Consider the following 68,696-nt stretch of genomic DNA (forward strand, 5'->3'; position numbering starts at 1 on the left):
CCTGTGTAATAACAGAGCTGGTTAAGACTCAATGGAGAGTCTTGCTGCAGACCAACAGATCTGAAATCACTGATGACCAGCTCTAAGTATTAGTCCTGCTTTGGGACAGTGTCTCTCATGCAACAAACTGCCCAGTCTGCGCTAGCAGGGAGGCTCCCTCACTAACAGCTGAAATCAGGGAGAGCTGTGTGAAGTGCAGGGCCCCAGGGGTGCTTGAACAGGGGGGAACAACACTCCAGGACTTTTAAAAATGGGAGGGCTCTGCCTTACCACTTTGTAATGACAGTAAGGGCTAATGATGGGGGGAGGGGCCGGAGACCTGGGTGCTGGCGGAGGGGCTGCGGCCGCGCCGGTGGGGGGCCTCGGGGAGATGGGGGGGGGTAAGGGCGTGGCCTCGAGTGGAAGGGGTGGGGCTACTGTTTGGGCTCTGGTGGCCGCTACTTTTAGGCAGGGCCTTCCTGGGGGGGCAAGTGGGGCAATTTGCCCAAGGCCCTGGGCCCCGCAGGGGCCCCACAAACCCTGGCCAAGAATCCTTTCCCTGGCAGCACTCCGGGTCTTCGGATGCACTTCTGTGGTGGGTCCTTCAGTGCTGCCGAAGACGCAGAGAGTGAAGGACCCGCTGCTACTGATGACTTGGACGCGCCCAGTGAGTACAAGAGTCGCAGCAGGTGGCGCCTTTTTATGTCCGCTCCCGCTTTGCCCCAGACCCCTGAATCCTCTGGGCGGCCCTGCTTTTAGGGAGCCTGTTCCGCTCCTGGTGGGACCACAAGACATCCCAGAGCAGAGAGGGTGGCCAGCAGAGCAGTGACAGGGGGGAACGGCAAGTGACCGGCAATGTGGCCAGACAGCGGAGGGAGAAAGGGGCTTTCCCCCCAGGAGGTGAGAGGTGAACTCTGGGTTTTCATTGACCCAGGACAGCAGCTGTGGGTGAGGTGCAGTGAAGGGAGGGGCACATCCACAGAGCTTCTGGGGTCTTGATTTAAGAGCCCGAGGCCAAAGGCCACTGCCCAGTGCACTGTGGGTGGGTGTTTTGCTCATAGTGTTGTGTTATGAATCCTGATTGTGGTGTTTTCCCAAGTTAATACAAGGTGATTTTCCTCCTTTTGTTAAAGTTTCTTTTCTGCACTCAGTGGTTGTGAGTGGGGAAAGTATCATCTCTTAGAGGCATCCAGTGGCCAGGGTTAGTTTCCCCAGGTTACTGGGTGGGGGCTTAGGCACATTGTGTGTTGTATTGTTGAAGAGGAGCCCCAAGCACCCAAACAGGGAATTGTAACTTCAACCTTCAGAGTAAGAGCCAGAGGTGCTGCCAGCTGAGCTAGCCAGGCCGCCTAAACGTATTAACCCCTTTCACCGCAAGAGCAAACACCGGGTACTTCTGTGCTTCTCAGCAGCTGGGAAAGAGCCTCTTGGGGGAAATATCTCCTGCCCCACCGCCAAAAGGAGCCCCTTGAGTGGGAACGGTCAGAGGCCCCACTCGGGGGCTGGCCCTGCTTTCCAACCACCTTGTGATGCTGGCCGCAGACCGAATGCTGGTCTGTGAGTGGCCTTCAGTGGGGGGTTGGCATGGCAGGGAGCAGGTTGGCCGGGTGTCTTTGTGGCTGTCTGCTGGCCGCGCATAGGCATGCTCCTGCCTTCCTCTTGCCCTGCCCTTGGTTGCTCTGTGGCTTTTAAGCCTTCCCTTGGAGCTGTCAGCACCAGCTGCCTCTGCTGCAGGTGCCCAGAGGAGGAGAGGTGTGCTGGGCTCCAGCGTGGGACTCTTCCTCCCTCCTGCCTAGACCTGACTATGAAGCCTGGCCCTGGAACTCCTTCCTTTAAATGCCATGTGGGCAAGAGGAAAAGTGTGGCAGCTGCAGGGACCAAAGTTGAGGACTTCAGGTGAAGCAGTGAGAAACAACCATATGGTCAAACCACAGGACTCTCTAGCCAGACTGTTAAGTTCTAGGACCCCAACCTATAGCCGCCAGCCCATTGAACCAGCCAGACCAAATACCTATCTCCAGTGGCCATCAGTCACCCAGCAGGAGGGAAAAAATTCACTCTAGTTCACCCTGAGAGAGGGTAGCCAAGCACATTGAGCTCCAGGGCTTTGCAGCAAGCTAACATATCTCCAGCAGGTCCTACTGAGATTTGAACTCAGATTCCAGGATTCAGAGCTCTGAGTGCTGCCCATTACACCATGGGACCAGCTGCTGTTTCATTTTCTAGACCCCTGTGACTCTCAGCTGGCTGGTTTGCACTCTGCACTTATTGCTTCCCACCAGCGGCTTCCTCTCGCAGGACTCTCTCTCCTCCTCCAGCGACTGTAGTCCTGCTCTACCAGATCTCTGGGTCCTGCCCTGAGTCCCTGCATCCCCCTGCTTTGTCTCCATTCCCTGCAGGCCACAAAAATGTCAGGGGAGGCCACCCCTCCCTTCACTCAGTGCTCCCGCTCATATCAGCCAGCTGCAGCCTAATCTCCTGGAACTCGGGCAACTGTCACTTGATCCGGTCGTACAGTCACACGCTGACTGGCTCCCCTGCCTGGATGCTCTTGTGGAAATCCCACAGGCGACGCTGCAGGACTTGGCACCATTGGTTTCTTAAATGTTGTGGTGTTTGCCCGACTGCCACAACAAAGCCGCCAACTCCTCCCTCACCGACTCCCACCAATCCCCCTCTGATGCTTTTCCGTTCTGCCAACACCACCAGGCCTCCCCCTCTGCTCCTTTATCTTGCAAGCTCTGGATGTTCAGCTTCCAATATCCTCTGCCCTGGGTCAGGGAATTGAAATCCTGCTCAACACCAAACAGTCTAGAGGAAGGGAGCCAGTTCCTTCATAGAACTTTCCTTTCACGCCTTAACTGGGGACCATACACACTAATATAGCCATAACCAGTGCTACAGAGCACAAAGCCAACCAGTAATGCCCTCCCTGGTTGGAGCTCCAGCACCTTCTGTACTCGCACCATGAATGTGAAGAACAAGACTCCAACCCCATCATTCTTCACTGGCCTGGAGGACCAGAGAGATGGGCCCTTCCACCAATCACCCTCTGCCCATCAAGCTACCTAGACTTGTTAATGTGCATTTCCTGAACACCCACCATGTCCAAGCCCAGCTGCTCCAAGGCAATGAACATCAAGTGCCTCCTCCTGGGCCCCAACTCCCTTCCACCTTCCAAATGGCCATTTTCACAGATGCCCCTTCCAGGGCACTGCCCTTGCTCAGCTGCACAGAGGACTTTTCATCCCCAATCCCTGCCCAGCACCATCTCTGGCACCATTCCTGAGGGCCACCCTGCCTCACTCTCTTCCTGCCATATTGGGTCCACCAATACCTCATGTAGGAGAGACAGCTCCCATCCCTCATTGGAAAAGGTGAGGCCAGCAGCACACAGTTTTTTTTTTTCCTATTGCAGAGCCCAAGCTCAGAGACTCACCTTGGAGTGCAGGCACCCCTGTGCTCCCAGAAGACAAACCACCATTGTACAAAAAGGGATGAAAGGATCTGCTGAAGTCTGGGATTGAACAAACAGCCTTTAGATCTTCAGCCCAATACGCTCCCAACTGAGCTACTTTGGCAGCTATGTAGGAGCATTTTGGCCTGTTGCTTCTCTTTCCGGGAGGTTTTGCAGCCGTTGCACAAAAAGGACGTCATTGTGAGTGGCCCATGAAGACAAGACTCGCTTTTGCCTGCCTTGCTCAGCTTGACTTGACTTGCTGCCTCACCCTGTTCCTGCCCTAGTGCCCGGGTTGACCTGGTGGTGGAAGGGGACTGGGGGCCAGTGGCACAGGCAGGAAGTTGAGCTGGACCCAGAGCTAGACTAGACCCTGGCAGCAAGAGTCTGGCCACCACTTGCCGCCCCAGCCTATTGTCCTGGCTTCCCCCACTGGGCGTCATTTCGGGAGGGAAGTGGAGCTTCTGCCTCCCTTCCCCAATTTTCACACCGCAGAGGAGTGCGAACAGGAAAACGAACGGCTGCTCCACACCCCCACCGGAGGAACCCGACGCCCTTAGCTGTGGGGAGTAAGAAGTGGCTGTTGGCTGACAGGGCCTGTCCCCGAGGAGCTGGAACAGCAGCTGCCGCCTCCCCCTCGGCTCCAGGCTGTGAGAAATGCTCATTGCCTGGCTGCATGGGCGGATGCTGCTCCGTGCTCTGGAGAGCATCTGTATTGCTCTGTCAAGCCCCCGTCTTCACTGAGCCAGTCTGGTAAGGTCCCAAGTGCCCCCTCCGGCCTGGCAGCTGAGAGTCTGTGCAGACATCAGCCCCCCTGCCAGCCCCACAGGCAGCAGCAGCACCAGCCCCCCAGCACCACAGGGGCACTCAATGCACTTCCTGTGGGGAAATGGCTCCCATGGAGTCGCTGACTTGGCTCCTTTTGCACTCTAGAGAGAGGAGCAGAACCAGGGCTATGGCTGATCTATAGGTCACCAGGTGAGTAGCAGATGGTTCAGGTGCTGAGAGTTTGCCTGACCCCTCAGGGACACCGTGTGAGGTGGTGTCCCAGGGATCTCTATGAAAGGAGCAGAACAGGATTTACTTGGGGTGGGGAGAGAATTGAGAGTGTCTCAGGGGGTTGTACAGAGGTATTGTCCCGGTGAGAGACTGGCTAAAACACAGGCCTCGTTGTGAGCAAGATTCCAACCTGCGCAGGGGAACCCTATTGGATTTTGACTCCAACGCCTTAATCACTCAGCCATCAGCACAGTAATGCCCTAATGCCAGAGAATCACAATGCCCAGGTGTGAAGTCATCTGAACTACAGAATTCCCACAGCAAACCTGGCTCCCAAAGCACAGGGGGGATTTGGGGTTTATTCTCTTTGCTTAGCCATGTGCAGTCGCACAGCAGGATGCGGCTGGTGAGACAGGGATACTGAATGCTCAAGGGTCAGACCTAGGAAGGTTGAAGCTTCATAAGCTTCTTGCCCTGCAGACAGCCTGCTCAGAGAAAGGAAACTCCCGCAGAATCCGGACTGGCTGTGTATAGCGCACTTCCACCGCATTGCCCAGTGCCCCAGCGACAAGCCAGAGCTGTGGTCTGGGAGTGAGAGGCACAGGCAGAGCGCTGACTGGTAGCTCAGCGCTGGGATAGCAGGGGCTGCGGGCAGGGAGTCAGGGGCACCGGCAGAGCATTTAATTGAACTGATTTAAATCTCAGGTTTGATCATTCCTGGGACTGGACCTGGCTAGGACTCTCGGGCATCACTGAAGTGTTCTTGAAATCAGGTTCCAGCTTTGTCCGGCCCCCTCCTTTTCTGAGCTGGGCTGCAGCCCCTGATGCAGCCGCCCGCCCGCCTGCCGCGGACAGCGGGCCCAGCAGAGGCCCCAGCAGGGACCAGGCGGCACTTCGGCAAGGGCCCCTGGTGGGGCTGGCAGCCAGGCGCTCAGCGCCGAAGAGCCCGGGCTGGCCAGGGGAGTGCACCGGGCCAGGCAGGCAGGCAGCGGGAGGGACCTGACTGGAGGGCCAGAGGCACGTGAGCATGTGTGCGAGCAGAGCATTGTGGGAGAGGAAGCAGGGGTAATCAAGTGTATTTTCCTGTTTAGTTTGCATCAACGACAGAGTAACTGTACCTGGCATTTGAGGCCTGAGAGCTTAACCCTCGCCTGAAAAGTACTCACCATTAAGGGGTCTGGGTTCCAAACGGCAAAAAGTTGTGGGAGATAGAAATGGATGTATGTTTTGTTCTTACATTTGCTATTCCAGGTGTGGAACGACAGAGGCAATTTTAAATTTTTTAGAATTGTTGTTAGTGCTGCAGTGTTAAAATCACTTGCCCTAAGCTTATGCCATGTGATCTCTTTCATGGTATATTTTGGCCCTGAGAGGCAAAAGGCTGCTCTGGGGGTAGTGTTATGGAGTGAGGTAGCAAATGTTGGTTGCAGAGATGGTGCGTGTGCCACAGAAGTTGTTCCCCCCCCTGCCCCCGTCCAAGAGTCCAGGATTTGCATGAACCCACCCACTGACCTGTGACTAACAATCTCGCTCTGCTAACTTTTCCAGCAAAACAGGCCAAAGAAAGTGTATGCGAGCGCTGTACCACAGCCCCGGTGCTCTTTTCGGTTCCTTCCCACAGAACTTTCCTTCCATAGCAGTCCAGTTCCTTGCTGTTGCTTGGCTAACCACTGCATGCATGTGCTATACCGTACCCTGAGCTGATTCCGGGCTTTTGTGCTCAATACAGCCTTGCCCCTCCATGTCTCTGTGGCGCAATGGGTCAGCGCGTTCGGCTGTTAACCGAAAGGGTGGTGGTTCAAGCCCACCCAGGGACGACGCTAAGCCTGTGCTACTTCCTTGCTTCCCTGAGGCCTGTGGGGGGAGCCTCAAAGGTCCCATTTTGCTGCCTCTTGGCCTCAGTGCTTTCAGCTGGTGGTCCAAAGAGCAGGCTGGATGCCATTCAGAAACCCATCTGGCAGCAGCCGTGCCGGAGGCTCAGGCTTAATCCTCAAAGCCGAGCACAAAAACTTTCAGCCGGGAACATTTCGCTCCCTTCCCGCCTCCGCCCAAGCGGCAAGGGAGAAGCGGAGGAGACAGGCCGGCTCAAAGACACCTCCCTCCCACTTCCCTGTACGCTGTGCAAAGCTCTTGGCCTGCCTCATGCCTCATCAGGAAAGCACGGCCATACGGCCCAAGCCTGAGTCACGTCCGCGGCCTGGCCCGCCCCGCCCCGGCTGACGGCGCGCAGAGCCACGCGAGTCAATGGCAGGTCGAGTCGGGAGCCTCGGCTCTTTCCCCTGACAGCCACACACACAGCGCTGCCTAGCGCCCCCAGAGCCTCCCTCGTGTTCTCCCGCAGCAGCCGCCTGCCGGTGTGGGTGGGAAAAGGGGACCAGGAAGCACTGCAGCCTCATTCCGGGACAGGAGGCCCTGGCCACGCCCAGGCCTGCCTCTTGCCTTCAGCCCAGGCAGCCAGAGATGCCAGGGAGCTCCCTGGCAGGCCGCCACTTTGCCTCAGCCACCTCTTGCCTCATGGCCTAGGCTCTTGGGGCTCTGCTAGTCACCCGCTCGTTTGAAGGCCCAGAGGGAAAAGAAACAAGCGCACACGTAGCAGAGGATGGTTTCGATCCATCGACCTCTGGGTTATGGGCCCAGCACGCTCCCGCTGCGCCACTCTGCTGCTTCTGCACACTCTCCCCTGCCACCTAGCTGCCACTATCCGGATTAGTGCCTTACACGCCCTCGCTCTGGCAGGCAGATGCGCAGGCTGCTAGGCAGCTGCCCTGGTCTCAGGATTTTACAGCTTCTACAGGGTCAAAAGGAGCGCTTTGGGGTGTGGACCCCATTGGGAGCTGGGTCGCTGAGTGCCAGAGACGGAGCACTTCTTAAACTGTTTTCAGTTACGCTTGTGGGGACGAGGTTCAGCCTTGGATCCATGTCTGCAGCAGGCAAGCACCTCTGGCTCAATCGCCCCGCCGTATTAGCAGAGTAAAACGCGGAGCGAACGCACACGCCTTGCAAAGGAAGAGGAGCCGGATCTTGAACAAAAGTCAGCATTTTATTAAGATGAAGTTCAAAGAAAAAAAAAGTGTACGGGACAGAGTTACGCAAAATAATTTTATGGTGCACAGGGAACAACGAAAAGCTAACCCAAGGGTTGCAAAGTGCGGTTTAAAATGGGTTGGCGTAAGGAATACATAATCTACAATAGCCCTGACTGGGGGTAAAAGGTTAACGTACAGCCACTGAGTTAGGAGGGTATGTTGTCCATATGAGGGCTACGTTCGGGTGTGGAGTATAACGAGCGGTTACGACGATGAGGATGGATTGACCCGCGTTAGGTGAGTTTTAACGTTCGGTGTTTGGGAATCTTTGCCACAATCTAGTTGAAGCAGGGTCAGTATGAAGTCAACCCTGCCATCTGTTGGTGATCTGTCGTCAAGGCCTTTTGGGGCTGATGTCATTTGCATGGTAACACCCACCCCGGATTGCATGATGGGAGTGCTTGTCCAAACGGTCATTTCAGCTGCTGCGGGATCCCCAGTCTCTTTGTTATTGGGGCAGGAGTAATCCAGTGTATTTTCCTGTTGATTTTGGATCAAGGACAGAGTAACTGTACCTGGCATTTGAGGCCTGAGAGCGTCACCCTCGCCTGAAAAGTACTCACCATTAAGGGGTAGGGGTTCCTAACGGCAGCGCGTGGAGGGAGGTAGAAATGGATGTTTGTTGGTCTCTTGCAGGTGCTGCTGATGTCCTTTCTGCTGTCCCTGGTGTGGAAAGACAGAGGCAGAGGCGGTTTTGAATCTCTTCAAATTGTTGTTAGTGCTGCAGTTGCTCACCCTAAGCTTATGCCGTTAGATTTCTTTCAGGGTGTATTTTGGCCCTGAGAGGTAAAAGGTGTGTTGTTAGGGAGTGAGGTAGCAAACGTTAGTTGCAGAGGTGGTGCATGTGCCACAGAAGTCATGTGCCCCCCCTGCCCCCGTCCAAGAGTCCAGGATTTGCATAAACACACCCACTGACCTGTGACTAACAATCTCGCTCTGCTAACTTTTCCAGCAAAACAGGCCAAAGAAAGTGTATGCGAGCGCTGTACCACAGCCCCGGTGCTCTTTTCGGTTCCTTCCCACAGAACTTTCCTTCCATAGCAGTCCAGTTCCTTGCTGTTGCTTGGCTAACCACTGCATGCATGTGCTATACCGTACCCTGAGCTGATTCCGGGCTTTTGTGCTCAATACAGCCTTGCCCCTTCATGTCTCTGTGGCGCAATGGGTCAGCGCGTTCGGCTGTTAACCGAAAGGATGGTGGTTCAAGCCCACCCAGGGACGACGCTAAGCCTGTGCTACTTCCTTGCTTCCCTGAGGCCTGTGGGGGGAGCCTCAAAGGTCCCATTTTGCTGCCTCTTGGCCTCAGTGCTTTCAGCTGGTGGTCCAAAGAGCAGGCTGGATGCCATTCAGAAACCCATCTGGCAGCAGCCGTGCCGGAGGCTCAGGCTTAATCCTCAAAGCCGAGCACAAAAACTTTCAGCCGGGAACATTTCGCTCCTTCCCGCCTCCGCCCAAGCGGCAAGGGAGAAGCGGAGGAGACACGCCGGCTCAAAGACGCCTCCTCCCACTTCCCTGTATGCTGTGCAGCTCTTGGCCTGCCTCATGCCTCGTCAGGAAAGCACGGCCATGCGGCCCAAGCCTGAGTCACGTCCGCAGCCTGGCCCGCCCTGGCTGACGGCCGCGCAGAGCCACGCGAGTCAATGGCAGGTCGAGTCCGGAGCCTCGGCTCTTTCCCCTGACAGCCACACACACAGCGCTGCCGAGCGCCCCCAGAGCCTCCCTCGTGTTCTCCCGCAGCAGCCGCCTGCCGGGGTGGTGGGAAAAGGGGACCAGGAAGCACTGCAGCCTCATTCCAGGACAGGAGGCCCTCACCATGCCTAGGCCTGCCTCTTGCCTTCAGCCCAGGCAGCCAGAGGTGCCGGGGAGCTCCCTGGCAGGCCGCTTCGCCTCAGCCACCTCTTGCCTCATGGCCTAGGCTCTTGGTGCTCTGCTGGTCACCGGCTCGCTTGAAGGCCCAGAGGGAAAAGAAACAAGCCCACGCGTAGCAGAGGATGGTTTCGATCCATCGACCTCTGGGTTATGGGCCCAGCGCGCTCCCGCTGCGCCACTCTGCTGCTTCTTCACACCCTCCCCCTGCCACCTAGCCGCCACTATCCGGATTAGTGCCTTACGCGCTCTCGTGCTGGCAGGCAGATGCGCAGGCTGCTAGGCAGCTGCCCTGGTCACAGGATTTTACAGCTTCTACAGGGTAAAAGGGATCTATTTGGGGTTTGGACCCCATTGGAGCTGGGTAGCTGAGTGCCGGAGATGGGAGCACTTCTTAAACAGTTTTCAGTTAAGCTTTCAAGCTTGTGGGGGACGAGGTTCAGCCTTGGATCCGTGTCTGCAGCAAGCAAGCGTCTCTGGCTCAATCGCCCCCCCGCTGTATTAGCAGACTAAAACCCGGAACAATCGCACACGCCTTGCATAGGTTCATGAGCCTTGATCTAGAACAAAAGTCAACTTTTTATTAAGATGACGTTCAAAGAAAAAAAAAGTGTACAGTACAGAGTTTCGGCATAGAAGTTTCTGGTGCTCAGGGAACAACGTACAGCTTACCCAAGGGATGCAAAATTCAGTTTAAGATCGGGTGGCATAAGGAATACATAATCTACAATAGCCCTGACTGGGGGCTAAAAGGTTAACGTACAGATACTGAGTTAGGAGGGTATGTTGTCCATATGAGGGCTACGTTCGGGTGTGGAATATAACGAGCGGTTACGACGATGAGGATGGATTGACCCGCGTTTGGTGAGTTTTAACGTTCGGTGTTTTGGAATCTTTGCCACAATCTAGTTGAAGCAGGGTCAGTATGAAGTCTGCCCTGCCATCTGTTGGTGATGTGTTGTCAAGGCCTTTTGGAGCTGATGTCATTTGCATGGTTACACCCACCCCGGATTGCATGATGGGAGTGCTTGTCCAAACGGTCATTTCAGCTGCTGCGATATCCCCAGTCTCTTTGTTATTGGGGCAGGAGTAATCCAGTGTATTTTCCTGTTGATTTTGGATCAAGGACAGAGTAACTGTACCTGGCATTAGAGGCCTGAGAGCGTCACCCTCTCCTGAAAAGTACTCACCATTTAGGGGTATGGGTTCCTAACGGCCACTCGTGGAGGGAGGTAGAAATGGATGTTTGTTGGTGTCTTGCAGGTGCTGCTGATGTCCTTTCTGCTGTCCCTGGTGTGGAAAAACAGAGGCAGAGGTGGTTTTGAATCTCTTCAAATTGTTGTTAGTGCTGCAGTTGCTCACCCTAAGCTTATGCCGTTAGATCTCTTTCACGGTGTATTTTAGTCCTGAGGTAAAAGGTGTGTTGTTAGGGAGTGAGGTAGCAAACGTTAGTTGCAGAGGTGGTGCATGTGCCACAGAAGTCGTGTGCCCCCGCCCCCGCTCCCGTCCAAGAGTCCAGTATTTCCATAAACCCACCCACTGACCTGTGACTAACAATCTCGCTCTGCTAACTCTTCCAGCAAAACAGGCCAAAGAAAGTGTATGCAAGCGCTGTACCACAGCCCCGTTGCTCCTTTCGGTTCCTTCCCACAGAACTTTCGCTCCATACCAGTCCAGTTCCTTGCTGTTGCTTGGCTATCCACTGCATGCATGTGCTATACCGTACCCTGAGCTGATGCCCGGCTTTTGTGCTCAATACAGCCTTGCCCCTCTGTGGCGCAATGGGTCAGCGCGTTCGGCTGTTAACCGAAAGGATGGTGGTTCGAGCCCACCCAGGGACGACGCTAAGCCTGTGCTGCTTCCTTGCTTCCCCGAGGCCTGTGGGGGAGCCTCAAAGGTCCCATTTTGCTGCCTCTTGGCCTCAGTGCTTTCAGCTGGTGGTCCAAAGAGCAGGCTGGATGCCATTCAGAAACCCATCTGCCAGCAGCCGTGCCGGAGGCTCAGGCTTAATCCTCAAGGCCGAGCACAAAAACTTTCAGCCGGGAACATTTCGCTCCCTTCCCACCTCCGCCCAAGCGGCAAGGGAGAAGCGGAGGAGACACGCCGGCTCAAAGACGCCTCCCTCCCACTTCCCTGTATGCTGTGCAAAGCTCTTGGCCTGCCTCATGCCTCGTCAGGAAAGCACGGCCATGCGCCCAAGCCTGAGTCACGTCCGCAGCCTGGCCCGCCCTGGCTGACGGCCGCGCAGAGCCACGCGAGTCAATGGCAGGTCGAGTCCGGAGCCTCGGCTCTTTCCCCTGACAGCCACACACACAGCGCTGCCGAGCGCCCCCAGAGCCTCCCTCGTGTTCTCCCGCAGCAGCCGCCTGCCGGGGTGGTGGGAAAAGGGGACCAGGAAGCACTGCAGCCTCATTCCAGGACAGGAGGCCCTCACCACGCCTAGGCCTGCCTCTTGCCTTCAGCCCAGGCAGCCAGAGGTGCCGGGGAGCTCCCTGGCAGGCCGCTTCGCCTCAGCCACCTCTTGCCTCATGGCCTAGGCTCTTGGTGCTCTGCTGGTCACCGGCTCGCTTGAAGGCCCAGAGGGAAAAGAAACAAGCCCACGCGTAGCAGAGGATGGTTTCGATCCATCGACCTCTGGGTTATGGGCCCAGCGCGCTCCCGCTGCGCCACTCTGCTGCTTCTTCACACCCTCCCCCTGCCACCTAGCCGCCACTATCCGGATTAGTGCCTTACGCGCTCTCGTGCTGGCAGGCAGATGCGCAGGCTGCTAGGCAGCTGCCCTGCTCACAGGATTTTACAGCTTCTACAGGGTAAAAGGGATCTATTTGGGGTTTGGACCCCATTGGAGCTGGGTAGCTGAGTGCCGGAGATGGGAGCACTTCTTAAACAGTTTTCAGTTAAGCTTTCAAGCTTGTGGGGGACGAGGTTCAGCCTTGGATCCGTGTCTGCAGCAGGCAAGCGCGTCTGGCTCAATCGCCCCACCCCCCCGCTGTATTAGCAGACTAAAACCCGGAGCAAACGCACACGCCTTGCAAAGGAACAGGAGCCGGGATCTCGAACAAAAGTCAACTTTTTATTAAGATGACGTTCAAAGAAAAAAAAAGTGTACAGTACAGAGTTTCGGCATAGAAGTTTCTGGTGCTCAGGGAACAACGTACAGCTTACCCAAGGGATGCAAAATTCAGTTTAAGATCGGGTGGCATAAGGAATACATAATCTACAATAGCCCTGACTGGGGGCTAAAAGGTTAACGTACAGATACTGAGTTAGGAGGGTATGTTGTCCATATGAGGGCTACGTTCGGGTGTGGAATATAACGAATGTTACGACAATGAGGATGGATTGACCCGCGTTTGGTGAGTTTTAACGTTCGGTGTTTTGGAATCTTTGCCACAATCTAGTTGAAGCAGGGTCAGTATGAAGTCTGCCCTGCCATCTGTTGGTGATGTGTTGTCAAGGCCTTTTGGGGCTGATGTCATTTGCATGGTTACACCCACCCCGGATTGCATGATGGGAGTGCTTGTCCAAACGGTCATTTCAGCTGCTGCGATATCCCCAGTCTCTTTGTTATTGGGGCAGGAGTAATCCAGTGTATTTTCCTGTTGATTTTGGATCAAGGACAGAGTAACTGTACCTGGCATTAGAGGCCTGAGAGCGTCACCCTCTCCTGAAAAGTACTCACTATTTAGGGGTATGGGTTCCTAACGGCCGCTCGTGGAGGGAGGTAGAAATGGATGTTTGTTGGTGTCTTGCAGGTGCTGCTGATGTCCTTTCTGCTGTCCCTGGTGTGGAAAAACAGAGGCAGAGGTGGTTTTGAATCTCTTCAAATTGTTGTTAGTGCTGCAGTTGCTCACCCTAAGCTTATGCCGTTAGATCTCTTTCACGGTGTATTTTAGTCCTGAGGTAAAAGGTGTGTTGTTAGGGAGTGAGGTAGCAAACGTTAGTTGCAGAGGTGGTGCATGTGCCACAGAAGTCGTGTGCCCCCGCCCCCGCTCCCGTCCAAGAGTCCAGTATTTCCATAAACCCACCCACTGACCTGTGACTAACAATCTCGCTCTGCTAACTCTTCCAGCAAAACAGGCCAAAGAAAGTGTATGCAAGCGCTGTACCACAGCCCGTTGCTCCTTTCGGGTCCTTCCCACAGAACTTTCGCTCCATACCAGTCCAGTTCCTTGCTGTTGCTTGGCTATCCACTGCATGCATGTGCTATACCGTACCCTGAGCTGATGCCCGGCTTTTGTGCTCAATACAGCCTTGCCCCTCTCTGTGGCGCAATGGGTCAGCTGCGTTCGGCTGTTAACCGAAAGGATGGTGGTTCGAGCCCACCCAGGGACGACGCTAAGCCTGTGCTGCTTCCTTGCTTCCCCGAGGCCTGTGGGGAGCCTCAAAGGTCCCATTTGCTGCCTCTTGGCCTCAGTGCTTTCAGCTGGTGGTCCAAAGAGCGGGCTGGATGCCATTCAGAAACCCATCTGCCAGCAGCCGTGCCGGAGGCTCAGGCTTAATCCTCAAGGCCGAGCACAAAAACTTTCAGCCGGGAACATTTCGCTCCCTTCCCACCTCCGCCCAAGCGGCAAGGGAGAAGCGGAGGAGACACGCCGGCTCAAAGACGCCTCCCTCCCACTTCCCTGTATGCTGTGCAAAGCTCTTGGCCTGCCTCATGCCTCGTCAGGAAAGCACGGCCATGCGGCCCAAGCCTGAGTCACGTCCGCAGCCTGGCCCGCCCTGGCTGACGGCCGCGAAACCACGCGAGTCAATGGCAGGTCGAGTCCGGAGCCTCGGCTCTGTCCCCTGACAGCCACACACACAGCGCTGCCTAGCGCCCCCAGAGCCTCCCTCGTGTTCTCCCGCAGCAGCCGCCTGCCGGTGTGGGTGGGAAAAGGGGACCAGGAAGCACTGCAGCCTCATTCCGGGACAGGAGGCCCTGGCCACGCCCAGGCCTGCCTCTTGCCTTCAGCCCAGGCAGCCAGAGATGCCAGGGAGCTCCCTGGCAGGCCGCCACTTTGCCTCAGCCACCTCTTGCCTCATGGCCTAGGCTCTTGGGGCTCTGCTAGTCACCCGCTCGTTTGAAGGCCCAGAGGGAAAAGAAACAAGCGCACACGTAGCAGAGGATGGTTTCGATCCATCGACCTCTGGGTTATGGGCCCAGCACGCTCCCGCTGCGCCACTCTGCTGCTTCTGCACACTCTCCCCCTGCCACCTAGCTGCCACTATCCGGATTAGTGCCTTACACGCCCTCGCTCTGGCAGGCAGATGCGCAGGCTGCTAGGCAGCTGCCCTGGTCTCAGGATTTTACAGCTTCTACAGGGTAAAAAGGATCTATTTGGGGTTTGGACCCCATTGGGAGCTGGGTAGCTGAGTGCCAGAGACGGGAGCACTTCTTAAACTGTTTTCAGTTACGCTTGTGGGGGACGAGGTTCAGCCTTGGATCCATGTCTGCAGCAGGCAAGCACCTCTGGCTCAATCGCCCCCCGCCGTATTAGCAGAGTAAAACGCGGAGCGAACGCACACGCCTTGCAAAGGAAGAGGAGCCGGGATCTTGAACAAAAGTCAGCATTTTATTAAGATGAAGTTCAAAGAAAAAAAAGTGTACGGGACAGAGTTTCGGCATAGAAGTTTCTGGTGCTCAGGGAACAACGTACAGCTTACCCAAGGGGTGCAAAGTTCGGTTTAAAATGGGTTGGCGTAAGGAATACATAATCTACAATAGCCCTGACTGGGGGTAAAAGGTTAACGTACAGCCACTGAGTTAGGAGGGTATGTTGTCCATATGAGGGCTACGTTCGGGTGTGGAGTATAACGAGCGGTTACGACGATGAGGATGGATTGACCCGCGTTAGGTGAGTTTTAACGTTCGGTGTTTGGGAATCTTTGCCACAATCTAGTTGAAGCAGGGTCAGTATGAAGTCAACCCTGCCATCTGTTGGTGATCTGTCGTCAAGGCCTTTTGGGGCTGATGTCATTTGCATGGTAACACCCACCCCGGATTGCATGATGGGAGTGCTTGTCCAAACGGTCATTTCAGCTGCTGCGGGATCCCCAGTCTCTTTGTTATTGGGGCAGGAGTAATCCAGTGTATTTTCCTGTTGATTTTGGATCAAGGACAGAGTAACTGTACCTGGCATTTGAGGCCTGAGAGCGTCACCCTCGCCTGAAAAGTACTCACCATTAAGGGTAGGGGTTCCTAACGGCAGCGCGTGGAGGGAGGTAGAAATGGATGTTTGTTGGTCTCTTGCAGGTGCTGCTGATGTCCTTTCTGCTGTCCCTGGTGTGGAAAGACAGAGGCAGAGGCGGTTTTGAATCTCTTCAAATTGTTGTTAGTGCTGCAGTTGCTCACCCTAAGCTTATGCCGTTAGATTTCTTTCAGGGTGTATTTTGGCCCTGAGAGGTAAAAGGTGTGTTGTTAGGGAGTGAGGTAGCAAACGTTAGTTGCAGAGGTGGTGCATGTGCCACAGAAGTCATGTGCCCCCCCTGCCCCCGTCCAAGAGTCCAGGATTTGCATAAACACACCCACTGACCTGTGACTAACAATCTCGCTCTGCTAACTTTTACAGCCAAACAGGCCAAAGAAAGTGTATGCGGCGCTGTACCACAGCCCCGGTGCTCTTTTCGGTTCCTTCCCACAGAACTTTCCTTCCATAGCAGTCCAGTTCCTTGCTGTTGCTTGGCTAACCACTGCATGCATGTGCTATACCGTACCCTGAGCTGATTCCGGGCTTTTGTGCTCAATACAGCCTTGCCCCTTCATGTCTCTGTGGCGCAATGGGTCAGCGCGTTCGGCTGTTAACCGAAAGGATGGTGGTTCAAGCCCACCCAGGGACGACGCTAAGCCTGTGCTACTTCCTTGCTTCCCCGAGGCCTGTGGGGGGAGCCTCAAAGGTCCCATTTTGCTGCCTCTTGGCCTCAGTGCTTTCAGCTGGTGGTCCAAAGAGCAGGCTGGATGCCATTCAGAAACCCATCTGGCAGCAGCCGTGCCGGAGGCTCAGGCTTAATCCTCAAAGCCGAGCACAAAAACTTTCAGCCGGGAACATTTCGCTCCCTTCCCGCCTCCGCCCAAGCGGCAAGGGAGAAGCGGAGGAGACACGCCGGCTCAAAGACGCCTCCCTCCCACTTCCCTGTATGCTGTGCAAAGCTCTTGGCCTGCCTCATGCCTCGTCAGGAAAGCACGGCCATGCGGCCCAAGCCTGAGTCACGTCCGCAGCCTGGCCCGCCCTGGCTGACGGCGGCGCGCAGAAACCACGCGAGTCAATGGCAGGTCGAGTCCGGAGCCTCGGCTCTTTCCCCTGACAGCCACACACACAGCGCTGCCGAGCGCCCCCAGAGCCTCCCTCGTGTTCTCCCGCAGCAGCCGCCTGCCGGGGTGGTGGGAAAAGGGGACCAGGAAGCACTGCAGCCTCATTCCAGGACAGGAGGCCCTCACCACGCCTAGGCCTGCCTCTTGCCTTCAGCCCAGGCAGCCAGAGGTGCCGGGGAGCTCCCTGGCAGGCCGCTTCGCCTCAGCCACCTCTTGCCTCATGGCCTAGGCTCTTGGTGCTCTGCTGGTCACCGGCTCGCTGGAAGGCCCAGAGGAAAAGAAACAAGCCCACGCGTAGCAGAGGATGGTTTCGATCCATCGACCTCTGGGTTATGGGCCCAGCGCGCTCCCGCTGCGCCACTCTGCTGCTTCTTCACACCCTCCCCCTGCCACCTAGCCGCCACTATCCGGATTAGTGCCTTACGCGCTCTCGTGCTGGCAGGCAGATGCGCAGGCTGCTAGGCAGCTGCCCTGCTCACAGGATTTTACAGCTTCTACAGGGTAAAAGGGATCTATTTGGGGTTTGGACCCCATTGGAGCTGGGTAGCTGAGTGCCGGAGATGGGAGCACTTCTTAAACAGTTTTCAGTTAAGCTTTCAAGCTTGTGGGGGACGAGGTTCAGCCTTGGATCCGTGTCTGCAGCAGGCAAGCGCGTCTGGCTCAATCGCCCCACCCCCCCGCTGTATTAGCAGACTAAAACCCGGAGCAAACGCACACGCCTTGCAAAGGAACAGGAGCCGGATCTCGAACAAAAGTCAACTTTTTATTAAGATGACGTTCAAAGAAAAAAAGTGTACAGTACAGAGTTTCGCATAGAAGTTTCTGGTGCTCAGGGAACAACGTACAGCTTACCCAAGGGATGCAAAATTCAGTTTAAGATCGGGTGGCATAAGGAATACATAATCTACAATAGCCCTGACTGGGGGCTAAAAGGTTAACGTACAGATACTGAGTTAGGAGGGTATGTTGTCCATATGAGGGCTACGTTCGGGTGTGGAATATAACGAGCGTTACGACAATGAGGATGGATTGACCCGCGTTTGGTGAGTTTTAACGTTCGGTGTTTTGGAATCTTTGCCACAATCTAGTTGAAGCAGGGTCAGTATGAAGTCTGCCCTGCCATCTGTTGGTGATGTGTTGTCAAGGCCTTTTGGGGCTGATGTCATTTGCATGGTTACACCCACCCCGGATTGCATGATGGGAGTGCTTGTCCAAACGGTCATTTCAGCTGCTGCGATATCCCCAGTCTCTTTGTTATTGGGGCAGGAGTAATCCAGTGTATTTTCCTGTTGATTTTGGATCAAGGACAGAGTAACTGTACCTGGCATTAGAGGCCTGAGAGCGTCACCCTCTCCTGAAAAGTACTCACTATTTAGGGGTATGGGTTCCTAACGGCCGTGGAGGGAGGTAGAAATGGATGTTTGTTGGTGTCTTGCAGGTGCTGCTGATGTCCTTTCTGCTGTCCCTGGTGTGGAAAACAGAGGCAGAGGTGGTTTTGAATCTCTTCAAATTGTTGTTAGTGCTGCAGTTGCTCACCCTAAGCTTATGCCGTTAGATCTCTTTCACGGTGTATTTTAGTCCTGAGGTAAAAGGTGTGTTGTTAGGGAGTGAGGTAGCAAACGTTAGTTGCAGAGGTGGTGCATGTGCCACAGAAGTCGTTTGCCCCCGCCCCAGCTCCCGTCCAAGAGTCCAGTATTTCCATAAACCCACCCACTGACCTGTGACTAACAATCTCGCTCTGCTAACTCTTCCAGCAAAACAGGCCAAAGAAAGTGTATGCAAGCGCTGTACCACAGCCCCGTTGCTCCTTTCGGTTCCTTCCCACAGAACTTTCGCTCCATACCAGTCCAGTTCCTTGCTGTTGCTTGGCTATCCACTGCATGCATGTGCTATACCGTACCCTGAGCTGATGCCCGGCTTTTGTGCTCAATACAGCCTTGCCCCTCTGTGGCGCAATGGGTCAGCGCGTTCGGCTGTTAACCGAAAGGATGGTGGTTCGAGCCCACCCAGGGACGACGCTAAGCCTGTGCTGCTTCCTTGCTTCCCCGAGGCCTGTGGGGGAGCCTCAAAGGTCCCATTTTGCTGCCTCTTGGCCTCAGTGCTTTCAGCTGGTGGTCCAAAGAGCGGGCTGGATGCCATTCAGAAACCCATCTGCCAGCAGCCGTGCCGGAGGCTCAGGCTTAATCCTCAAGGCCGAGCACAAAAACTTTCAGCCGGGAACATTTCGCTCCCTTCCCACCTCCGCCCAAGCGGCAAGGGAGAAGCGGAGGAGACACGCCGGCTCAAAGACGCCTCCCTCCCACTTCCCTGTATGCTGTGCAAAGCTCTTGGCCTGCCTCATGCCTCGTCAGGAAAGCACGGCCATGCGGCCCAAGCCTGAGTCACGTCCGCAGCCTGGCCCGCCCTGGCTGACGGCCGCGCAGAGCCACGCGAGTCAATGGCAGGTCGAGTCCGGAGCCTCGGCTCTTTCCCTGACAGCCACACACACAGCGCTGCCGAGCGCCCCAGAGCCTCCTCGTGTTCTCCCGCAGCAGCCGCCTGCCGGGTGGTGGGAAAAGGGGACCAGGAAGCACTGCAGCCTCCTTCCAGGACAGGAGGCCCTCCCCACGCCTAGGCCTGCCTCTTGCCTTCAGCCCAGGCAGCCAGAGGTGCCGGGGAGCTCTCTGGCAGGCCGCCGCTTCGCCTCAGCCACCTCTTGCCTCATGGCCTAGGCTCTTGGTGCTCTGCTGGTCACCGGCTCGCTTGAAGGCCCAGAGGGAAAAGAAACAAGCCCACGCGTAGCAGAGGATGGTTTCGATCCATCGACCTCTGGGTTATGGGCCCAGCGCGCTCCCGCTGCGCCACTCTGCTGCTTCTTCACACCTCCCCTGCCACCTAGCCGCCACTATCCGGATTAGTGCCTTACGCGCTCTCGTGCTGGCAGGCAGATGCGCAGGCTGCTAGGCAGCTGCCCTGCTCACAGGATTTTACAGCTTCTACAGGGTAAAAGGGATCTATTTGGGGTTTGGACCCCATTGGAGCTGGGTAGCTGAGTGCCGGAGATGGGAGCACTTCTTAAACAGTTTTCAGTTAAGCTTTCAAGCTTGTGGGGGACGAGGTTCAGCCTTGGATCCGTGTCTGCAGCAGGCAAGCGCGTCTGGCTCAATCGCCCCACCCCCCCGCTGTATTAGCAGACTAAAACCCGGAGCAAACGCACACGCCTTGCAAAGGAACAGGAGCCGGGATCTCGAACAAAAGTCAACTTTTATTAAGATGACGTTCAAAGAAAAAAAGTGTACAGTACAGAGTTTCGGCATAGAAGTTTCTGGTGCTCAGGAACAACGTACAGCTTACCCAAGGGATGCAAAATTCAGTTTAAGATCGGGTGGCATAAGGAATACATAATCTACAATAGCCCTGACTGGGGGCTAAAAGGTTAACGTACAGATACTGAGTTAGGAGGGTATGTTGTCCATATGAGGGCTACGTTCGGGTGTGGAATATAACGAGCGGTTACGACAATGAGGATGGATTGACCCGCGTTTGGTGAGTTTTAACGTTCGGTGTTTTGGAATCTTTGCCACAATCTAGTTGAAGCAGGGTCAGTATGAAGTCTGCCCTGCCATCTGTTGGTGATGTGTTGTCAAGGCCTTTGGGGCTGATGTCATTTGCATGGTTACACCCACCCCGGATTGCATGATGGGAGTGCTTGTCCAAACGGTCATTTCAGCTGCTGCGATATCCCCAGTCTCTTTGTTATTGGGGCAGGAGTAATCCAGTGTATTTTCCTGTTGATTTTGGATCAAGGACAGAGTAACTGTACCTGGCATTAGAGGCCTGAGAGCGTCACCCTCTCCTGAAAAGTACTCACTATTTAGGGGTATGGGTTCCTAACGGCCGCTCGTGGAGGGAGGTAGAAATGGATGTTTGTTGGTGTCTTGCAGGTGCTGCTGATGTCCTTTCTGCTGTCCCTGGTGTGGAAAAACAGAGGCAGAGGTGGTTTTGAATCTCTTCAAATTGTTGTTAGTGCTGCAGTTGCTCACCCTAAGCTTATGCCGTTAGATCTCTTTCACGGTGTATTTTAGTCCTGAGGTAAAAGGTGTGTTGTTAGGGAGTGAGGTAGCAAACGTTAGTTGCAGAGGTGGTGCATGTGCCACAGAAGTCGTGTGCCCCCGCCCCCGCTCCTGTCCAAGAGTCCAGTATTTCCATAAACCCACCCACTGACCTGTGACTAACAATCTCGCTCTGCTAACTCTTCCAGCAAAACAGGCCAAAGAAAGTGTATGCAAGCGCTGTACCACAGCCCCGTTGCTCCTTTCGGTTCCTTCCCACAGAACTTTCGCTCCATACCAGTCCAGTTCCTTGCTGTTGCTTGGCTATCCACTGCATGCATGTGCTATACCGTACCCTGAGCTGATGCCCGGCTTTTGTGCTCAATACAGCCTTGCCCCTCTGTGGCGCAATGGGTCAGCGCGTTCGGCTGTTAACCGAAAGGATGGTGGTTCGAGCCCACCCAGGGACGACGCTAAGCCTGTGCTGCTTCCTTGCTTCCCCGAGGCCTGTGGGGGAGCCTCAAAGGTCCCATTTTGCTGCCTCTTGGCCTCAGTGCTTTCAGCTGGTGGTCCAAAGAGCGGGCTGGATGCCATTCAGAAACCCATCTGCCAGCAGCCGTGCCGGAGGCTCAGGCTTAATCCTCAAGGCCGAGCACAAAAACTTTCAGCCGGGAACATTTCGCTCCCTTCCCACCTCCGCCCAAGCGGCAAGGGAGAAGCGGAGGAGACACGCCGGCTCAAAGACGCCTCCCTCCCACTTCCCTGTATGCTGTGCAAAGCTCTTGGCCTGCCTCATGCCTCGTCAGGAAAGCACGGCCATGCGGCCCAAGCCTGAGTCACGTCCGCAGCCTGGCCCGCCCTGGCTGACGGCCGCGCAGAGCCACGCGAGTCAATGGCAGGTCGAGTCCGGAGCCTCGGCTCTTTCCCCTGACAGCCACACACACAGCGCTGCCTAGCGCCCCCAGAGCCTCCCTCGTGTTCTCCCGCAGCAGCCGCCTGCCGGTGTGGGTGGGAAAAGGGGACCAGGAAGCACTGCAGCCTCATTCCGGGACAGGAGGCCCTGGCCACGCCCAGGCCTGCCTCTTGCCTTCAGCCCAGGCAGCCAGAGATGCCAGGGAGCTCCCTGGCAGGCCGCCACTTTGCCTCAGCCACCTCTTGCCTCATGGCCTAGGCTCTTGGGGCTCTGCTAGTCACCCGCTCGTTTGAAGGCCCAGAGGGAAAAGAAACAAGCGCACACGTAGCAGAGGATGGTTTCGATCCATCGACCTCTGGGTTATGGGCCCAGCACGCTCCCGCTGCGCCACTCTGCTGCTTCTGCACACTCTCCCCCTGCCACCTAGCTGCCACTATCCGGATTAGTGCCTTACACGCCCTCGCTCTGGCAGGCAGATGCGCAGGCTGCTAGGCAGCTGCCCTGGTCTCAGGATTTTACAGCTTCTACAGGGTAAAAAGGATCTATTTGGGGTTTGGACCCCATTGGGAGCTGGGTAGCTGAGTGCCAGAGACGGGAGCACTTCTTAAACTGTTTTCAGTTACGCTTGTGGGGGACGAGGTTCAGCCTTGGATCCATGTCTGCAGCAGGCAAGCACCTCTGGCTCAATCGCCCCCCGCCGTATTAGCAGAGTAAAACGCGGAGCGAACGCACACGCCTTGCAAAGGAAGAGGAGCCGGGATCTTGAACAAAAGTCAGCATTTTATTAAGATGAAGTTCAAAGAAAAAAAAGTGTACGGGACAGAGTTTCGGCATAGAAGTTTCTGGTGCTCAGGGAACAACGTACAGCTTACCCAAGGGGTGCAAAGTTCGGTTTAAAATGGGTTGGCGTAAGGAATACATAATCTACAATAGCCCTGACTGGGGGTAAAAGGTTAACGTACAGCCACTGAGTTAGGAGGGTATGTTGTCCATATGAGGGCTACGTTCGGGTGTGGAGTATAACGAGCGGTTACGACGATGAGGATGGATTGACCCGCGTTAGGTGAGTTTTAACGTTCGGTGTTTGGGAATCTTTGCCACAATCTAGTTGAAGCAGGGTCAGTATGAAGTCAACCCTGCCATCTGTTGGTGATCTGTCGTCAAGGCCTTTTGGGGCTGATGTCATTTGCATGGTAACACCCACCCCGGATTGCATGATGGGAGTGCTTGTCCAAACGGTCATTTCAGCTGCTGCGGGATCCCCAGTCTCTTTGTTATTGGGGCAGGAGTAATCCAGTGTATTTTCCTGTTGATTTTGGATCAAGGACAGAGTAACTGTACCTGGCATTTGAGGCCTGAGAGCGTCACCCTCGCCTGAAAAGTACTCACCATTAAGGGGTAGGGGTTCCTAACGGCAGCGCGTGGAGGGAGGTAGAAATGGATGTTTGTTGGTCTCTTGCAGGTGCTGCTGATGTCCTTTCTGTTGTCCCTGGTGTGGAAAGACAGAGGCAGAGGTGGTTTTGAATCTCTTCAAATTGTTGTTAGTGCTGCAGTTGCTCACCCTAAGCTTATGCCGTTAGATCTCTTTCACGGTGTATTTTAGTCCTGAGGTAAAAGGTGTGTTGTTAGGGAGTGAGGTAGCAAACGTTAGTTGCAGAGGTGGTGCATGTGCCACAGAAGTCGTGTGCCCCCGCCCCCGCTCCCGTCCAAGAGTCCAGTATTTCCATAAACCCACCCACTGACCTGTGACTAACAATCTCGCTCTGCTAACTCTTCCAGCAAAACAGGCCAAAGAAAGTGTATGCAAGCGCTGTACCACAGCCCCGTTGCTCCTTTCGGTTCCTTCCCACAGAACTTTCGCTCCATACCAGTCCAGTTCCTTGCTGTTGCTTGGCTATCCACTGCATGCATGTGCTATACCGTACCCTGAGCTGATGCCCGGCTTTTGTGCTCAATACAGCCTTGCCCCTCTGTGGCGCAATGGGTCAGCGCGTTCGGCTGTTAACCGAAAGGATGGTGGTTCGAGCCCACCCAGGGACGACGCTAAGCCTGTGCTGCTTCCTTGCTTCCCCGAGGCCTGTGGGGGAGCCTCAAAGGTCCCATTTTGCTGCCTCTTGGCCTCAGTGCTTTCAGCTGGTGGTCCAAAGAGCAGGCTGGATGCCATTCAGAAACCCATCTGCCAGCAGCCGTGCCGGAGGCTCAGGCTTAATCCTCAAGGCCGAGCACAAAAACTTTCAGCCGGGAACATTTCGCTCCCTTCCCACCTCCGCCCAAGCGGCAAGGGAGAAGCGGAGGAGACACGCCGGCTCAAAGACGCCTCCCTCCCACTTCCCTGTATGCTGTGCAAAGCTCTTGGCCTGCCTCATGCCTCGTCAGGAAAGCACGGCCATGCGGCCCAAGCCTGAGTCACGTCCGCAGCCTGGCCCGCCCTGGCTGACGGCCGCGCAGAGCCACGCGAGTCAATGGCAGGTCGAGTCCGGAGCCTCGGCTCTTTCCCCTGACAGCCACACACACAGCGCTGCCGAGCGCCCCCAGAGCCTCCCTCGTGTTCTCCCGCAGCAGCCGCCTGCCGGGGTGGTGGGAAAAGGGGACCAGGAAGCACTGCAGCCTCATTCCAGGACAGGAGGCCCTCACCACGCCTAGGCCTGCCTCTTGCCTTCAGCCCAGGCAGCCAGAGGTGCCGGGGAGCTCCCTGGCAGGCCGCTTCGCCTCAGCCACCTCTTGCCTCATGGCCTAGGCTCTTGGTGCTCTGCTGGTCACCGGCTCGCTTGAAGGCCCAGAGGGAAAAGAAACAAGCCCACGCGTAGCAGAGGATGGTTTCGATCCATCGACCTCTGGGTTATGGGCCCAGCGCGCTCCCGCTGCGCCACTCTGCTGCTTCTTCACACCCTCCCCTGCCACCTAGCCGCCACTATCCGGATGAGGGCCTTACGCGCTCTCGTGCTGGCAGGCAGCTGCGCAGGCTGCTAGGCAGCTGCCCTGCTCACAGGATTTTACAGCTTCTACAGGGTAAAAGGGATCTATTTGGGGTTTGGACCCCATTGGAGCTGGGTAGCTGAGTGCCGGAGATGGGAGCACTTCTTAAACAGTTTTCAGTTAAGCTTTCAAGCTTGTGGGGGACGAGGTTCAGCCTTGGATCCGTGTCTGCAGCAGGCAAGCGCGTCTGGCTCAATCGCCCCCCCCCGCTGTATTAGCAGACTAAAACCCGGAGCAAACGCACACGCCTTGCAAAGGAACAGGAGCCGGGATCTCGAACAAAAGTCAACTTTTTATTAAGATGACGTTCAAAGAAAAAAAAAGTGTACAGTACAGAGTTTCGGCATAGAAGTTTCTGGTGCTCAGGGAACAACGTACAGCTTACCCAAGGGATGCAAAATTCAGTTTAAGATCGGGTGGCATAAGGAATACATAATCTACAATAGCCCTGACTGGGGGCTAAAAGGTTAACGTACAGATACTGAGTTAGGAGGGTATGTTGTCCATATGAGGGCTACGTTCGGGTGTGGAATATAACGAGCGGTTACGACAATGAGGATGGATTGACCCGCGTTTGGTGAGTTTTAACGTTCGGTGTTTTGGAATCTTTGCCACAATCTAGTTGAAGCAGGGTCAGTATGAAGTCTGCCCTGCCATCTGTTGGTGATGTGTTGTCAAGGCCTTTTGGGGCTGATGTCATTTGCATGGTTACACCCACCCCGGATTGCATGATGGGAGTGCTTGTCCAAACGGTCATTTCAGCTGCTGCGATATCCCCAGTCTCTTTGTTATTGGGGCAGGAGTAATCCAGTGTATTTTCCTGTTGATTTTGGATCAAGGACAGAGTAACTGTACCTGGCATTAGAGGCCTGAGAGCGTCACCCTCTCCTGAAAAGTACTCACTATTTAGGGGTATGGGTTCCTAACGGCCGCTCGTGGAGGGAGGTAGAAATGGATGTTTGTTGGTGTCTTGCAGGTGCTGCTGATGTCCTTTCTGCTGTCCCTGGTGTGGAAAACAGAGGCAGAGGTGGTTTTGAATCTCTTCAAATTGTTGTTAGTGCTGCAGTTGCTCACCCTAAGCTTATGCCGTTAGATCTCTTTCACGGTGTATTTTAGTCCTGAGGTAAAAGGTGTGTTGTTAGGGAGTGAGGTAGCAAACGTTAGTTGCAGAGGTGGTGCATGTGCCACAGACGTCGTGTGCCCCGCCCGCTCCTGTCCAAGAGTCCAGTATTTCCATAAACCCACCCACTGACCTGTGACTAACAATCTCGCTCTGCTAACTCTTCCAGCAAAACAGGCCAAAGAAAGTGTATGCAAGCGCTGTACCACAGCCCCGTTGCTCCTTTCGGTTCCTTCCCACAGAACTTTCGCTCCATACCAGTCCAGTTCCTTGCTGTTGCTTGGCTATCCACTGCATGCATGTGCTATACCGTACCCTGAGCTGATGCCCGGCTTTTGTGCTCAATACAGCCTTGCCCCTCTGTGGCGCAATGGGTCAGCGCGTTCGGCTGTTAACCGAAAGGATGGTGGTTCGAGCCCACCCAGGGACGACGCTAAGCCTGTGCTGCTTCCTTGCTTCCCCGAGGCCTGTGGGGGAGCCTCAAAGGTCCCATTTTGCTGCCTCTTGGCCTCAGTGCTTTCAGCTGGTGGTCCAAAGAGCGGGCTGGATGCCATTCAGAAACCCATCTGCCAGCAGCCGTGCCGGAGGCTCAGGCTTAATCCTCAAGGCCGAGCACAAAAACTTTCAGCCGGGAACATTTCGCTCCCTTCCCACCTCCGCCCAAGCGGCAAGGGAGAAGCGGAGGAGACACGCCGGCTCAAAGACGCCTCCCTCCCACTTCCCTGTATGCTGTGCAAAGCTCTTGGCCTGCCTCATGCCTCGTCAGGAAAGCACGGCCATGCGGCCCAAGCCTGAGTCACGTCCGCAGCCTGGCCCGCCCCGGCTGACGGCCGCGCAGAGCCACGCGAGTCAATGGCAGGTCGAGTCCGGAGCCTCGGCTCTTTCCCCTGACAGCCACACACACAGCGCTGCCTAGCGCCCCCAGAGCCTCCCTCGTGTTCTCCCGCAGCAGCCGCCTGCCGGGGTGGTGGGAAAAGGGGACCAGGAAGCACTGCAGCCTCATTCCAGGACAGGAGGCCCTCACCACGCCTAGGCCTGCCTCTTGCCTTCAGCCCAGGCAGCCAGAGGTGCCGGGGAGCTCCCTGGCAGGCCGCTTCGCCTCAGCCACCTCTTGCCTCATGGCCTAGGCTCTTGGTGCTCTGCTGGTCACCGGCTCGCTTGAAGGCCCAGAGGGAAAAGAAACAAGCCCACGCGTAGCAGAGGATGGTTTCGATCCATCGACCTCTGGGTTATGGGCCCAGCGCGCTCCCGCTGCGCCACTCTGCTGCTTCTTCACACCCTCCCCCTGCCACCTAGCCGCCACTATCCGGATTAGTGCCTTACGCGCTCTCGTGCTGGCAGGCAGATGCGCAGGCTGCTAGGCAGCTGCCCTGCTCACAGGATTTTACAGCTTCTACAGGGTAAAAGGGATCTATTTGGGGTTTGGACCCCATTGGAGCTGGGTAGCTGAGTGCCGGAGATGGGAGCACTTCTTAAACAGTTTTCAGTTAAGCTTTCAAGCTTGTGGGGGACGAGGTTCAGCCTTGGATCCGTGTCTGCAGCAGGCAAGCGCGTCTGGCTCAATCGCCCCACCCCCCCGCTGTATTAGCAGACTAAAACCCGGAGCAAACGCACACGCCTTGCAAAGGAACAGGAGCCGGGATCTCGAACAAAAGTCAACTTTTTATTAAGATGACGTTCAAAGAAAAAAAAAGTGTACAGTACAGAGTTTCGCATAGAAGTTTCTGGTGCTCAGGGAACAACGTACAGCTTACCCAAGGGATGCAAAATTCAGTTTAAGATCGGGTGGCATAAGGAATACATAATCTACAATAGCCCTGACTGGGGGCTAAAAGGTTAACGTACAGATACTGAGTTAGGAGGGTATGTTGTCCATATGAGGGCTACGTTCGGGTGTGGAATATAACGAGCGGTTACGACAATGAGGATGGATTGACCCGCGTTTGGTGAGTTTTAACGTTCGGTGTTTTGGAATCTTTGCCACAATCTAGTTGAAGCAGGGTCAGTATGAAGTCTGCCCTGCCATCTGTTGGTGATGTGTTGTCAAGGCCTTTTGGGGCTGATGTCATTTGCATGGTTACACCCACCCCGGATTGCATGATGGGAGTGCTTGTCCAAACGGTCATTTCAGCTGCTGCGATATCCCCAGTCTCTTTGTTATTGGGGCAGGAGTAATCCAGTGTATTTTCCTGTTGATTTTGGATCAAGGACAGAGTAACTGTACCTGGCATTAGAGGCCTGAGAGCGTCACCCTCTCCTGAAAAGTACTCACTATTTAGGGGTATGGGTTCCTAACGGCCGCTCGTGGAGGGAGGTAGAAATGGATGTTTGTTGGTGTCTTGCAGGTGCTGCTGATGTCCTTTCTGCTGTCCCTGGTGTGGAAAAACAGAGGCAGAGGTGGTTTTGAATCTCTTCAAATTGTTGTTAGTGCTGCAGTTGCTCACCCTAAGCTTATGCTGTTAGATGTTTTTCACGGTGTATTTTAGTCCTGAGGTAAAAGGTGTGTTGTTAGGGAGTGAGGTAGCAAACGTTAGTTGCGGAGGTGGTGCATGTGCCACAGAAGTTGTGTGCCCCCCCCCCCGGCCCCGGTTCCCGTCCAAGAGTCCAGTATTTCCATAAACCCACCCACTGACCTGTGACTAACAATCTCGCTCTGCTAACTCTTCCAGCAAAACTTTTCTACCAGGTTCTTATGCAGCGGTATATTTTTACCAACTTTAGCTTTTAAGTACCATCAAAGACAACCTGTTTAAGTATAACTAAAATTCCTGCTTCTGCATTGAAGATTTTCAGTGTATGCTATAACACATTATTTAAAAAAGAATAATAATTAATTCTATTTTTAAACTAAAGAGAAGAAAACCATAAAATATGTGTTTAGAGATTGCTAAAGAATCCCATGGTGCAAAACACAAATATTGATTTTTAATCTCTTTTAACTTGCTATTGTTTGGAACCCATGTGTCTTGTCTAAAGATTTTTATGTTGGTTTGGGTGAGTTCTGAATCCAAGAACTGCTAAGTACCATTCTACTGTTCTTGATTCATGTCACCAGGATTACTACACTTAATTACTCTTGCCCTAATAAGAAAGAGTTTGGAGATCCCACAGCAGCCAAAATCACCTTTTGGACAAGCACCCCCATCATGCAATGCGGGGTGGGTGTGACCATGCACATCAGCAACTAAATGCCTTTGCATCACATCACCAACAGATGGCAGGGTAGAGTTCATTCTGACCCTGCTTACACCCTCCCCCCCCAGCCAAGAATTGGTGGTCCTGATACATCACACTCCCTGTTATACCAACTCATTGGTATTGAATGCTGAAGTTATGGCTAGCAAAAGTAGCCACCCATCTCTGCCCTGTAGCATCCAGCTTAGCCCTTGTTAACACAGAAGTCAGTGGATTGTTCTCTGTCCATAGCTGAAACTGAGCACCGGACAAGTAGTCTGGAAATTTCTCAGTCATGGCCCATTTCAAGGCCAAGAACTGCAGCTGGTGGATGGGATAGCGAGTTTCGCTATCAGACAGTCCTCAGCTGGCAAAGGCCACAGATTTACATTTACCTTTCACTTCCTGGTAGGCGAGTGCTCCCAGACCCTCCAAACTGGCATCAGCATGCATGATAAACGGTTCGTTTGGGTCATCAAGGACTAGGACTGGCACATGAATCAGGCAAATAATGATTTCCCGTAAAGCCCTGTCACATCTCTCATCCCACCATGTCCCCAATGGAGAGGAGAGGAGCCCCTCCCCTGTCCCAGGCCAGGCACACCAGATCTGTGTGGGGAGGTGTCCATGATCCAACCCAGGCGTGCTGGAGCTGTTGGGGAGAGAAGATTCTCCCTCAGCCCAAGCCCACCAGAGTTGATATTGCAGTGGGGGAGAGGTATCTCTCATCTGGTTTTTAGATGCTCTGATGAGAGGGAGCAGGAGAAAGATTTTTCTTCTCCTTGCATTTCAAACCCTTCACCCCCCCCAACCACTTTCTGCTCTAGCCTGATTTCTCTCTCATGTCTCCAGGGCCGTCATTAGCTATAGGCAGCTGCCTAGGGCACCACTAGGTCTGGGGGCACCGCTCTGCTGGGAGCCTGGACAGATGGGAAGAGCAGGGCTCTTACAGCATGTAAGAGCAGGGCTGCTGGGTCCTAGAGAGAGCCGAATGCAGCACAGTCTGAGGGAGGGGATTGGCTGCTGGGGTCTCTGGGAAGGGGAGGGGGTAGGGGTTGGGGAAGGAGCTCACCTGTGAGTGTGACTCTTTCCCCCCGGCTGAGGTGAGGTGAGGCAGGCTCTGCGGCTCTGGAACCAGTATCCTTTGTTGTCCCCCATAACATCCATTCTTCCCCCCCCCGCCCCATGGAGCACCCCCTCCTTTCTCCCTCCTCCCCAGGAGCATCCCTCTCTCTCTCCTCCCTCCCCTCCGTCAGGGCTGGGTTGGGTGAGGTGCTGGGGGGTAGGTGGGGGGAGGAGGCTGGCTGGCTGCCTGCTGAGGAATGACAGTGAAAGTAACTCACTTCCTGGGCAGTGAGCCAGGATTGGAATGTCACACGGGGCTGGGATGGGGTTAGCCAGATGTGTGAAAAATCAGGACAGGGGGTTGGGGTAGGGTGAGCAGATATCCCTATTTTATAGGACCAGGCCCAATTTTGGGGTCTTTTCTTATATAGGCTCCTTTTACCCCCCACCCCCACCCCCTTTCCTGATTTTTCACACTTGCTGTCTGGTCACTCTAGGTGGGGGTAATTGGTGCCTATATAAGACAAAGCCCCAAATATCGGGACTGGCCCTATAAAATCAGGGCATCTGGATCTGGTCACCCTAGCTGGGGAGCGCCTCTCCCCCGGGCTTGCAGCTGCCACCGATCCACCTCATCCGGGGGGAGCTGTACAGGGCAGGATGAGCTGCTGTGGCTCCATGGGTGACCTGTCCCTGAGATCAGATGCTGGGCTAACTTCACCATGGTCCGTACGGCTGGTGGTGGTGCCCATTGGCGTGTGATTGGACCTGAGGGTTTGCTGCTGCTGTTGCTATTCTGCACCCCAAGAGGTGGATTTTGGGGTCTACTGCAGCTGTTGGACAAGCAGGCTGGGGGGTGAGCCAAGCATGAAAGCAGGACTGTGTTGCCATTTAGATTGTCATTTAACAACTTTGTTTGCCAAAAATTATTGCTAACAATCCTGAATCCAATTTCAATATTTTTTTTAAAAAAAAAATCAATATCTTAGCCAAAAACAGAAAATTAAGTTGTTGACAATTATTAGTGACAGGTTTAGTTTGGGGCAGGGAGTGGGCCAGTTTTCATCAGAGAAACAAAAAATGTTGACTGACTTTCCTATAGCCTGTTACTCCTGATAAGAGCCCTCCAACAACTGTAATATGCTCATCTCCTTACTGGTGTATAGAGCAGGGGTCGGCAACCTACGGCACACGTCCCAAAGGTGGCAGGTGAGCTGATTTTTGATGGTACGCAGCGGCAGGCTGAGTGGCTCAGCCCATCACTGCTCTGGGGTCCCGGCTGCTGACCTATTGCCAGCTGGGATACCGGCCGTCGGCCCCACTCAGCACCTGCTGCTGGCCTGGGGACCCCCAAGGAACCCCAGGCTGGCAGCGGGCTGAGCAGGCCGGCAGAACCACTCAACCTGCTGTCAGCCTGGGGTTCCATTCACTCAGCCGGCAGCGGGCTGAGTGGGCTGGTGGCGGGCTGAGCAGGGCCGGTGGAGGGTTGAGTGGCTCAGTCTGCTGCCAGTCTGGGGTGCCGGCAGTACTCAGCCTACTGCTACGCCGGGGTTCCTGCTGCCGGCCCCTTGCCAGTGAGGAGCCCAGCCGCTGACCCCTGTCTGCCTCCTGCGAGCCTGGGTGAGCAGAATCCCAGGCTGGTAGCGGGCTGAGGGGGGTTGGCGGCCGGGATCCTGGCTGGCAGGAGTTGGTGGTCAGAACCCCAGACCAGCAGCGGGCTGAGCAGGGCCTGGGATCCTTGTCTAGGGTTCCAGCCACCAGTCCCACTCAGCCCGCTGCCGGTCTGGGGTTTCATTTACTCAGCTGGCAGTGGCCTGAGCAGGACCGGTGGCCAGGACCTCAGATAATAGTTTATTTATATAATATACACATAGAGAGAGACCTTCTACAAACGTTAAAATGTATTACTGGCACGAGAAACCTTAAATTACAGTGAACTTGGCACACCACTTCTGAAAAGTTGCCGACCCCTGGTATAGACTGACCATATGTTGTACTAAGATTCTCCTGCTTTTTTTTTCCTGTGAGTCAGTATAGCTTTTGCCAGCCCAGAAGTTGGGCAGCCAATGTTTTACGTTTTCACAATATTTTCTCCAACTTTCATAAAGTAAATAAATAGTTAATATGAGTTTAAAAGGCCAGGGACACTTCCTTGTGAAGAATCTGTACAGCAGATCATGCTAGAGCTGTGAAAATGTCAGTTTTTGATGGAACTTTAGAGGCAGTGATTTATCATGTATTTTATCATGTGAATGTGCTGCTATTGCTAATGTCTTTCCAAACAAAAATAAGGCACAATAGGACTTCTGTAACATTTCTGTGCTACCTTAATCTAGATGAGATGATTCTGTGCTGACTTCATTTTGGTCACTTTGTGCTTTACCTAGCAGTAAAACTAGGGTTATATTTTCCCACTGTTTGGAAACCCAGCTTATTAAACTGATTTTGCAGCCAAAGACGCCAGAAAGATTGCTTTTAATTAAAAACAAATCTTTGTTTCAATACCTCTTCATATAAATTTCCAATAACATTTTGACAAATTAAAAAAAATATATTATTTTCATCATTCTGTCAAATCAGAATTTTTTCTATAGTGCTACTTCTTTAGTGCTAGACCATCAGCATTACAGTGTGCTTAGTTAAGTAAAACTGGTTTTAATAACGTGAATGTGGCAAGTTTTCCAATACTGTATGCTTATATTTGTGTTGCTAAGTGCAGATCAGGCACAGGGGCACCAGTTTAATAATCTCACCTAGGGCACCATAAATCCTAAGGACGGCCCTGCTGGTGAGTGCGGATCTCCCTCAGCCTCCCCCGCAATGCTGGTCAGTTTTATTGTCACTGTGATAGTCGGTGCTTCCCTTCAGGGCCGGCCCTAGAGGGGTCTGTGACAAATCCCCCCTTTCCTCCCCAGGCCCTTCCCCCACCCCACCCCTTCCCCCAAGCCCCCACCTCTGTCCCATCTCTTCCCAGCTTGCACCTTCCTGCCCCATTCCTCTCCCTCCCCCACCTCCTCCAGTCCCTGCTCCTCCCCCTCCCTGCCCAGCGCCTCCTGCACCCCACTGAACAGCTGATCACTGGCAAGTGGAAGTCACTGAAGGGGAAGAGGAAGAGCTTGTCAGCAAGGCCTGTAGTGGGGGGGGGGGAGCTGGCTGCCAGTGGGCGCTGAGCACCTATTTTTCCTCTGTTGGTTCTGCAGCCCCGTAGCTCCCATGGAGTCGCTGAATTGGCTCCTGTCACACTCTAGAGAGAGGAGCAGAACCAGGGCTATGGCTGATCTATGGGGCACCAGGTGAGTGGCAGAGGTTTCAGATGCTGAGAGTTTGCCCGACCCCTCAGGGACACAGTGTGAGGTGGTGTCCCAGGGATCACTATGAAAGGAGCAGAACAGGATTTACTTGGGGTGGGGAGAGAATTGAGAGTGTCTCAGGGGGTTGTACAGAGGTATTGCCCCAGTGAGACACCTGCTAAAACACAGGCTTCGCTGTGAGCAGGATTCGAACCCGCCTACTGGATTTCGACTCCAACACCTTAACCACTCGGCCATCACAGCTGTCAGCACAAAACTGCCCCAATGACAGAGAAACTGGTAAAGAATCACAATGCCCAGGCGTGAAGTCATCTGAACTACAGAATTCCCACCGCAAACCTGGCTCCCAAAGCACAGGGGGGATTTGGGTTTGTTCTCTTTGCTTAGCCATGTGCAGTTGCACAGAGAGCGCGTTTAAAAGTCTCCCCTCCCACAGAGCGGGAAGGGGAAATGATTCTCAACTTGAAGCCTGATGTAGGGTGACCAGACGTCCCGATTTTATCAGGACTGTCCCGATATTTGCCTGTTTGTCCCGCGTCCCGACCGATGTTTGGTCAGGACACTGGACAAACAAAAAATTTTGCCCTCTGCTCCGGCACACAGGCAGAGCCCGAAGGGACACTCGCCCCCCCCGACTCCGCCCCCTCCTTCCCCCATTGGATCCCTCCCCAAATCCCCACCCTGGCCCTGCCCCCAGCCCCACCCCCTCACTGCCCCATTGGATCCCTCCCCAAATCCTCGCCCTGGCCCTGCCTCTTCCCCAAGCACGCGGCATCCTCCTCCCTCCCAGGTTTGCACACGGGCCATGGCCATGGCCGGGAGCGCAGCACGGAGGCTGCTCCAGCCCTGGAGCCTGCGGGGCAGTGCAGTGGGGCTGGGGGCAGTGCGGAGCGGACAGGACCCATGTGGGTGGGGGGCGGAGACACATGTGGGGCAGACACGCTCCTGCCAGGAGGGCCCGGGCCCGGCTGCCTGGTTCGCCCCTTGCCCGGGAGCTGCAGGAGGGACCTGGAGTACGGCTCGGCTGCAGAGCTCGGAGCCCAGGCTGGGCCCAGGAGCGAGGGGATGAGGGAGCTGGGGGTGTATCGGGGGTCTGAGCCGAGAGTTGGGTGGAGACGGGGCCGTGCCACTGCCACCTGGCGGTGTGGGGGGAGCCTCTGGCTTTTTTGTTTTTTGCTCCGCCCTCCACGTCCCAATATTTCATCTTTGACATCTGGTCACCCCAGCCTGGTGTGAATGAGGATGTCTGGACCAAGGGGCCAGGGACTGGCCTTTGCTAGAGAAACCACTGTCAAGTGTTAGCCAATTAGGACAAGTCAGCAAATAAGAACAACCTCAGGTCTCAGTAACTGCTGCAGGTAGCAAAGTCCTACAGGGAGCAGTTTCCGGCACTACACCTGCGCAGCTCTGCTCCCCGGCTCTTCTCGGGCTCCTGCTCTCTCCTTAGCTCTGCCCCACTCTGGCCCAAGCAGTTCCAGCTCCCACGGAGGATGGGACCCCCTGGCCTGGTGACTGCCTGGCCTGTCAGTGCGGCTAACTTGGAGCTTAGGCCTCTCCCCATTGCCCAGGGGACTGTCAGTCTCAGGGTCCTGATTTCCCATTGGCCCTTCCCCCTTCTATTGGGACTGGGAACTAGCCAACCAAAAACCCCACTAAGTTTTAGTAAGGGGCCAACAGTCCCTTACATGAGCCAGTCCAGTGAGGGTCACCAATGTGCAGAAAAAGCAGCAGGAGCTGGTCCCATGGTGTAACGGGCAGCACTCAGGACTCTGAATCCTGCAATCTGAGTTCAAATCTCAGTGGGACCTTGTGTTGGGTTGTGGTGAAGCCCTGGAGCTTGCAGTGCTCAACTTCCCTGTTTCCAGTTGTAGGAGAACAAGTCTTTCCCTTCTGGCTGTGGTGGGTCAGGGCTCTAGAGCTGGGTACTGGTGTCTTAGGGTTGGGATTCTCATGGCTTTACCTGGTGCCCATAAGTCTGGTACTTGCCACTGTGCTTGAAGGAAGCAGGGCTGGGCAGGTGGGAGCCCAGCACCTCTCCTCCTCTGGGCACCTTGAGCAGAGGCAGCTGGTGCTGACAGCTCCAAGGGAAGGCTTAAAAGCAACTGAGGGCAGGGCAAGAGGAGGGGAGGACCATGCCTATGTGTGGCCAGCAGACAGCCACAGACACTCCCTACCATGCCAAACCCCTGCAGGGCAGCTGCTGATGCTCTGTGGCCAACATCAGAAGAAGGTAGGAAAGCAGGGCTGGGCCCCTGAGGGTGCTCACTTTGGCAGTGGAGCTGCCCATTTTCTTTGGCAAGTCAGGAAAGACAAAGGCAAGACTGGAAGCCCCTGGGGCTCATGCCCCAGCCTTTGTGACACCCAACCCCCAACTCCTTCCTGGGGCTCTAGCTGAAGCCAGAGCACTGGCCTGAGTGACCAAGAAGAGGTTCCAGCTGTGAAGAAAGCAGGACTTGCAGCACAAAGTGAGCACAACCACGAGGGGACTCAAATCCTGAATCATCCGATCCACAGGGAGATGCCTTATACTTTAGGCCACATGATGAAGGGGTCTAAGCTCTTCTTTGGAAAAGCCAGACACTGTGTTTCTCAGGTCATCTGCTGAGGGGGCCGAGACACTCTGGGCACAAGAAGTCGAGTTCCCAGCGAGACATGAGACTTAATTGTATGGGGCCAGGTGCAGGGCTTTGGCAGGGAGGCTCAGGCATGGGGGATTGATGTGCAGCGGATGGACCGGCTGTCTAGGTTGGGAGATTTAGTCTCCCTGAGGAGGAGGAGGAATCCTGCTGACAGGCAGTGGCTGTGCATAAAAAGAGGAGGGGTTCCTGGGACTTTTTTTGCCCCCACTTTGCCTGCCTGCTCACTCTTGTGGTGAATGGTGAAGATGCTTCTTAACAAGCCCAGGTAGCTCAGTTGGCTGAGCATCAGGCTCTTAATCTGAGGGTCCAGGGTTTAAGCCCCTGTCTGGGTGCTCAGCTTTTATGTTGCCTTGTGTGCCAGGACCCAAATTCTGTTGACAGCCACACAGGGATTCCCAGAAGCTGTGGCCATTTCCTGGAAAGTTTCCTTTCCTTAGCAATCAGGAGAGAGGCCACATCCACAGGAGCAGGTGCAGATAGCGCAGTCTCTGGCTGCCAGGAAGTGCTGTGGGGCCAGGTGCTGAGAAAGCCCAGAGGGGGAGCAGCAGAGATGGGGGGAAGGGAGAGAGAGAGAGAAGCAATGAGGACAGAGCATAAGTGTAAAGGGGGCATCTGGTCTGGCTATTGTGGGGAACTTCCCTGGTTTATACACGACCCTGGTGCAATTGGCTGTAGAAAGGATCTGAGTCCCCACCCCCTTACCCAGAGGCTGCCTGACCTCGAGGACTGTTAGGATACAGAGATTCAGGCCAGTCTGCAAAGGCCTGTACTTTAAGAATTTAGGTGTATTTTTATCACTTAGCTAGTTATAAAGGTATAAAAGAAAGAATAAAAAAATCACTGTCTGTCTGTGTAATGGCCTTCTCTTACTGTGACAGTCTGAGGCCTGGTTCTTCGGCTAAGCAGCAAAGGCAGCCATAAGGTGGGAAGTGTCTGGTCACAACCTCACATTCCCAACTAGTCACATTGAAATAAGGTGCTATTGGGCTGTTAGGAATACAATCCTGCCCTGATATTCCATCACCTCCAGAGAAAGGGAAACTTAGTTTGGTAGCATCCTGTCTGGCAAGAACTCACTTATCAATAGACACAGCTGGAAAACCCTTATGTCTGTATAGATGTAGTTGTGAAATCCTCCCTTCTGTATTGTTTTGTATGTTTATTTGCATGGTCTCTGTCTGATTCTGTGATTGTTTCTGTCTGCTGTATAATTAATTTTGTTGGGTGTAAACCAATGAAGGTGGTGGAATATAATTGGTTAGATAATCACGTTACAGTATATTAGGATTGGTTAGTTACATTTCAGTAAAATGATTGGTTAAGGAACAGCTAAGCAGAACTCAGGTTTTACTATATAGTCTGCAGTCAATCAGGAAGGCAGGGGGGAGGTGGGAAATGGGAACAGGGACTGGGGATGGGGGAATTGGGATCATGTTTTGCTACAGGGGGAAATGGGAACTGGGATGGGAACAGAAACAGGGACACAGACAAGGCTCTTTGATGTCAGAGCTGAGAAGGGAACACTAAGGAAGGAAACTGGAATCATGCTTGCTGGACGTTCACCCCAATAAACATCGAATTGTTTGCGCCTTTGGACTTCAGGTATTGCTGCTCTCTGTTCATGCGAGAAGGACCAGGGAAGTGAGAGGGTGAAGGAATAAGCCCCCTAACAGTCATTTGTTGCTCTAGGCTCCATTCACATCCCACGCCTGACACCATCACTGTCTTCTATCTGACGACATAGCCTAATTTCAACCTCTCCTGTAACATTACACCACCAACTATTTAGCATTTGTATGAGAGAAGTTGGAGGGAATTCAAACATCTTCAAATGGCAAAACTTTTCCCCCGGCCTGGTCAGTGAATCCTATGGTGAGAAACTTTCTGTGCATTTCAGTCTCTTGTATTGTTGGATGGGGCCTGAGGTGCTGGAAGGGAAATGTCCATGGAAAACTTGGACATCACTGTTGTCCAAAAAAAAGCAGGTGTTAGACACAATCGCTTCTCGTATTCCCGTGGAATCCGAGTCTAGCTGAAGAATTTCTGTCTATCCTAGAGAGAATCATTCCATTGTAAATACAAATGAAATGAGATCTTCAGGTCGAGTCAGCGCCTTTTAAAAATATTTACTGAGAAAAAAGCCATTCTTTGTCTTGTTGATAAGGACAAGAAGCCCTTTTTTCCTTTCCATTTCAAATGCAAAATGAATGGAGATTTTCATTGAAAAACTTCTGGGTTTTAGGGGTAATTGAACCCGGGCCATGGCTGTTAAAACACCAGAACCTACTGCTTAAAGCACCAGGGAGGGTTGTTTTTTTCTGACAGCCAGTGTTGTTTTTCTCAGCCTCCTACTTCACCAATGTCAGACTCTGAGTGCAGTTAAGCTCTGGAATAGGCTCCCAAAGGCGTCTGTGGTGTCTCTGTCCTCAGAGGTTTTTAAGAACAAGTTGAACAAACCTCTGTCGAGGATACTCTGCATATACTTGGTCCCATAGACAACCTGCTCTGGCTCTATCTGCTACCTTCATCGTGTTTGGATGTAAAGGTGGGAAATTATGGGGAAATTGGCCCCTCTTTCAAGTTTAAATGTTGTAACTTCTACATCTAGACCGGGGTGGCCAACCTGAGCCAACGTAACTGCCAAACGTGCACCTTTGTATGCAACTGCTGAGTCAGTTGTGAACCTTGCTACCATTATCATTATCCCTTTGAAATGATGATGGTGATGGACACTTGGCTGTATATCCCAGAGTACCCTGGACGTCTGCAGGCTGTATTAGCCAATCCAACCATTCGGCACTTGCAGATGGGCACCTCTGTATTGTGCCTGAGTCTTGTACAGCTATGAATGGCTGGTAGATGCCGATACTTTCCCGTCTTTTTAACCAGCACTAATACCCAGCCAGGCCAGGGCTGGGAAGAGAGAGAGAGCAGCAGGTTTCCCCTATTGTGGCCATCTCGCTTTTTCTTGACTAGCTTCACATCTGCACCAACTTATACTTTCCACATGTGAGCCTGGCTAGCTCAGTTGGCAGAGCATCAGACTTTTAATCTGAGAGTCCAGGGTTCAAGTCCCTGTTCAGGTGAAAAACTCCTTGCTGTGATTATAAAAATCTGTCTTTCTGGAGTCTTGTTCAGTGTTACTTTGGTGTTGCTCTTTCTCTCCAGGATTTTGCCTTTCCTAAGAAGGGCCTTTCTGGGGGGGGGATTGAAGGAGCAAATCCTTGACATCCCCTCTGTCCTTGCAGGCTGGAGGAATAAAGTCCTCTGGGCATATAGCATGTTCCTCCCCTGCACACACACACACACACACAGAATATTCATAAGGAATTAGAATTAGAATCCACCACTTTCCTTGGGAGCTTGTTCCTGTCGTGAATTATCCTCGCTGCTGAATATTTGTGCCTTAGTTGTAATATGAATTTGTCTCTTTTCACCTTCCAGCCAGTGGGTCTTGTTATGCCTTTCTCTGCTCAATTAAAGAGCCCTTTCATACCCAATCTTTTCTCTCCATTAAGGCCCTTCAACACTTCAGTGAAATCACCTTTCAATCTTATTTTGATAATCTAAACAGGTTGAGCTCGTTCAATAGCAAAGAGCAACCAAATGTTCTGAGGGCTGGAGAAAAATGTCTTCTAGGGAAAGTGGTGGATTCTCCATCTCCTGATGTCATTTAATGAAGACTAGATGCCTTTCTGGAATGTGTTTGTCCCAAAAGTAGCTATTGTGTCATACAGGAGGCCTGTGATATGCAGGGGGTCAGATTAGATGCTCTAATGGTCTCTTCTGGCCATAAAGTCAACTAATTTCTGAAAAACTGAGTGTAGCATTGGGAGCAGCATCTGATATTTTCCTGTGTAGCCGGCTTGCTTCCTAGAACGAACATTCCTTGAGTGCGGTGATCCACAGGGAGTAGCTCAAACCTCCAAAGTGCCTGGGCAGGGGCAGGACATTAGCACAGCAAGGGAGGGGTGTGGCAGTGACATCACAAAGGCCTTTTGCAGGACCTCAGACTATTGGTCAAAGATGGTGGGGAGGTGGTGACCTCACAGAGAGATGCTGACATCAGCCAGGCAGGACAGGGGCGAGGGGCCAGGGAAACCTCAGAGACCCCTGTGGCTTTGCTTCAGCAAGTCTCCTTCTCCAGGTCTCTCTTTGAGGACTGAGAGAGTATTCGGGTTCAGGCACGTGAGTGCCAGGAGGAACCTCTTTTGAGTTTTCTCCTTCCCTTTTCGTGATTTTACTAGAAAACAGCCGTCCCTGTTTAGAAGGTAAGGGCCTTCTCGAGGGAAGGGGTGTCATGGGCGTGTCACAGTTCGGATGACCCCCCGCAATGTAAGGAAGTTCCCACCACCCTGCTCTGTGTTCGCAGTGCGGGAGAGAGCAGCATCCATGGCAGTGACTTGCTCCTGGCTGCCGGAGCAGAGCAGCAGGCTCAGCTGTCAGAACTTCCCAGAGCGATGAAAGGGGAGGGGCCCATGGCTCTGTAGCAGGAATGCAGGGCAGGCAAGTTCACGGAGGGCATTGTGGGATACTGGAGGAGGCCAGTTATGGTGATATAATGAACAGCAGCGTCTACTCTGTCACTTTAAGTTTGCTGCAAAAAGCTCTAGCCCTCTCATTGAAGTCGTTTTATTTTGTCAGCAAAACAGGGCACTTTTGTCGCCAGACGTGGCATTGCAGTGTGTGCACCAGCCACAAGCTGCCGACCGAGGGAGCGTTGTGTGTTTTTCATACACCTGAGCAATATAATTCTGCTGAAACAACTTTGTAGTGCAGACCTGGCCAAAGATTCACTCACACACAACTTGCAAGGAAAACGTCACCTGCTCCTCTGCTTTGCAGAATCCAAACACAAGCAAAGCTTGTCAGGCCCTGGTGGCGATGGCAGGGAGTCAGGTGTGGGCAGACAGAGTGTTTTAGTCTTTTACAGGCACCATGGCTTAGCTGGCTAAAGCATCTGTTTTGTAAACAGGAGATCCTGGGTTCAACTCCCAGGGGTCCCTTGTTGACTGGTTGTTGGGGCACCTGCTATTGGCTACTGTCAGAAGACAAGATTCAGAGCTAGATGGACCTTTGGTCTGGCCCAGTGTGGTTTTTCTTATGGTTTAAATAACACTCACAGGCACTGATAATAGAGTTACTGAAAGTTTGGGAGTTAAGAGCGGGTAGGTCAGTGGTCCAGTCCCCACACAGATGACCCCCTTCCTCTGGGACAGGGCCAGGTCTGAGCTCTCACCCAAATGCTCATTGTGGCTGCTAGAATCTGTGGGCAGCTCGTTTAGTTTACGCCAAAGGTTGAGTCCTGCTTTGTGCACCGTGTGTGAGAATGAAAATCCTAAACCGCCCTTTGAAATAACGAATGCAGCAGGACGTGTTATTGTCCCTGCCCCAGAGCAGACAGACCAATGGAGAAATGCCGTCGAGTCCAGGGTAATACTCCCCTGCCATTTTACCTTTTTTGCTGGCTAAACTCCTTCTTCTCTGCGCGGCCCAGGCTGTCCTCTGCCTCAGCTGCTGCTCCCGGCCTGCTCTAGAGTCAAACACGCAGGGCCCCCAGGGGAACAGAGGCTGGGACAGGGCAGCAGCCTGGGCTGGGCTGGGAAGATGCTGGGAGTTCTCGTTCCCTGAAAACTGGCCTGGCTCCCTTCTCAACAGCAAACAAATCAATTCCACGTCCCCTCCCCAGAAAAACCAGCCTGGAGCCAAGGGCAGCAGGGGATGATTCCCTGCAGTTCCCACCGAGGCAGGAGAGAACCCAGGGTGTTTCTAGCAGAGTTTATGGAACTGACGTGGGGAAACCAGCCTTTAATAACAGGCAGTTCCAGTTTAAGCTAAGTGTTTTTAACAATTTCTACAACATTAAATAACCCTTTAATCGTAGTGTCACCTTCCATAAAATTGCTTCAGCCTCCTAAGTGCCCAACTTCTCTTCAAATCCAAGGAAGTGGAGATCAGTCAATGTTCAGAGTCATCCCACAGAAAAGAACCATGTTGTGGTACTTACTGGCCCCATCACGTGGCCATGGCCTTTCCCTCCTCCTCCAGAGTCAGAATGTGATCAGCTCACACTGAGGGGGTGCAACACCCCTCCCTTGGTCTCTATGCCAGAGCTCCTATCAGCTCAGTGTCCTTCCCACAAGAGTCGGCTGCTGAGAGGGTTGCAATGGGATAAATGAAGGCAGAGGAGGATTGTTCCCGATGGGTTTTCTTTGTGTTGCTCTGTGATCCTACTGGAGGAAGCATCATTTATGTTTGTTTCAGTGGCTTGGGTTGGTCTCAGGTTGTGACCCTGAGTACAGGGATTCCTGCACTTTCTGCTCTTAGCCCCTCAGGGAGTGGACAATGGAGCAGCTTCAGAAATTGGATAGAAAGAAGCCTAAGAAAGTGTAACATAAGTGAAAAGAAAAACAGTATCATCACCTCCCTGGTGGTCTAGTGGTTACGATTTGGCACTTTTACTGCCAAGGCCTGGGTTCAATTCCCAGTCAGGGAAAAGTGACTTTAAACCAAAAATACTCCAGTTATTCTTCACTTGCAGTGTAAACAAATCCGTAGTATTTTCCTGATTCCCCCCATCTTCCCAGTGTCTTCATGGCAGGGCTGGCTCCAGGCACCAGCACAGCAAGCAGGTCCCTGGGGCTGTCAATGGAAAGGGGAGGCTTCAGCCTTCTCAGTCCCTCTTGGAGGGAAGGACTTGCTGCCAAAAGTGGCAGAGGTAGAGCTGCCGCTGACTGCAGCTTTTTTATTTATTTTTTTCCGCTTGGGGTGGCAAAAACACTGGAACTGGCCCTGCTCCATGGAAGACAATTTGTTAAATCCCAGATGAGTGGAGTTAAATCAGTTCTCAGCCTGAGTCCTTAGGTCTTAATCCTGAGGATATTGTCCCACCATGGGGCCATTTCCCTCCTCTCTTTCCTAGGGAAGCACAATTTTCCTTGCATAGACACAGGAACAGCAAGATCTTTCTCTGTCCCTTGTGCAAAGCAGGGGGCCAAATTCCATGGAAACAATGGACAAGCAGGGGGCCCTGGGCACATCCAGACCTGGCGGTGAGATGTTCCCTCCCCTCTTTCTTTATGCCCCTGTTGTTATTTCATGGATTGTCTGGGATGGGGGAAAAGCTGAGTTCACTCCAGGTGGAGGGGAAAAAGGACCCTGAAAATCTCAGGCCCCAACCCCTGCTACCAGGATCACTGAGGTGCTGGGAATCTGCATGGGAAAGGGACTGGTTGAATTATCAAGGTGGGGAATGAATAACAATCTACAACTAGATCCACCTCATTAACCACTGACACAGGCTAATCCTGCCGCAGATAGAAGGGAAACTGGGAGTGATTCTTTGCTGTGCAGCCATGGAAACAGTGACCCAATTGCACCGCAGTGAATGTGCTGAGGAAAGCTGGACTTCACAGGCAGGTGGAAAGAGCAGAGCCTAGAAACACCTAGAGCTCCCCACAGCACTTCTGCCACCAGGGTCAGGTGCTGAGCGACTCACAGTGCCCCCCTCCCCCCAACACATTACCTTCCAGTAGGGGGTGGCAGCACCCCCCACCCAATGCAGGGGAGAGGGCTGAGTGTATCTCTGCACCCTGAGTCCAGGGCACCCACTCTCTCTGCCCCACACATAGAATCTGGCCCTGCTGCAAAGTGACCCTAAGAAGCAGCAGCCTCCAGGACAGCAGGTTTGGCCCTCAGATCAGGGAATGTGTCCCCCATGCTGCTTTTAGGCTACTAGGTGCTCTGGAAACAGGAGGGCTCTGAGTGCAACTTATAGCACACATAGCCCATCTGAAGATGTAGCTCAGTGGTAGAGCGTATGTTTTACATGTATAAGGTCCTGTGTTCAGTCCCCAGCATCTCCAGGTTCTTTTCACCCTGCTGCTTTGCTCATGCCCAGAGGGGATGTGGCCCAGCAGTCTCCCTGCAGGAGTTTTAATCCTGCTCAGTGAGGGGCAAGTGCCAATTGCATGGAAGGTCTGGGGGGGGTTCTGCTCCTAAGTCACCTCGGTACATGTAAGATTCCCACCCGCTGTGCTGCTTGGGACAAGGGTAGATGAGAAGGGCGAATCCTCCAGCACTGGAGGGAAAGGTCCCATCTGCACAGACTGAGAGGCAAGAAAACAGAGGGTCAGTCAGTGCTCAGAGAGGAGAGAGGTCAGTGATTTACACCCAACAGGGGACACTGTCTTTTTGAGTATCACAGGGGTAGCTGTGTTAGTCTGGATCTGTAAAAAGCAACAAAGAGTCCTGTGGCACCTTATAGACTAACTGACGTACAGGAGCATAAGCTTTTGTGGGTGAATCCCCACTTCGTCAGATGAATGTAGTGGGAATTCTGTGCCTGGCTAGCCAACTACAAAAGCAATTTCTCCTCCCTTGATGCTCACACCTCAACTGCTAGAAGAGGGCCTCATCCTCCCTGATTGAACTAACCTCCTTATCTCTAGACTGATTCTTGCCTGCATATTTATACCTGCCCCTGCAAATTTCCATGACATTCATCTGATGAAGTGGGGATTCACCCATGAAAGCTTATGCTCCAATACGTCTGTTTCTCTGTAAGGTGCCACAGGACTCTTTGTCTTTTTGAGGCGAGTGCAGCTTGCTTGGGATGGTGCTGACGATGGATAGAAAAAAGGCTGGAGTCAATGACAGCCGAGACCACAGAAGGGGAAGGGGAATGGCAGCCCCACAGAAGGTCCTGGGTGCACAGATGCCCCAGTTATTGCACCCTGGCCTGTCATAGAGAGAGAAAAGACACCGAGGGACCCAGCCCCCCTGCAGTGATCCCATGGACAAGAACCTGGCTGGGAGTGGGGTGAAGGTTCCCTCTGGGCAAAGGGGAGCTGAAATCCCCCAGTGTCCTGGAATTTAAGCAATGGAAGCTTCAAACCCTGCAGGGGTGTGGGCTGAGGTGCATCAGCAGAAGGTTGGGCTGGACAGGGGTGGCAGGTTTGTATAATTTTTGGTGGTGCCCAGAATGGGACCAAGTCCTCCCCCCCCCCACACACACACCTGCCTAAGGCTCTGGGGGGGAGTTTGGGTGAGGGAGGGAGAGGGGCTGGGCTCTGGGAGAGAGTTTGGGTGCAGGGTCTGGGCTCAGTCAGGGGTTGGGGTGCAGGAGGGTGTGTGGGGGGACAGGGTCTTGGAAGAGGTTTGGGTGTGAGGTCTGGGTTGGGGCAGGGGGTTGGGGGTGCAGGAGATGGCGAGGGGTGCAGCATTTACCTCGGGCATCTCCCGAAAGCAACCTGCACCCCACCCCACCCCGGCAGCAGCCCCTAAGCGGGAGGGCCGGGGGTGTGTCTGTGCACCGCTGCCCGCAGACTCCACCCCCGCAGCTCCCATTGCCACAGTTGACAGAGTTGGCACTCAAGGAGGGAGCAGCACATAGAGACCCCCCACCCCGAGCCCAGGGATCACAGGGATGTGCCAGGCATTTCTGGGAGTGGCGTGCCACACGGAGCGAGGGCGGGCAGGAAAGTGCCTTAGTCCCCTTGTGCTGCTGGCGGTGGTGGCGGGGGTCCCCAGGCCCTTTTAAATTGCCCATGAAGGACAGGCAGGACCAGGGAGCGGGACACTCCCAAGGGCGTAACATTGCTTTGCACAAGGATAAATCTTGGAACAGGAAACAAATGAAATGGCGGCAGAACCTAAGGAATTAAAAGCCTCTGGATTCTTGTGTGTGCACTGACTGCGAACGGAAACTGTAATTTGACTCGCTTTGTGTCTGCGGCTGCTAAAATATCAAGGCAAAATCATTCCAATGATTGTGACCCTGGGATTGAGGAGGCTTTGGTCTTATTAAAATGTAACTAGCATGTTACACTTGTGTTTTTAAAGGTGGCTTCCCCAAGCAATATCGAGTTCTTCTTCCCACAGCTGGCTGATGGGGGGCAGCAGGGGATCGCCTCAATCTGAGGGAATCTCTCTGGGTCCCATTGTTAGTTCTCCATCCTGTCTCCCCCTAACCACACACACCCCTCCCCACCCCATTATCAGTGTTTTGGAGCGACCCCTCCCTCCCTTGATGGGATACAGACTCTGTGACAGAGATTGACTGGGGCTCCTCTCTGCACGGCCCCAATGGGGAAGGAAAGAGACTGGCGGGGGCGGGGGAGCGCGGAGAAGATGGGCAGAAGGAGTCAAATGGGGCTAAACAAGAATCAAGGAGATTTTCTTCCTGTTAAAATGTCCTGGAGTCTTATGGCTGAAAAACCGCATCTTGAGTTAGGTTTGATGGATCAGCCTGACAATCGCCAGGCAAAGGTGTGACCCACAGAGACTAACTGCCTGCTTCCCAGCTTTGTTTAAGAAGCACCTGCAGTGGTGCAACTGGTTAGTGCAAATGGGGATACTGCTGGGGTTATGAGTTCAACCCTTATCTGGCACCCTGGTTTCTATTACCTGTGTAGTTTCCCCAACTTGCTTTGCTTAATTCACATGGAAAGTGCCCTACTAGGAAAAGGAGAGTAAGTTCTAAAAGGTGGAAGTAGGTGCACAGCTTGGAAACATCCCCCCTGTGCTGCCATTAGTTCCAGTAGATTGTTCACTGGCAGGGCAAACTGATTTCTTTGCTGCTGTGAAAGCTGCCAGGAAAAGTCTCTGGTCACCAGAGCTCCCTGCTTCTTCCAGCACATCCCTGGCTCCTTCCCTGCCCCAGTCACTGCTGTAGAAGGGTCCTATATGCACTGAGCCTAAAGTTTTTCCAAGCCTTCTTAGTGCAGTTGGCAGCGTGTCAGTCTCATAATCTGAAGGGCCTGAGGTCAAACGTCAGAGAAGATGGAGGTTTTTTGCTCCCTGCTTCAGATTTTCTACAGGAAACCAGAGAAAAGAAACTATAGGAGAGTGGTTTCTAGACACCCTCCCACCCATCTCACACACACACACAGACTTTTCTAGGGCATTAACTTTTTCTTCTATGTGGAGTTTTTATTCTCCATAGAGCAAAATAAAACAGAAACATGCAAGTCTAAGCCTAATACAGATAAAAATCTCATCCTCAGAGATCTTCCAATAAGCTTCTTTTGCAGACTAGACTTATTTCTAGTCTGGGCCCAATCTTTTCACCTGGTATAGTCCGTGTTCCAGCTCAGGTGGTAGCTAAGGGATTTCTCATGACTGCAGACACCTTTCTTCTGTTTCTCCCCCTTATACAGCTTTGGTACAAGGCAGGAATCTTTCATCTCTCTCCTGGGGAAAAGCCCCAGGTTTAAGATGGATTCCTGTACCGGGGGACATGGTCATATGTCCTGTGAGACCCCAAGCCTTCATTCTTCCTGGCCTGACTCTCAGATGGTGCAGGACAGAGCCATCTCTGGTCAATTGTCCTAGTTAATGGGAGCATTCAAGAGTCCAAACCACTATTAATGGCCCACACTTTGCATCATTACAACAGGACCTCAGAGTTATAGTTCACATTTCTAGTTTCAGATACAAGAATGATCGGTTCATACAAATAGGATGAACACACACAGTAGATTATAAGCTTTTTAATGATACTGTACAAGAGACCTTTTGCATGAAGCATATTCCAGTTACATTATAGTCACACTCATTAGCATATTTTCATAAAATCACATGCAGTGCAACGTCACAACAGGGAAAGGGTTTTCCTGCGGCACCTGGGAGCAGTTGAGTTTCATGTTCAGGCTGTGGTATGAGTTCCTCCAGGTTTCTCGTAAGCACACAGGGACCTTAGCGGGTGCTCTCGATACAGGAATGGCCCCGACATGATAAAGTGATGGGAATTGCATTTCCCTTTTTTATATTTGTATTTCCAATGACATTTCTGTTTGTGATTCGTTTTTCTTTGTATAACTGTGTTTTCTCCTTATTTTGATATTTAACAGGCTAACTCTAACAGCTAATAACGCGAGACTTCCAAGCAGGGCCTGGGCGAGTGGAAAAGAACTGTAAGAGATGCTGGTTTTCGACCTTGTGTTAGATAAGAATAGAATGCAGACTGTAGCAGAAATTGCTGAGAGAAGTAAGAGATCAGAAAGGAATATGTACAAACAAAATACAGTAATGAGCAACAACTGCATGACACAAAAGGTATAAATGCTTGCCTTAACTGTTTATCTAACCGAGACCTACCTCAGGAGGGGAAACTCTGCCCGTGTGTACTCTCCCGACTAACTGCAGTTGCTCAAAATAAACTGCATAATATAATAACATTTAACATCCCTGTGGTGGGAAGAACATCTCAACAGCCCAACACTGTGGCATTTAATTTCAAAAAGGGGAACTATGCAAAAATGAGGGGGTTAGTTAAACAGAAATTAAAAGGTCCAGTGACTAAAGTGAAATCCCTGCAAGCTGCATGGACGCTTTTTAAAGACACCATAATAGAGGACTGTAACGGGTTGGGACTCACCACCTGGCTCCTCCCACTGGTGACTCCGGGAATTAGCTCTGTCCAGTGGAGCGCCCCCTCCTGGTGGTGTCCCGTCCGTCGTTCTGCCCTCTGTTGCTGTCTCTGGACCCGCGTTGCTGCCTGCTCAGCGGCGTCCTCTTCGAGGCCACTGCTCTCTGGCAGTGCCCCATAGTCCATCTGCACCCCCTTCCGGGGGTCGGTGATCAGCAGTCCTACACCCCAGCCACTATGTCCAACCGCCCTCTGAGTCCAATCCCTCTTGTCAGGGATCTGGGGTAGTACAATGGCCACTCCCTACGGCCATTGGCTGGGTGTACTGCAAGGAGGAAGTGTGGGGGGGGACCCAGGTCCACCCTCTACTCTGGGTCCCGGCCCAGGGACCCTCTGGCCTCAGCCTCGCTGTCCTTCTCTCCCCTCCGCTGTCTGTTTCCCTGGGCCACTTCCCCTATGGCCCCTTCCCGCTAGGCCCTTCCCTTCAGGGCCTGCAGCCTGGCAGGCTACGGGCTCAAGCTCTCTAGCCTCCCCAAGCCCAGGCCAGGCCAGCACTGTGCTGTCCGCGGTGCTAGTCTCCACCCTTGGAGACTGACCTTCCCCTCCCAAAGGCCAGGGACAGACTGACTGCTCCCTTCCTGCGCAGCCTTTATATATGTCTGAGCCTGGCCCTGATTGGCTGTCTCCAAACTGGGCCCTGATTGGCTCACAATAAGCTCATTTCTGATTGGCTCCCTGTCTGCGCAGGCACCCTGGCCTGCCACAGCCCACTTTCACAGGGAGTGGGGCAGTCCGCCCCACTACACAGACCAACTTAAATGTATACTCCAAATTAAGAAACACAGTAAAAACTAAAAATGAGCCACTGGGGCTTAGCAACCATGTAAAAGAAGCAATGAGAGATAAAAAGGCATCTTTTAAAAAGTGGAAGTCAAACCCTAGTGAGGTAAATAGAAAGGAGCATAAGCACTGCCACATTAAGTGAAAAATTTAATAAGAAAAGCCAAAGAGGAGTTTGAAGAATGGCTAGCCAAAAACTCACAAGGTAATAAAATGTTTTTTAAGTATATCAGAAGCAGAAAGCCTGCTGAACAACCAGTGGGGCCCCTTGATGATCGACATACAAAAGGAGCGCTTAAAGATGATAAAGCCATTGAGAAACTAAATGGATTCTCTGTGTCAGTCTTCACGGCTGAGGATGTTAGGGAGATTCCCAAACCTGAGCTGGCTTTTGTAGGTGACAAATCTGAGGAACTGTCACAGATTGAAGTATCACTAAAAGAGGTTTTGGAATTCATTGTTAATGTTGAGTTTATCAAGTCACTGGGACCAGATGGCATTCACCCAAGAGTTCTGAAAGAACTCAAATGTGAAGTTGCAGAACTATTAACTATGGTTTGTAACCTGTCCTTTAAATCGGCTTCTGTACCCAATGACTGGAAGATAGCTAATGTAACGTCAATATTTAGAAAGCGCTCTAGAGGTGATCCCGGCAATTACAGACCAGTAAGTCTAACGTCAGTACTGGGGAAATTAGTTGAAACAATAAATAGAATAAAATTGTCAGACACATAGAAGAACATAAATTGTTGGGCAAAAGTCAACATGGTTTCTGTAAAGGGAAATTGTATCTTACTAATCTAATAGAGTTCTTTGAAGGGATCAACAAACATGTGGACAAGGGGGATCCAGTGGACATAGTGTACTTAGATTTCCAGAAAGCCTTTGACAAGGTCCCTCACCAAAGGCTGTTACGTAAATTAAGTTGTCATGGGATAAAAGGGAAGGTCCTTTCATGGATTGAGAACTGGTTAAAAGACAGGGAACAAAGGGTAGGAATAAATGGTAAATTCTCAGAATGGAGAGGGATAACTAGTGGTGTTCCCCAAGGGTCAGTCCGAGGACCAATCCTATTCACCTTATTCATAAATGATCTGGAGAAAGGGGTAAAAAGTGAGGTGGCAAAGTTTGCAGATGACACTAAATTGCTCAAGATAGTTAAGACCAAACGAGACTGTGAAGAACTTCAAAAACAGCTCACAAAACTAAGTGACTGAACAACAAAATGGCAAATGAAATTTAATGTGGAAAAATGTAAAGTAATGCACATTGGAAAAAATAACCCCAATTATACATACAATATAATGGGGGCTAATTTAGCTACAACAAATCAGGAAAAAGATCTTGGAGTCATCATGGATAGTTCTCTGAAGATGTCCACGCAGTGTGCAGAGGCAATCAAAAAAGCAAACAGGATGTTAGGAATCATTAAAAAGGGGATAGAGAATAAGACGGAGGATATATTATTGCCCTTATATAGCTCCATGGTACGCCCACATCTTGAATACTACCTACAGATGTGGTCTCCTCATGTCAAAAAAGATATACTGGCATTAGAAAAGGTTCAGAGAAGGGCAATTAAAATGATTAGGGGTTTGGAACGGGTCCCATATGAGGAGAGATTAAAGAGGCTAGGACTTTTCAGCTTGGAAAAGAGGAGACTAAGGGGGAATATGATAGAGGTATATAAAATCATGAGTGATGTGGAGAAAGTAGATAAGGAAAAGATATTTACTTACTCCCATAATACAAGAACTAGGGGCCACCAAATGAAATTAATGGGTAGCAGGTTTAAAATAAATAAAAGGAAGTTCTTCACACAGCGCACAGTCAACTTGTGGAACTTCTTGCCTGAGGCGGTTGTGAAGGCTAGGACTATAACAGGGTTTAAAAGAGAACTGGATAAATTCATGGAGGTTAAGTCCATTAACGGCTATTAGCCAGGATGAGTAAGGAATGGTGTCCCTAGCCTGTTTGTCAGAGGGTGGAGATGGATGGCAGGAGAGAGATCACTTGATCATTACCTGTTAGGTTCACTCTCTGGGCTGCTTCTGCTCTACAACTATGATTGTCTTTTTACACCAAAATCACTAACTTGAGCAGCCAATTCCATGTACAATCCTAGTGGATGTAAGACACAGGTAGCTTTTGCCTCAGGGTAGCTTGTTGGCATCAACCCTCTCCCCCCAACCTGGAGCTCATGAACATTCCTGGCTGGAGGGACACACGCTCCTACAAGTCAAAAGGAAAGGAGTTGATAGAAAAGATCACAGAACTGACCCCAAAGAAGGGTGAGCTGCAAAAGGCAGAAGGAGGCAACTCATCTGGGGGAGCTGAGAGACCATGGTGAAGATGGTGCGAAGATCACTATACTGGTATTAACAAATGTGATTTAAATAAAAAAACAAAAACAAACAAAAAAAAACTTTGGCCAGCCCTAATCAAGGCATTTCTTACAGTTCTCTCCCATTTGGATTTTCTGATATCTAATAGGGAATGACCTCTGATCGAAGCTTTTCCCAAATGCAGAGCATGTGCAGAGTCTCTCTCCACTGTGGATTCTATGATGTCTGACAAGGTCTGAGCATTCAATGAAGCTTTTCCCACACTCAGAGGATGTGTAGGGTCTCTCTTGTGTGGATTCTACGATGTGAGATAAGGTGTGAGTTTTGACTGAAGCTTTTCCCACACTCAGAGCACATGTAGGGTGTCTCTCTTGTGTGGATTCTCTGATGTACGATAAGGGTTGAACTCCGATTGAAGCTTTTCCCGCACTCAGAGCATGTGTAGGGCGTCTCTCCAGTGTGGATTCTCTGATGTACGATAAGGTCTGAGCTCTGATTGAAGCTTTTCCCGCACTCAAAGCATGTGTAGGGTTTCTCTCCGGTGTGGATTCTCTGATGTACGATAAGGGTTGAACTCTGATTGAAGCTTTTCCCGCACTCAGAGCATGTGTAGGGCGTCTCTCCAGTGTGGATTCTCTGATGTACGATAAGGTCTGAGCTCTGATTGAAGCTTTTCCCGCACTCAAAGCATGTGTAGGGTTTCTCTCCGGTGTGGATTCTCTGATGTCTGATAAGGTCTGAGCTCCGAATGAAGCTTTTCCCGCACTCAAAGCATGTGTAGGGTTTCTCTCCAGTGTGGATTCTCTGATGTTTGATAAGGTCTGAGCTCCGATTGAAGCTTTTCCCACACTCAGAGCATGTGTAGGGCATCTCTCTCATGTGGATTCTCTGATGTGCGATAAGGTTTGAGCTCCGATTGAAGCTTTTCCCACACTCAGAGCATGTGTAAGGCGTCTCTCCGGTGTGGATTCTCCTGTGTGCGATAAGGGTAGAGCTCTGACTGAAGCTTTTCCCACACTCAGAGCATGTGTAGGGCGTCTCTCCAGTGTGGATTCTATGATGTTTGATAAGGTCTGAGCTCCGATTGAAACTTTTCCCGCACTCAGAGCATGTGTAGGGCGTCTCTCCAGTGTGGATTCTACGATGTGTGATAAGGTTTGAGCTGCAACTGAAGCTTTTCCCACATTCCGAGCATGTGTGGGGCTTCTCTCCTGTGTGGATTCTACGATGTTTGATAAGGTTTGAGTGCCATTTAAAGCTTTTCCCGCACTCAGAGCATGTGTAGGGCATCTCTCCGGTGTGGATTCTCTGATGTACGATAAGGAGTGAGTGCCAATTGAAGCTTTTCCCGCACTCAGAGCATGTGTATGGCGTCTCTCCTGTGTGGATTCTCCTGTGTGCGATAAGGGTAGAGCTCCGACTGAAGCCTTTCCCACACTCAGAGCACATGTAGGGTCTCTCTCCTCTGTGGATTCTCTGATGTGTGAAAAGGTCTGAGCTCTCATTGAAGCTTTCCCCACACTCATGCCATGTGTAACGTGTCTCTTCGAAGTTGATTCTCTTGTGTGTAATAAGGTCTGAGAGGCTACTTAAGTTTTCCTCTGGACTCTGCTGAGTCTCACAGGCTTTTGCTTTTTCTGGGAGTGCACAACTCCCGGAAACATTCCCTTTGGGTCTTCCTGATAACATCCCATGTGGTTCTACTTGCTCAGCTTCTTCCTGCTGGGGTGTCTCCTCATTCTCACTCGCCATCCCATCACCTGATGGGAGACAGAGAGAATCCAGACATAGGTCACTCCCTGTGCCTGAGAAAAAGGAAGTCTCAGAGACAGGAATTTAAAAAGGGATAAACAAACCAAAATATGTGTGGGAGAGATCAAACCTATCAGGAGCTGATTTTCCCCACACCCTTCCCCAGAGGAGAAAGGAAGGGATCAGTTTTGGTCTGCATCTCACCAGAACATGCACGGGAAAGCGGGATCAGGTAGGGATCTGCTGCCAGTTGTTAGTCAGGATAGGTAGGAAGCCATAAGTGACATCTGCCTAATGATTCCACATCTGAAGGGAACAATCCTGAACTTGGAGAGCTCACAAGGACTTTGTAGGGCATCCCAAATGTTTCCTGTATTCATGGAGAGTTTTTGAGTTGGTTTAACCAATCCCTCACCTGTGCAGGCAGCTCTCGGGAGCACTTCTTTCTCAGAGTCCTGGAGGTCTGGGACCCACGGCTCTTCCCCTCGTTCCAGCTGCGAGATCACATCAGGTTTGGAATTTAGAAACCCTACACCAGGCAAAGAAAACAAGGGAGGTCAGTGGAATTTGTGGGATACTTGTCACAAAGAATAGTCCACGGTTTTAACCCCAGCTCATTTTTAAGCAGTAACATCCCAAGGCCGGCTTCCTTGGCTTAAAGTGGCAGGAGAGTTATTATTATAAATCATATGCATTACCTTAGTGCCTAAACACCAACTAACAGTGGGTCCCGATTGTGCTAGGCAAAGTACAAACACAGAATAGTAGATGGCCCATGCCCTAAACGATTTACAATCTAACTAGACAAGACAACCACAGAATGGGGGAAGGGGTAGAACCACCAGATAAAGAAACAGATCTTAAGATGCTTAAAGAAAGTTTAGTTTGATAGCATCCTGTCTGGCAAGAAATCACTTATCAACGGTTGTGGTACCCTCATTTCTGTACTGTTTTATCTTTATGTCCACCACTTCTCTGGTTCTCTAATTGTTTCTGCCTGCTGTATAATTAATTTTGCTGGGTGTAAGTTAATTAGGGTAGTAGGATATAATTGGTTAGGTAATTATGTTACAATATGTTAGGACTGGTTAGTTACATTTCAATAAAATGATTGGTTAAGGTGTAGCTGGGAATATGACTATATAAACTGGGGTCAAACACGAGGGGGAAGGGAAATTGGAATCAGGTTTATTAATGAGGGGAATGGGAACAGGGACACAGGCAAGGCTCTGCAGCATCAGAGCTGGGAAGGGGGATGCAGGGTAAACGCTCTGCGGCCTCAGAGCTGGGAACGGGACACTGGGGAACAGACTCTCTGGGCGTATAGCGATAAGCCCGACTGGTGTGAAGGGCTTCGGAATCTGCTTGCTTGGAAATAACCCCAATAAACATCGCACTATCTGCCCTTCAGACTTCTGGTCTTTTTCTGCTTGCTGTCTGCATGACAAGAACCAGGGAAGTGAGTGGGGGAAGGGAAAGCCCTCTAACAAAACTGACACGACCTGATAATCAAGAGGTGAGCCTTAGAGGAAGGTTTTAATACACTTTGTAACTGATGAGGGATTCCCACGAGGACTGAGGAGGGTGCAATGGTAAATACACATTTAGATCCTTTTCTTGTTTTATATCTTTTTCCCATAAGGCTTAACCTCCGGCGCACTGTCATGGATGTACAGGATCTGTGCAATGCCCTGGCTTTTAAACAGTCCTTGGGAGGTGCCCCTTGAGTGCACTAGACCCTCAAGGGGTCCCGCTCTTCCACAAGGATAGACCATGTCGCTTCAACACTTGAGACTGAGCCTCTGGATTCAACACTCCTATTTCAATCTGTGAGCTCTGCCAGCAGGTCCCAGCTGAATGACACTCCTGTTCAGAGACTGCTCCTCATTCATGCTTCAATGCACCTCAGCAAGTTTTTGCTGTGACACTGGGCAGACTGTTAAAACATAGCAGGGTTTATTAGTTAACTGAAACACAGCTTTAGAAAGGCTTTAGATTAGGACAGAGAAGCAAAGAAGACAATATAGTCCATATTGGCCAATGCTCTTGACCCACACTGCTGTTAAAAAGAGTTTTGTTTCCTTTCACTTTGCCTGTCCGTTTGTCTTCGCTCCGGTAGAGCTCCCTGTGTCTGCAAACCCAGTTCTTCCTGCTCCCAAGCACATCATGAGTCCATGTGTGCTTCACTCAGCGAAGGGGAGATCCTGCCATGGACAGGGGACAATTATTCCCTTGTCTCTGTCGGGTATTCCATTGATGTAGGTTGGTCCCAGCCTGTCCTTAATGACCCATTCATATCACCCCGTGACAGCTCCGTGACAAAACACCTCATGTCTCCTCCTCTTTATAATCATAGCAATACCAACCACAGAGGGAAACTGAGGTGTGTATTGGCATCATAGAAGTATCACCAAAATTCCTGCCTCTATCACACACACACATGGCTCAGAGCCCTTGGAGAGAAAGCAAAGCACAAGAACTGGATGTTAGTCCAGTGAACACAGTGGAGAACAAGCTGCAATCCTCACACCCTGGTCAAACAGGAGAGGCATGTGGGTCCCCACCCATAGAGAGGGGCTGGCTAGAGGCCTGATACCCGAGAGGCCATTGCTTGAGCAGACCATGGAGGCAGGTCAAAGGCTTCGCTACCTCAGAACTGTGACATTGCAAAAGCAGATTTTGGGGAATTAGGAAATCTAGTGACTCAGGTGTAATGGGAAGGAGAATTAAACTTCCCCAGTGTGTGGAGAAGGCTGGGGAATTAAACACTAAAATTCAGAAGCAACAGCCCCTAATTCTTCCAGAAAAGGAGAATGTAAGAAACAAGAACTGGGCCACGCAAGCTCCGGAGGGACAGGCTCAGAGATCCAAGGAGCCTGGAGGGAAGACAGCTTGTGGCTGCTGCAGATGGGGAGAGGGGGGGACAAGACTCTCCAAACTCTCACTCCTGTTGACCCCCGACCTGATTTTATCATCTACGACCACCATGTCTTGTGGGCAATTTTATACTCGCTAGAGGGAAAATGTCATAATCAGAGTATTGCTTATTAGCTTGGAACACGCGTGGAGGGGCAAGGAGGCGATGCAGGTCTACACTACAGCCGGGATTGACGCTCTGAGATTGATCCACCCATGGTCGATTTAGCAGGTGTAGTAAACACCCGCTAAATCGACTGCAGATCGCTCTCGAGTCGACCCCTGTACTCTATCCAGATGAGAGGAGTAAAGTAAGTCGACCCCCTGCAGCTTACACCCTGTGGTAACGCGATCTAAGGTACGCTGACTCCAGCTACTTTATTCACGTAGCTGGAGTTGCGCAGCGTAGGTCGACTGACTGCGGTAGTATAAACATAGCCAAAGCTTGCTACAGTTAAGGGCCATATATTAGGTGGAGGCTTTGTGGGAGTAGTTATGCTGAAGTCTGGGATTTATCTGAATAGGCCTAAGGAGAGAATCCCAAGTCAGATCTTTTGCACCCTGATTTTGAGAGACTAACGAGTAACCACAAACAAGTGCAACACGCCACAGGATTCTGAAAGCGGGGGTGGGCTTTAGCAATTAGGTTGCTATGCAGTATCTCAACAGTTGGACGCATTCATATATTGGAATTATTAATAACTAAGTGATGTAAATCATGAGTATTAATGCTTGATGCTAAATTATGGACTTCCCAAAGGCTACATATGGGTTGGGGCAGCTATTGACATTATTGTAATCAGAGTAAAGGAGCAGATATGGTATATAGCCATCCTATTACCATAATAAAGTGGATAAATTATCTTTCCGAGTGACCATTTTTTCGTTTTGTTGGGTCCCTGAGATAGGGTCAACTGAAGCAGGGCCTCCCTTCTGATGGGCTCCCTTGCCCCTCGATCTTTGTTTCCAACGGTGTCCACAACTTGTAAGTATGCACAGGGCAAGACCCTCTTTACTATATAGTCTAATTGTTACGTGTATTGAGCCTTGCCTATGATTTCCATTATAACTGTCTGTATTAAATCACGTTTCTGTGTGTTTCACCACATTTCATCCCCTCAATTAACTTTGAGTAGCCATGTACAAGGACAAGCTGTACCCCAATACGTCATCCTATAGGCATAAAAATTGTACAGGCTACACCACCACCCTGTGACATCATCAACAAAGTGCTCATTTGTGCCTGGGTAACGGCCCCGCGATGGGAGGGAGGATGCAGCAAGGACTCCGGATCGGTGGCCAGGGTCGCTGTGCATAGAGGTGGGGAGGTTATATGGGGAGGGGGGTAATGAGCGGGAGAGGGAGGTCAAGAGTTAAAATAATAATATTTAGGAAAAAAATGTATAATGAAGCGAAACTGAACAGAAATCAAACCGGAGTGTAGGCTCTAAAGCTTGGGTAGGGATTCGGGGTTAAAGGTCTGGGATTCCCCACAGCTCCAGATCCCTAAACCTCTCCTCCCTCCCACTGACCCACCCAGCCCATGTCCTGGGTGCCCTTCCTCCACACTCCCCTCCTCTTCGTCCCATTACTCTCAGTCGGCACCACCTCCCGGCACCTTGGGAACTTCTTGCGTTTCCTCCTCGTCTCTCACAACCTCATCCCTCCCTGCTGCTTCTTAGCTCTAACCCTGCACACACCCTCCCCATGTCCTGGCACCCCAGAATTATCTATTCCCCCCTTTCCCTTCCCCTCCCCCAGCTCTGTTCACCCTTCACCCGTGGGGTCCTGAATGGCAACATTATACGCTCTCCTATCAAAAACAACAAGGAGTCCAGTGGTGGCACCTTAAAGACTAACGGATTTATTTGGGCATCAGCTTTCGTGGGTAAAAAACTTCACTTCTTCAGCTGCATCTCCTATCAAAGGAGGAGCTCATCTGCCTGTCACACAAGCCAGGCATGAGTCACACATCTATTTACTTTAGAATTTTACAGCCAGCATATTTTCCTATTGAAAAGGCATGAAAGCTACAGTTATTAATGTAGTTGCTAATGTAGCCAATAAGGATGCATTCAATGCAATTTTAAAAGGACTGACAGCACCAAAAAAGGCACATGTCCAAAAATGATACTTGTGTATGGGAGATAAGGAAAAAAAGGGGGGGCAAGGAAACTTGTCAAAACTTGTATGACAAATAAAGGTATAAAGTTATCACTACTCAGGTTCTTCAGAGACCCTCAGCTTCTAATAACCCAAGGGATAGGACTCCTTACCCAGCGAGACCACCGTCTCATAGTTCTCCTGCATGACATCCATGTAGAGGGCTCTCTGAGCGGGGTCCAGCAGAGCCCATTCCTCTCTGGTGAAATACACAGCCACCTCCTCGAAGGTCACCGGCCCCTGAAAGAGAAAGAATCCAACACTCAGTACCTGCTGCCCCACTCAAAGTCCCATTATTCACAGAACAGCAGCACCAGGTAAATGGAAGCTCCGCGAGGCACATGTTAACAGAGTCCCACCCCACCTTGTCTAGAGCATCCAGGAGGCATCAGAGAGTAGAAAGAGAGAACTTTGTGTCTCCCAGCTGACAGACGGAGGCAGGGTCTTCACATTTATCACATACCTACTAGCCAGAGCTTGATATAGGAGATGGGGCTGTCTCTGGACCCTGCTGGTGTCTCCCTGGTAGGAATGCCAACACTCTCCAAATAAAATATATGGAAGAAAGGGGAAGTCAATAGTAAAGAATGAAGTGAGAAGGTCAAAATTGTAGAAAACTGGCTATAAGAAATTAATAGAAATACGAAGGAAGTTTTTGAACGTATATTAAGTACAAAATTAATCCTAACAATGGTAGTGGTAAATTACTAGATGGAAATGGCAGAATTATCAAAAATAATGCAGAAGAGGTAAAAGTCCTCAATCAATATTTCTCTCCTGGATTTGGAGAAAAACAGATGCTGTAACTCATATCATAAGATGTTGACGATGACACTCTTTCCATTCCAACAAGAACTCACAAGGACGTTAAACAGCAGCTATTAAAGTTAGACATGTTTAAATCAGCAGGTCTCAGATAACTTGTATCCAAGAGTTTTAAAAGGCTTGGTGGAGCGGGTACCCATAGCAGTGCCTCTGTGTGACAACATCTTTATGGCTGACTTAGAACAACGCTTCCTTAGCTCTCGTTCCCTAACGCCCCTACTCTACTTACGTTACATTGATGACATCTTTATCATCTGGACCCATGGAAAGGAAGCCCTTGAGGAATTCCACCATGATTTCAATAATTTCCATCCCACCATCAACCTCAGCCTAAACCAATCCACACAAGCGGTCCATTTCCTAGACACTACTGTGCTAATACGCGATGGTCACATAAACACCACCCTATACCAGAAACCCACTGACCGCTATACTTACCTACATGCCTCCAGCTTCCATCCACGACACACCACACGATCCGTTGCCTACAGCCAAGCTCTAAGGTACAACTGTATATGCTCCAAGCCCTCAGACAGAGATAAACACCTACAAGATCTCTATCAAGCATTCTTAAAACTACAATACCCATCTGCTGAAGTGAAAAAAACAGATTGACAGAGCCAGAAGAGTACCCAGAAGTCATTTACTACAGGACAGGCTCAATAAAGAAAATAACAGAACGCCACTAGCCATCACCTACAGCCCCTAACTAAAACCTCTCCACCGCATCAAAGATCTACAACCTATCCTTAAAGATGATCCCTCATTCTCACAGATCTTGGGAGACAGGCCAGTCCTCGCTTACAGACAGCCCCCAAACCTGAAGCAAATACTCACCAGCAACCACACACCATACAACATAAACACTAACCCAGGAACCTATCCTTGCAACAAAGCCCGATGCCAGCTCTGTCCACATATCTATTCAAGTGACACCATCATAGAACCTAATCACATCAGCCATGCCATCAGGGGCTCGTTCACCTGCACATCTACCAACGGGATATATGCCATCATGTGCCAGCAATGCCCTTCTGCCATGTACATTGGCCAAACCGGACAGTCTCTATGCAAAAGAATAAATGGACACAAATCTGGCATCAGGAATTATAACATTCAAAAACCAGTGGGAGAACACTTCAACCTCTCTAACCACTCAGTGACAGACTTGAAGGTGGCAATTTTACAACAAAAATACTTAAAAAACAGACTCCAAAGAGAGACTGCTGAACTCGAATTAATATGCAAATTAAATACAATTAACTTAGGTTTAAACAGAGACCGGGAATGGTTGGGTCATTACACTAATTGAATCTATTTCCCTATGTTAAGTTCTCCTCACACCTTCTATGGGCCATCTCAATTATCACTGCAAAAGTTTTTTTTCTCCTGCTGATGATAGCTCATCTCAATTGATTAGACTCTTCCAGTTGGTATGCATACTTCCACCTTTTCATGTTCTCCTGTCTGTGTGTTCCATTCTATGCATCCGAAGAAGTGAGCTGTAGATCACGAAAGCTTATGCTAAAATAAATTTGTTAGTCTCTAAGGTGCCACAAGTACTCCTGTTCTTTTGCGGATACAGACTAACACGGCTGCTACTCTGAAACCTGTATGACATGTGTAATCCTGTGAATAATAGATAGGGGTGGGTATACTAACAGTATGGGTATTTCTATTACTTAATAAGGGTTTGGGGGGTATTGTAATGGATGTAGGCATGTACATACTAACTGAGATAAAAGGAGAGTGACAACCCATCATACCCTACATTACACAAGTCTCAGCGGGTTTGTCACACCCTGTCCCCTCCCTTTCTCCACCCTCAATATTTCCTGCCTCCCACCACCTCCAGCAGCTCCCACCCTCCTATGCATTTACTGCTCCTCTCCCTCCAAGCAGAGCCCACCATCAGCTCCATGATAATCTCTTACCTGAGCCAGCTCCATTGCAGCCATTTCCTGCCCCCTGGGAGGATGGGATGATCTGGAGCAAACGTGGACATTAGTCTGTAGCCTGTCAGGGTGAGAAGGGCAATGTGAGATAATTCAGATGGGATTTTCATCCATTCCACAAGCCGATTCCCCCCAGGATTTTTCCCTGCTAATGGACATTTTAGGTTCTGCCACACTGTGAAGAACAGAGTGACCTTATTCCAGTACAGGCCTAGCCCCCTCCCACCAGGGTGTAACCCTCTGAGAAATCGTGAAACCCTCCTAGTAACAGTCTCTTTTACACTTATCAAGTTTGTGGGCAATACCAAGCTGGGAGGGGTAGCAAGTGGTTTGGAGGATAGGATTAAAATTCAAAATGATCTGGACAAACTGGAGAAATGGTCTGAAGTAAATAGGATGAAATTCAATAGGGACACCTGCAAAGTACACCGCTTATGAAGGAACAATCAGTTGCACACATACAAAATGGGAAATGACTGCGTAGGAAGGAGTGCTGCAGAAAGGGATCTGGGGGTCATAGTGGAACACAAAGTAAATATGAGTCAACAGTGTAACTCTGTTGCAAAAAAAGAAAACATCATTCTGGGATGTATTAGCAGGAGCACTGTAAGCGAGACACGAGAAATAATTCTTCTGCTCTATTTCACACTGATTAGGCCACAACTGGAGTACTGTGTCCAGTTGTGGGTGCCACATTTCAGAAAAGATGTGGACAAATTGGAGAAAGTCCAGAGAAGAGCAAGAAAAATGATTAAAAGTCTAGAAAACATGACCTATGAGGGAAGATTGAAAACATTGGGTTTGTTTCGTCTGGAGACGAGAAGACTGAGAGGGGACATGGTAATAGTTTTCAAGTACATAAAGGTTGTTACAAAGATGCGGGAGAAAAATTGTTCTTCTTAACCTCTGAGGGTAGGATTAGAAGCAATGGCTTTAAATTGCAGCAAGGGCTGTTTAGGATGGAGATTAGGGAAAAAACTTCCTAACTGTCAGAGTGGTTAAACACTGGAATAAATTGCGTAGGGAGGTTGTGGAATCTCCATCATTGGGGATTTTTAAGAGCAGGCTGGACAAACACCTCTCAGGCATGGTCTAGATAATACTTAGTCCTGCCTTGAGTGTAGGGGAACTGGACTGGTGACCTCTCGAGGTCCCTTCCAGTTCTATGATTCTATGAACCAAAGGCCAGAGAAGAGCAGAATCAAAGGAGTCACTTTGGGGGATTCTCCCTGTCATTGTCCCCAAGGCAGCTGTCTCGGGTTTACAAAGTTGTTGGATGCTCCAGCCTTTATACAGTCTTTCCTGGGAGTGCCCCTTCATGGGCTGGCCTAGTTTTAGCTTTTGGCAAGTGTGACCCTGGGGCTCTGAGACTGGGCCTTCTTGCCTCAGCACATCTTGTTTCTTTCTGTGCCTCCCAGCGAGTCCAAATGAGTAGATATTCCTCAGACAGACTGTGAACATAAAATGGCCGACTGCATCAGAGCACTGGTCCATCTAGCTCAGTGGCCAATGCCAGGTGCTTCAGAGGAAAGAACAGAAAAATCATCAAGTGATCCATCCCCTGCCACCCATTCCCAGCTTCTGGCAAAGAGGCTAGACACACCATCCCTGCCCATCCTGCCTCTGACACTGGCAGATGAGGTGTTAGCTCTTGCAAAAGCCCCATGTCTTAATTGAACATGGACAAACACATAGCTGGAATCAGTCTGACTCACCTATGTTAGTATTGTTAAAAGAGGTAGTACAATTGTAAGAATGTGTTTAGACTTTATTGAATGCTTGTGAGTTGGTGTCTGGGTTAGTATCTGACTAGTTGCAGGGGGCTGGACTAGATGACTTCCTGAGGTCCCTTCCAACCCTGATATTCGATGATTCTATGACTGGCGGTAACCTGGAAGTGAAATAACCGAAGCAAGTTAAGAAGAGAACGGCATCGGGCATCGCTGGGGTAAAACATTAGATGGAAAGAACTGACTATGCAAAAGGAACATCGCAAACTATCAGAGCCCCAGACCCCGCCCAACTGAACCCACCCCAGCCAGGCATATCAAGCTGGGTCCCTGAAAATCACCCAGCCCGTCTGGCAGTGAACGCTGCGTGTTCCAGGCGGAGCTATGGTGTGCGTCTGCTCTGCTGACGTGCTGCTTTGGTACGGAATGCGCCACGGCCACAGGGAGCAGAGACATGGACTCCTACAAAACACAATCCCAGATACACCTCCAATGCCGCCTCCCCCCTGCCTCCCATCTCCTCCCCCACCTCCACATGGCCATTCTCAGCCCAATGCTAACAGTTCCTCCCAGCCTTCAGCACTATAAATAAATAAAACATGGTGTTACAAAAGGTAGATTGTGCCAGAGAAACGTGATCTGGACGTCAATAAGGCTTTTGATACAGTTCCACATGGGAAACTATTCGTTAAATTGGAGACGATGGGGATTAATATGAGAACCGAAAGGTCAATAAAGAATTGGTTAAAGGGGGGGTCTACAAGGGGGTCATATTGAATGGTGAGTTGTCAGGCTGGAGGGAGTTACTAGTGGAGTTCCTCAGATCAGTCTTGGGATCAATCTTACTCAACACTTTTATTAGTGATCTTGGCACAAGAAGTGGGAGTGGGACACAAAGCCGGGAGGGATTGCCACTATGGAGGAGGACAGGAAAATCATAAAAGAAAATCTGCACATCCTTGAAAGCTGGAGTAATAGAAATGGGATGAAAATTAATAGTGCACAAATTCTAGTTGTTAGTCCCCAAGTGCAGAATTTTGCAATAAGCTGGGGATTTATCAACTGGAAGTGACAGAGGAGGAGAAAGACCTGGGTGTATTGGTTGATCCCAGGATAATTATGAGCTGTCAACGTGATGCGGCCGTGAAATAGGCTAATGCAGTCCTAGGATACATCAGGTGAGGTATTTCCAGCAGACACATGAAAGGGTTAGTACTGTTGTACAAGGCACTGATGAGACCTCATCTGAAATACACCTCTACCTTCTGCCCTTAAAGTGTGTGAGCCTATCAACTGTGCCTTGCGTTGCACAGACACTGCTGGAGCTCAGGGCCCCATCGCGCTGCCCACGGCAGAGACCCTTACTGAGATCAGCACCCACGTTGTGCTGGGCGCTGCAGAGAGAGGGACAGTCCTTGCCCCAAAGAGATCACAGCCCAAGCAGACAATGGGGAGGAGGAAAACAGAGGGGGCTGTGACTTCCCAAGGCCACCAAGCAGGTCAGGGACAGAGCCAGGAACAGACCCCGGTAACGCCAGAGCCCTGTCACCCGCAGCTTGGAAAGGTCCCAGACCCCATTGCATTAGGCTGCAGGAAGAGGTGGTTTGTCCATGGATGCACAGGCTGTCTTGGCAGGGCACCTCAGCGGCAGTCCCTGCACACAGCTGGGTGTGTGGGTCATGGGTCAGGAGAAGTCAGTGTCCAGTGCTGTGGGGCTGTGCTCCTGGCTCATACTTCACTGCTGCCCCTCTCTTGCCAGCTGCACTGTTCAGCCAGCCCCAGGCCTCAGTGAGATACTGGCCCCTACCCTCCACACACCACAAACCTTCAAACCGGGACATGGTGCACCAGTGCCAGAGTGCACTAGTGTAAATTCTGTCTGTACTAAGGGTTTGCACCAGTGCCTAAAACACCAGTGTGGCAGAGCCCTTCAGTGCCCAAAACAGCAGTACGGTGGCACTAGAACTGGGATCTAGTTTTAGCTCCATCACGGACAGCCTGGGTGACCTTGGACACATCAATGTTTCTCCTCCCAACTTTAATTTATTTACCCAGCTGCCCACTCACTGGGGTCTCCTCTCTCTCCAGAGCTGCTCACCACTCAAATCTGTGTGGATGTCCCCAGAGCTAAGGCAGTTCAGCTCGGGAATAGTCTTACAAGGGGGGCTGGGGAGTCTCTTTCCCTGGAAGTTTTTAAGAACAAGTAGGACAAAGCTCTGTCAGAGACAATCTACAGAGACTTGGTCCTGCCTCGGCAGAGAGAGCTGGACTTGATGACATCTTGAGGTCCTGTCCAGCTCTACATTTCCATGATGCTATGAAATAGATACGTATAAAACACAACGTACAGAGTAAAACCCACCACAACATAATGTCAGGCAATTCAGGGGGGGAAAAAAAAACCCACACTCCACAGCATAAAATGACAATACAGAAGGGGAAAAAAGCAAAACAATGCAAACTAACACACCCTAGGAGAAAAGTACACAAGGGAAAAGAGCTCAGCTCAAACTAACACAACACAGGCACCAAACAAGCTGAGGCAAAACAATGCACCATAAAACTGCAACACAGCATGGTGCATCACAGTTCCAAATGGCACCATGCAAAACAGCTCAGCGTAGAACAGGACACAACACAAAAGAGAATTATTTCAGTGTAGGCCTGGAAGGGATCTTGAGAAGGCGTCTACTCCAGCCCCCTGTGATGAGGCAGAACCAAGTATCCCTAGACATTCCCAGACTGGTGTATCTCTAACCTGGTCTTAGAAACCTCCAGTGAAGGAAATGCCACAGCCTCCCTTGGAAGCCAATGCAAGGCAGACACAGCTCAAAACAAGCTGTACACACACACTCTGGGCCTGGGGTTAAGGGGAAGAGGCAAGAATTCTAACAATCTGGGTTCAGTTCCCAGTTTTGCCCCAAATTCTCCATGGAAACTTGAGCAAATTACTTCAGCTCTTTGAGCTTCAGTTTCCCCATCTGTAAAATGGAGAGTCGCCTCCCACCATTGGCCTATTTAGCCTCTGAGCTTTTTGTGGCAAGGCCTCTCTGTCCCTGTGGGCACATCTACACTGCAGTCAGACACCGGCGGCTGGCCCGTGCCCGCTGACTTGGGCTCACACGGCTCAGGCAATGGGGCTGTTTAACTGTGGTGTCCATGTTCCGGCTGGGGCTGCAGCCCAAGGTCTGGCACCCTCCCACCTCGCAGGGTCCTACAGCCTGGCCCCAGCCTGAGCCTAGACATCTACACTGCAATTAAACAGCCCCTTCGCCTGAGCCCTGTGACCCTGAGGCAGCTGCCATGGGCCAGCTGGGGGTTTTAATGGCAGAGTAGAGATACCCTGGGTGTCTGTTCAGCACCTGTCACAATGGGGACCCTGATCTCAGTCAGTGTCTGTGCAGAGCCCTGACCAACAGGGGGCTGGATCTCAGTTGGGGCTCTGCAAACCCTAGCATTACAGGATCCCGGGTTTTGTTTGGGGTACCTGGAGCATCTGGCAAAATGTAGGACTGGGATCTCTGTCATGGTCTGTGCAGTGCCCAGTACAGTGGTACAAAATGATCTGGGTTGGTATCACTGCAGTGCCAGACCCAACGGGGTCACAGATCTCAGTCGAGGTCTCTGAAGTGCCCAGCACAATGGATGCAGCAGTTTGGGCCACAGTCGTGCACTGCCTGGCACAAGGGGGCCCGTGATCTCGGTCCAGGGCTCAGTTTTACCTGGCACAACAGTGGGGTCTGATCTCACCTGGGGTCTCTGCAGCGCCTGGCAGAACAAGGCCATGCTCAGTACGATAAGAGCCCTGATCTCAGTCATACACCTGGAGAGAAAAGCGGGAAGATTTTCGAGAATTTGATATCAGTATTTCAGAACTGAGGAGAAAATGGGGCACAAACTAAATATTTGCCAACATAAGAGAGAAGCACCAACATCTGGGGAGATTTTATGTCACCATTCAACCATTTAAGAGAAAAGAGAGGAAATTTGAGGCGATTATACAGCGATATTGAATCAGCAACAGACTGGGATAGATTCTTCTTGCCTCACATTCCCATGGCCGGCAGGGAGCCCTGGGTGATGTGGCTTTCACAGGGGAAAGGAGGGGGCTGGAGCCAGAAGGTCATTGGCTGTGGGGAGGGGCTGGCAGTGAGGTCTGGGAATGTGACTAGCAGGTGATGGAGGAGGCACGGGCTGCTGGGTTGGGCAGGGTGGGGAGGAAGTAGCTGGGGGAAACCTGGGGCTGGGCCATCTCCATGGGGACACTTGTTCCTCCTCCCTTCCTGGCCCTTCCCAGGCCCCGTTGCCAGCAGAGAGAGCCCCCCCCCCCAGCCCAGCCCCGAGGTGTCCCTGTCTCAGGCCCCCCCCGCCACTGCCCTTTCCCCCTCTGCCCAGCTCAGGAATCACTGGGGAACCATTTCCCACCCGCACAAGGACAAATCCCTGCAGGGAAATGGGGGAAACCCCCAAACCCGAGCTCTGAACTGGACACTGGCGAAGGGGAGAGAAAATGGGGCACAATCGGGGGGAACAGGAACTTCTCAGGGGTGGGGAGGGGGTCACCCTGGGGCTGCTCGTGGCTCTCTAGGGAGAAAGGGGGCGGGGCGGGGGGACGGGGGGTCCCCACGGGGGGGGCAGCGGTAAATCCGAGGGGGTCTCAGCCCCCCCCGTCTCTCCCCGCTCCTCGGGGGTCACCGGCTCTTCCCCACCGCCCCCTTCCCGGGACCCCCGCCCGGCCCCACGGGGGGGTTAATGAAGGTCTCTCCCGCCGCGATCTGCGCATGCCCAGAACCCCAACGGCACAAACCCTTCTCCGGCTGGGAGAGGCTCTCAACGGCCCCGCACGAGCCAAGCAGAACCGCAGCGCCACGCCTCCCGCGCTGACGTCACTTCCGGTCCAGGGAGAGCCCGGAACTACATCTCCCAGCCTGCCCCGGGGGCGCGTCCGCCCTCTCCAGCCCAGGTGAGGGAGGGGTCAGCAACTGAAACTGCGCATGCTCCGTGCGAGCCCCGCTGGGGGCGGGAGAACAAAGCTGCTGCTGCCGCCTCCGTGTGAGCCGGTGAGTGAGAGACCCGGGGGGGCGGGCCCGTGACTCTGCCCCGGGGACCCTGGGAGACGCCGCGGAGCCGCCTCGGCCCCGGAGCTGCAGCAGGATCCGCCCCCCGCTGGGATGGGGGCAGGGAGCCTGGGGCCAGGGCCGGGGTCCCGGGGAGGGCCTGTGCGGGGAGAAGCCGGAGTTGCGGGGAAGGTCGGTGGGACGCGGGGGTTGAACTGGCTCTGGGCAGCCCGGAGGTTCCCGGGGGCGGGGAGTGAATTGGCTCCTGTCCCTGTGGGCGCCTCTCGCCCCCGGCACAGAGTATCTCCGGTTCTGCCCCGTTTCTCTCTCGGGGTCTCGCTCGGGCTGTAACATCCGGGGAGATCCGCCCCGATCCGCTCTCTCGGCTCCTGTCCCCGGTCTCTCCACGGGTCCCCGTTTTCCCTGCAGCGATGTGGCCTTGTCCGGGTGGGAAATTGTTGCCCTGGGTCAGTCCCCAGCACGTGGCTGCCCCTGGCGGGGTGAGATGCCGGTTCTCTGCCAGGGCGGGGGCGGGAGGGGCACGTGTCCCCCGTGGGGGCTGCCCGGACCCCGGTTTCCCAGTCCCAGTTACTGCCCCGAACTACCACCTGCCCGCCCATCCCCACTGCTGCCCCCTTCCCTAATCCAGGGACCTGCCAGCGCCCCCCCCCCCCCTTTGCCCTCTTAACGCAGCTCCTCACAGGGCTCCCTGCTGCCCACGGGAATGGTGGGGGGAACCATCACTTTCTGTTTCTGTATTGGATACTAATATAAAATTCAGTCCAACAGTCCTGCTTTTCCCTCTAGTTATTTAACAGTAATATAAAATCCCCTCA

The 68,696-nt window shown here is 52.0% G+C and overlaps 1 protein-coding gene and 19 non-coding genes across 20 annotated transcripts; 9 read left to right on the top strand and 11 right to left on the bottom strand.

The window, feature by feature from the left end:
- The first annotated feature begins 6,178 nt into the window (after positions 1–6,178).
- TRNAN-GUU lies at positions 6,179–6,252 on the top strand. The gene has a single exon. It is a non-coding gene; the product is annotated as a tRNA-Asn (tRNA).
- Positions 6,253–7,025: 773 nt separating this feature from the next.
- On the bottom strand, positions 7,026–7,097 carry TRNAM-CAU. Its single transcript has one exon. It is a non-coding gene; the product is annotated as a tRNA-Met (tRNA).
- Positions 7,098–8,668: 1,571 nt separating this feature from the next.
- TRNAN-GUU lies at positions 8,669–8,742 on the top strand. Its single transcript has one exon. It is a non-coding gene; the product is annotated as a tRNA-Asn (tRNA).
- Positions 8,743–9,503: 761 nt separating this feature from the next.
- TRNAM-CAU lies at positions 9,504–9,575 on the bottom strand. The gene has a single exon. It is a non-coding gene; the product is annotated as a tRNA-Met (tRNA).
- Positions 9,576–11,152: 1,577 nt separating this feature from the next.
- Positions 11,153–11,228, top strand: TRNAN-GUU. Its single transcript has one exon. It is a non-coding gene; the product is annotated as a tRNA-Asn (tRNA).
- Positions 11,229–11,991: 763 nt separating this feature from the next.
- On the bottom strand, positions 11,992–12,063 carry TRNAM-CAU. The gene has a single exon. It is a non-coding gene; the product is annotated as a tRNA-Met (tRNA).
- A 2,423-nt stretch (positions 12,064–14,486) lies between these two features.
- On the bottom strand, positions 14,487–14,558 carry TRNAM-CAU. Its single transcript has one exon. It is a non-coding gene; the product is annotated as a tRNA-Met (tRNA).
- Positions 14,559–16,132: 1,574 nt separating this feature from the next.
- On the top strand, positions 16,133–16,206 carry TRNAN-GUU. Its single transcript has one exon. It is a non-coding gene; the product is annotated as a tRNA-Asn (tRNA).
- A 767-nt stretch (positions 16,207–16,973) lies between these two features.
- TRNAM-CAU lies at positions 16,974–17,045 on the bottom strand. The gene has a single exon. It is a non-coding gene; the product is annotated as a tRNA-Met (tRNA).
- Positions 17,046–18,617: 1,572 nt separating this feature from the next.
- Positions 18,618–18,693, top strand: TRNAN-GUU. Its single transcript has one exon. It is a non-coding gene; the product is annotated as a tRNA-Asn (tRNA).
- Positions 18,694–19,456: 763 nt separating this feature from the next.
- TRNAM-CAU lies at positions 19,457–19,528 on the bottom strand. Its single transcript has one exon. It is a non-coding gene; the product is annotated as a tRNA-Met (tRNA).
- Positions 19,529–21,103: 1,575 nt separating this feature from the next.
- Positions 21,104–21,179, top strand: TRNAN-GUU. Its single transcript has one exon. It is a non-coding gene; the product is annotated as a tRNA-Asn (tRNA).
- A 768-nt stretch (positions 21,180–21,947) lies between these two features.
- On the bottom strand, positions 21,948–22,019 carry TRNAM-CAU. The gene has a single exon. It is a non-coding gene; the product is annotated as a tRNA-Met (tRNA).
- Positions 22,020–23,586: 1,567 nt separating this feature from the next.
- Positions 23,587–23,662, top strand: TRNAN-GUU. The gene has a single exon. It is a non-coding gene; the product is annotated as a tRNA-Asn (tRNA).
- Positions 23,663–24,426: 764 nt separating this feature from the next.
- On the bottom strand, positions 24,427–24,498 carry TRNAM-CAU. The gene has a single exon. It is a non-coding gene; the product is annotated as a tRNA-Met (tRNA).
- A 1,574-nt stretch (positions 24,499–26,072) lies between these two features.
- TRNAN-GUU lies at positions 26,073–26,148 on the top strand. The gene has a single exon. It is a non-coding gene; the product is annotated as a tRNA-Asn (tRNA).
- Positions 26,149–26,912: 764 nt separating this feature from the next.
- Positions 26,913–26,984, bottom strand: TRNAM-CAU. The gene has a single exon. It is a non-coding gene; the product is annotated as a tRNA-Met (tRNA).
- A 6,456-nt stretch (positions 26,985–33,440) lies between these two features.
- On the bottom strand, positions 33,441–33,511 carry TRNAS-CGA. Its single transcript has one exon. It is a non-coding gene; the product is annotated as a tRNA-Ser (tRNA).
- A 1,493-nt stretch (positions 33,512–35,004) lies between these two features.
- Positions 35,005–35,076, top strand: TRNAQ-CUG. The gene has a single exon. It is a non-coding gene; the product is annotated as a tRNA-Gln (tRNA).
- A 16,668-nt stretch (positions 35,077–51,744) lies between these two features.
- LOC120375926 (zinc finger protein 271-like) lies at positions 51,745–56,202 on the bottom strand (the record flags this gene model as incomplete). The annotated part of the gene is made up of 2 exons (XM_039496949.1): positions 56,177–56,202; positions 51,745–53,146 (listed from the first exon to the last, which is right to left on the bottom strand). Coding segments are annotated over exons 1-2 (1,428 nt in total), but the record flags the coding sequence as incomplete, so codon positions are not given.
- Between the last annotated feature and the right edge of the window lie 12,494 nt (positions 56,203–68,696).

This window comes from Mauremys reevesii, linkage group 12 (genome assembly GCF_016161935.1).
Source record: "Mauremys reevesii isolate NIE-2019 linkage group 12, ASM1616193v1, whole genome shotgun sequence".
NCBI classification, from domain to species: Eukaryota; Metazoa; Chordata; order Testudines; family Geoemydidae; genus Mauremys; species Mauremys reevesii.